The sequence below is a fragment of the Ailuropoda melanoleuca genome, chromosome 1, assembly GCF_002007445.2.
Source record: "Ailuropoda melanoleuca isolate Jingjing chromosome 1, ASM200744v2, whole genome shotgun sequence".
Taxonomy (NCBI): domain Eukaryota; kingdom Metazoa; phylum Chordata; class Mammalia; order Carnivora; family Ursidae; genus Ailuropoda; species Ailuropoda melanoleuca.
Window position 1 is genome coordinate 37,398,386 of NC_048218.1, and position 72,089 is coordinate 37,470,474.

General features: G+C 37.1%; 1 protein-coding gene and 1 long non-coding RNA gene across 5 annotated transcripts in view; both read right to left on the reverse strand.

The window, feature by feature from the left end:
* Nucleotides 1-22,722: 22,722 nt before the first annotated feature.
* On the reverse strand, nt 22,723-43,767 carry LOC109490013. Of its 2 annotated transcripts, XR_002143203.2 has the most exons (4): nt 43,540-43,767; nt 41,096-41,320; nt 34,858-34,977; nt 22,723-23,905 (listed from the first exon to the last, which is right to left on the reverse strand). It is a non-coding gene; the product is annotated as an uncharacterized LOC109490013 (long non-coding RNA). The 2 variants fall into 2 exon arrangements; XR_002143204.2 differs by lacking the exon at nt 34,858-34,977.
* A 21,125-nt stretch (nt 43,768-64,892) lies between these two features.
* Nucleotides 64,893-72,089, reverse strand: part of VGLL3 (vestigial like family member 3) — a 51,795-nt gene continuing 44,598 nt past the window's right edge. For all 3 annotated transcript variants that reach the window (XM_011228064.3, XM_011228062.3, XM_019802254.2), the window contains exon 4: nt 64,893-70,021. In XM_011228064.3, coding sequence (XP_011226366.2) covers nt 69,978-70,021 — 44 coding nt within the window. In that variant the 3' untranslated portion in view covers nt 64,893-69,977. The remainder of the gene's footprint in view (nt 70,022-72,089) is intronic.

Genomic DNA, 72,089 nt, shown 5'->3' on the forward strand with positions numbered 1-72,089 from the left:
TACTACATCCTTTATCAGGATTATTGTAACAATTAAATAATATAGAGATTTAAAGAGCTTCACACCAGAGAGACAATGTCTAGGGAATTTTGTCATATTTGTACATGTGTTATGGGCTGAACCATGTCTCCCCCAAAATTCATATGTTGGAGCTCTAATTTCTAGTACCTTAGAACATGACTGCTTTGAAGATTGGGCTTTTAAATAGGAAATTAAGTAAAAATGAGGTCTTTAAGGTGGACCCTAATTTCATCTGACTTGTGCCATAGAAAGAGAAAATTTGGGCACTCAAGAGAGACACCAGGACTGCCTGCACATAGAGGAAAGACCATATGAGGACATAGCAAGATGGCAGCCAATTGCAGGCCAAGGAGAGAGGATTCAGGAAAACCCATCCTGTTGACATCTCAGTATTGGACTTCTAGCATGCAGAACCATGAAAAAAATATATTACTGTTGTCTAGTATTTTATTGTGGCAGCCTTGGCAAATTAATACAATATGTATATGAAGAACTAGCAAATTGGGGCACCTGGAAGGCTCAGTTGTTTAAGTGTCTGCCTTCAGCTCAGGTCATGATCCCAGGGTTCTGAAATCAGGCCCCACATCGGCATCCCTGCTTGGTAGGGAACATGCTTCTCCTTCCTCTCCCTGCTTATGCTCTCCCTAGCTATCTCTGTCTCTCTTTCTCAAATAAATAAGTAAAATCTAAAAAAGAAAGAGAAGAAAGAAAGAAAGAAAGAGAGAGAGAGAGAGAAAGAAAGAAAGAAAGAAAGAAAGAAAGAAAGAAAGAAAGAAAGCAAATTACCCCAATGTAGGCTAAATGTCTAATGCTGCATGTCCTAGTTGTTAGGAACACGCCTCATGAAATGTTCCAAAAACTACATGTATTATTTCATTTAATCCTCAAAATAGTGATAATGGATTAAGTGCTATTTTAATGTCTGTCTTACAATGAGGAAACTAAGTCACAGAACTTTTTAATAATCTAAGGTTACACAGTTAGCCCAAAACTAGAACCTAAGCTCGTTACCACTATGCTCCAAAAGAAGGAGCAAAATTAAAAATAAATAAGTAAACATTCAGTTTTATGGGCATGTCGTACAAATTGTACATCCTTATTCACTAAAAAGCATGAAACCCCACAGCCTTTGTTAAGAAAGAAGGAAAAACCATATAGACTTTAAACCTAATTTGGGCATACATGAGTGCATGTTATCAGATCTATTTTTACGAGAACTTTTCAATGCTCATTTCCATGAGGAATGTAGATTACACACACAGTTTTTAGAACACTGAGTTGTTTTTAGTGTAGCCTAGACTATAATTTTAGAGTCTCTTAGCCCTATCTGTTCCATGTACCCATTGATTAATTCCATGAGCACAAACACAAAGCAGATATAACTCAGAAGGAAATAAAAGTGACTACCTTGTCTGACCCATGGTTAAAATGCTCATATTTTCAACTTAAAAATTGTATTTCATTTTGCTAAAGTAATTTGGTGGAAGGATTTGAATAGGCCAAATATCTGAATTATATATTATCTTAACAGAAACTTGGCTTGAGGGTGCCTGGGTGGCTCAGTCGGTTAAGCGTCTGCCTTTGGCTCAGGTCATGATCTCAGGGTCCTGGGATCAAGTCCCACATCAGGCTCCTGCTCAGCGGGGAGCTGCTTCTCCCTCTAGGCTGCTCCCCCGCTTGTGCTCTCTCTCCCTCTGTCAAATAAATAAATAAAATCTTAAAAAAAAAAAAACTTGGCTTGATAATTTAAATTACTGTTAGTCAAATATTGATATGGAGAGGCCCTAAGGGATATAAAATAAAAAATTGATACAATGTTGAACATCAGTTACTTATAAATAAATATATCTAAAAAGATTAAAACAGCATGGTTAGTAATGAAAAAACTTCTTACTACCAGGTGCCAGTCACTTCCCTAGATTTCAGGTATAGCAATTAAAAGGCAAAAAAATTTTTTTTTGTATTTTTCATAAATGAGAAAAATAGTAAAATTTATTTAATACTACTTTTTGTTGACATGCTTTTTTCTTTTTGATGGATCAAAAGGAAACTTTACCTGATAATCTTATAAACATAATCATAAATTCTAATATTTAATTCGTCTAACGCAGTATTTTCATTAGTTTACTCATCCAATCTCATCCTTTATATGTTCTAAAATCTAGAAGGATTGTATTTTAAATTTTTTCTTCCATTGTAAGAGCAATACATAGCAATCATGGAAAATTTTAATAAAACACATAGTAACAGTTGTATTCCCTTCACCTTTATGGATCAGTACTACTCAGATATTGATTTGATATACTGCATTTTAGTTTGGTATTTGTATACATGTGTTTGTGCCCTGAAAATTTGATTCATGTATTCATTTATTATTTAGTTTAATAAATACAGATGGCACAACTACTCTGTACCAGAGCAACAGAGTATAGGAGCAACAACTATGTATTCTAAGGCAGAGGAATCCACGGATGGATATAAAGACCAGGAATTGGATTTGGACATGTGTTTAAGATGTGCATTAAATCCTCAAATGGAAAAGTTGAGTATGGGGTTGGATATAGAATTGTGTGGTCCAGAGGAAAAGTCTGGTCTGGATATAGACCATCCGCGAGTAGAAGTTATTTAAACCCAGAAGGCCATATAAAGCAGTAAAGATGTAGAGTGTGGGGATAGAAGAGAAGACACCAAGGACTAAGCACTGAAGTTCTTCAATGTTAAAAGGGTAGGAAGAAGAGAATGAACCAGCAAATGCCATGGGGAAGGAGGAACCAGGAACCAGTGAGCGAAGAGAAAAAACAAGTTTATCTATCGAAACAGGGGAGAGTTTCAACTCTGTTAAATTTTGCTGTTAGATCAAGTGTGACAATACATAGGAACTGACTGTTGGACTTAAAATGAGGAGGGCATCAGTGACCTTGAAGAGAGCTGTTTCCATGGAGCATTAGCGAAGAAAACTGGGTAAAGTGGAGTGAAGGGAGAGTGGGACAAGAATTAGAGTGAGTACATGAGGGTCACTCTTTCTTGAAGTTTTGCTGAAAGGAGACCAAAAAAAAAAAAAAAAGGAAGAAGAAAAAAGAGAAAAAGTGGAGGGGTATTTCAGAAAGAGATGGAAAGTGGGACCAAAATAATGTATCAATTCTTCTTTTAAAAAATAATATCTGGTTTGGGGCGCCTGGGTGGCATAGCGGTTAAGCGTCTGCCTTCAGCTCAGGGCGTGATCCCGGTGTTATGGGATCGAGCCCCACATCAGGCTCCTCTGCTATGAGCCTTCTTCTTCCTCTCCCACTCCCCCTGCTTCCCTGCTTGTGTTCCCTCTCTCGCTGGCTGTCTCTATCTCTGTGAAATAAATAAATAAAATCTTAAAAAAAAAATAAAAAATAAAAAAAAATAAAAAATAATATCTGGTTTGAATGCTAATTAAAATCATTTAAATGGAACAATAATCTGGTGGTGTAAGAAAGACAGAGAACTGTGATGCCCAGGAGCAAGGAAGGGGATGGGAGTGCTTTCCTCAGACAGGTGAGAGGGTGAGCTGTAGGAGTAGGCAGGAAGGCAGAGGATGTGAGGGCAGGTGAAGATAGGTAAATAGTCCCCACAGTCTGAAATGATGCCTCTGTTGGCTGAGTGAATGGACTAAAGAAAGGACTAGAGATAGGATAGGATACCATTATGGACATGAATGGTCAAGGATAATTTCATGAATTAATAGTGAGAACAATCAAGGTGGTGTGTTCCCCACTGATGTTCAGCTGACCAGATGCTGATTTGGATTTAGATGGTATGGGCTGGGCCATGGCATGTCCAAGGAAGCAAAATAAAGATTTTCATCAAATTTTTCTCATTTCATATTAATTCATGAGTTTCTTTCCTATGTTATCAAATATCCTTTAAGCATTATTGTAACGCTTGTAAATAAATACATGCAATCATATATTGAAACCTTTCCCTATTTTTCAATTTGATTTTTCTTATATATAATCTCTCCATAATTATAGAATTTGAGAGTCAAAATTGAGAACCAATTGCAAGAAGAAAGGTGTCTGAAAAAATAAAAGAAATTGCAAAGGGATTCCAAACGAATAAACTGTTTTAGTAAAGATCTATTGCTATATAACAATTTGCTCCCAAAATTCAGTGGCTTCAAAAACAAGAGCTATGCATTTGCTCCCATTTATGCAATTGAAGTATTAAGTGGTGGGACTAGAACTAGACTGTTTCTCCTTCAAAACGTATCAGCTAAAGCAACTTGACTAGAAAAATTACTTCCAAAGTGGAGTCATTCACATGCCTATTGCTGTTGGCTGGCCCTGGGAGCAGATTGGGGATATTTGAAAGATTATAAGGTATCTTAGAAATCAATATTTCATTATGGATATAAATTTAGATTAGAAGAGTTTTCATTTAGTCCATTATTTTCCAAAAATCTTTTTAAAACTAATTCTACTTTAAAAAAATAATTTTTGCCTCAATTTTTTAGAATCACTTTCCTACCTCTTGGAGGTATACATTGTTGTTCTTTGTGTGACCTATTAACTATTTAAATTCTTTTCATTCTCTATTTAGAATTATTAAAATCTGTGAAACTACGCTTATGCCTCTGATATAGTTTTGGACACGTGTTTTACAATGATGTTGGTTGCCAAATCATCAGCCATTGTAATTTGTTTTCTATTTTTTACAGTACTTTTTTAGCCCAGATTTGTAGTGCTTTGTTCATTTTTTGTGTTTATTTTTGACTTGTTGAGTTTTTTTTTAGATTTCTAATTTTATTGATTTAATTAAAGAATGGGAACTCAGATTTCTTCTTTGAGAAATAGATTGAGGTTTTCTTTGTAACATGATCTAAATTCACTCTTTTTGAAGAATTTTTCATGAATTCCTAATATAAAGTTGTATTCTCAGTTTTGGTAGCGAGGCTCAAAGTTTCCCCTTTAATGTAGCCTAATGATTAGTCACTCAAATATTTTATTCTAAGTGTATTATACCAGTTACTTGACTGACTAAAGGTTTTAGTATATAACAAAATTATTGCACCAGACTCATGGCTGAAACCATTTTACAGCATCGTCTCCTTTGTGGAAATACAGTATTTTCATTCACATTAATAGCCTATTACTATACAATCAATTCTTTTTGCCAAAACACAATATGAATAATTCATTCATCATCAAGCCAGACAACTTAAAACACTATTCTATTATTTCATTATTATTATCATACAGACTGGGTTTTAGCCTCTCACAACTAGAATCATTCTGTTCCCTAATCCTAAATTATATATTGTTTCTGGGTGTTAGAAGTCATATACCTGAATTTTATTTATCTTCTCCAGTACTTAAAAATACCCTAAAAATATTTTTCGAATGTATTAAGGCATAAAAAGACAGTTACCATTTTATTCACAGAATGCTTCTTCGTATGCTCATAGCATCTCAAGTTTACAGTACAGTAAGTCTCTTGTGATAAAGTTTGTTTTAAATATTCATGTTTTTGATGACTTCATCAATTGTACTCATCATTTCATCCACCTGGATATAAATCAGAGAAATAACTATATTAATCACATGGTTAATAGCATTGCAGTCTAAGGGTATTTACTGAAATCACATGTCCTTTCTTTTGCTATAATTTTGTAAAATAGATCTCAGGATTTATTTTATACGGTTATTGTAAATTTTATTGAAAAGTATTATTTAGTTCAGTTAATATTTTTTTTTTAAAGATTTTATTTATTTATTTGACAGAGACAGCCAGTGAGAGAGGAAACACAAGCAGGGGGAGTGGGAGAGGAAGAAGCAGGCTCACAGCGGAGGAACCTGATGTGGGCCTCGATCCCATAACGCCGGGATCACGCCCTGAGCCGAAGGCAGACGCTTAACAGCTGTGCCACCCAGGCGCCCCAAGTTCAGTTAATATTTTAAAACAGCAACCATTAATAACGTTTTATTATTGGTAAGTTAAAATATTTCAATGACATATCTGTATGTAATATCACAAAAGTCACAACTACTTGACTTTCATCATTTGCATACTAAGGAAATGACTTTTAACAATATTTCTATGGAACAGAAAAATATTTTCTTTGTGAACTTCATTAACATAGATATTTGTCTTCTTGGTTTGGAATTACACTTGTCATAATCGGCAAATTCTATGTGAATTAAATACTTCCTAGGTGATATAAATAAAAATATCCTTGCAGTCAGAGCTGACTAATAGCTAATTATTTTTATAGACAAGCCTCTGTGGTAGAATTTGTGAGGTTTATAGGTATATTTTAATGCCATTTCAACAAATGTACCTCTGTACCCAGAGAATAAGCCTAGATTATGGAAATAGTCTGCTAGAGTTCCAGAACCCCATTTGACAAGATACTTTTTCTATAAAACATGTTTATATTTTAAGTTTACTATTATTCTACTATTTGTAGCTTTATTTTTTCTTGTATTCTTGTTCTAAATACAATTTTTATCTTCAATCTTGAACAGCATAGTTTTCTCCTTCAAATGTAACAAGGGACTATATCAGAGAGAGAATCACTCTTATTGCCATCCATAGGAAAATAATGCACAACACTTAATTTCCCCAGGTAAAGAAATCTTATAGGAAAGATAAATTTTATTACAGCATCTATTCTAGAATGTAAAAATGAACTTTGTTAATATTATTACTGCTGGGTTTGCCTGTTTTTAAAGACCCAACATCCATATGGGAAATTTTGATGTAACCCTTATAATACTCTTATAATATACTATACACACACACGCACACACACATCTTGCAAAAGATCTCACACTCTCACACACACACAAGTAATATCTCAGTAATTGGAAATCTAACCTAAATATATGTCAGCACGTAGAGTGTTATGAACTAGATCAGTGATAGCACATCTCTTGACTAGAAACCTGTGTTCTCCATTTACTACCTATTTTTTTGCAAGCTACTAAATCTTCCCAAGTTTTGAAATTCTTACCTGTAAAATGGGATTTTTACCCAGGACGATAGTGAAGATTTAGGGAGATAACAAATCTAAAGGGTGATGTATTCCCGGTACATAGTAAGCATTGTTATATGTTAACTATTACTTTTCTTGTGTTTATTTTCATATCAATATAGTTTCCAATGGAAGATAAGTATATGCAGACAATCATGTGTGTCACTGTAAAAAAAAATTACTACAGTTTAGGGGAACATGTGAGGAACAATATATAGTGGATGCCACAAGGAAATTTGAATAAGATCTAGATATTTCAAGAAGAGAACATCATTTTTAATTGATGTTTTCAGGAAATATTCCATAAATGGTCGCTGACACAGATCTGCAAGTTTATTTGGTTATTAAAATAAACTATATGGGTAATTGATTGGATGACACAGGCACACTTTCAGTAATACTAGAATTAATACATATTTTGAATTAAAATGGATTTAATTCAACATATATGGTTTATAATTTAATTCTCTATTCTATTTGAGCCCTTCAGGTGTGTTCAAGAAACAAAGCAAAGTACAATTGTTTTTAAAAGCCACAGGTTAAAAAGTACGTGAAATACTTTTTAGAAAACATTCCAATTGGTTGCTGCACAGATGATAGCCTTCAGCATGTGGTCATGAATTAAATGCAAAATAACATCAGGAGCCCTGCTTCAAGAAATAATTAGGCCTTCTGCAGAGTCATTCAGTAAAATTACATTATTGTGTTCAACTGAGAGGAGCTGTGTAGAATTGTATTTGTAAAATATAATTGCAGGGACAGCTGGCCTGAAAAAGGAAGAATCTTAATAATATATGTTGCTGAGGTGGTTGGTTGTTTACTGCCCATTATGAGAGTGGTTGATAAGAAGAACAGTCATTGTTGCATAGGAGAGAGAAATTAATTCAGGAAAATAATGATGTAGCTTCTCAAGCAATTTAACTGCATGTTAAAGGGAAATGTATTGTTAGCCGTGCCAGCAACATGCCTTGAGGATTTGTTCTCCTCGCTCCTACTCCTGAAGCTTCAAATCTTCTATGTGGCCTCTCTCAGTTGGCTTCCCCTTTTATATTCTTAACTTCTCCCTTGTAATGTAAACATGGGGAAGAGAAAGGGGTAGGAGAACAAAGGATAAGCATACAAAATAGCTCCACTCTCTTTGCAGAAAGATTTAATAGGGAAATGGTACCACACTGAGATTTTATGAAAAGATTGATAATAGTGTGTTCATTTAAAGCGAATGGGGAGCCACTGTATGTTTTGCCATTTTAAAGTTAATTTCACTTTTTCCTTAAAGGCCTTCTAGATTCTTTTCCACCCTTTGTCAACAGGGCAATTAATTTTATCAACATGACCTTTCAATGCCAGTGTAAACTCCCATGTGCTAAAATAAATGTCTTGACACCCTTGTGAACATGAATTATACAGATAATCACATGAAATACTGGTATTTCGTGTACAATTTACTGTCATGTAAATTAAACACAAATCAAGGGAAGACAAAGAAAAATTGTTAGTTGATTAACCCCAGAGAGAACTGCAAGTTTTAAGATGATACTTAATACTAAGCTCATCTTTAAGTGGCTTTGGCTATATACATGAATATCAAGTAAATATATGTCCCTAAAAATAAAAGCATTATTAAATGTATGTTAATCATTTCTTAAAAAATTAAAATTTCTACCTTTAGACAATGTCAGAATAACTTTCTCTTTAAAAATATTGGGGTGACTTGTATTTTTACTTATTAAAACCAAGTTTATAATTTTCAGATAAGAAGACAAAGTTTTATTTCTACAGCAAATATTTGTTGAGGCTATTATGTGCCAGTCATCTGTGCAGGAAGCAAACTAGAGTACACTCAAGGAAGGGATGCACACAAATGTCGGTGTAAGGAGAGTAGGAGAGCAATGAAAGGTGCGCACACACACACAAAAAGATGCTGGTCAGGGAAGGCCTCTCTGAGGAGGTGAAATTTAAGCAGGGTTCCATCTTTTATTCTGTTTTGTTTTTGTTTTTAGAATTCTTTAATATATTCATTTTGAATTTAAGGAGACAAAATTGTAAGATCTATAAGCAAGAATTCTGTTCTATTTATTACAGGAAACCAAATAAGTTCCCTCAACTATATACAGTTGTTATGGACAAAAACGTTTTTATTGGCTTCACTTAAATAAAAAATATGATTTAAATAAAGCACTGGGTTGGGGGTGCCTGGGTGCCTCAGTCTGTTAAGCAGCTGCCTTTGGCTCAGGTCATGATCCTGGGGTCCTGGGATCGAGCCCCACATCAGGCTCCCTGTTCAGTGGGGAGTCTGTTTCTCCCTCTTCCTCTGCTCCTCTCTCCCCTCCCCTGGCTAGTGCTAGTGCTTTCTTTCACTCACTCTCTCTTTCTCTCTCACAAATAAATAAATAAAATCTTCTAAAACAAAAAATAAAGCACTGGGAGATATGTAGAATTCATCTTTAATTTATTACATTTCATGATCTTATGGGTTAATAATTCAGGCAGAGCTCAACCGAGCTATTCTGTTTTGGCAAAGGCCGCTCTGCTATTCAGTGGCAGGGCTGGTCTGGAAGGTCCAAGGTGGTTTCATTCATACATCCGGGGCCTTAGTGGGGATGACCGAAGGCTGAGCTTGGTCAGAGGTTGTCAAGGAGGATGCCGAATGTGACAGTCAGCACAGCACTCTCAGGGAATCAGGATTCTTATGCGGGGGCTCAGGGCTGCCTGAGAGAGTGTTCCAAGAAACAGGAAGTAGATACTCCTGGCTCTTAAGATCCAGACCCTGCCCCGGTCCACAAGGTTATTGTGGCTGCATGCTATTGCCCAAAGCAGCCGTACACTCACCCAGATTCCAGGGGTGACAGAGGCTCCACGTCTACATGGCCGTAGCATCAGAGTGTGCAGCTGTCTTGAATATGCCCACTAACCATTACAAAAATTACAAAATTTACTCAAATACAATGACCAAAAGCAAATTCCCCTTGATCCACTAAAGTGCTTGGATCATTCTATAGGATTTGCGGCTTGTGTGTGTGTGTGCATGTGTGTGTATGTGTGTGTATGTGTGTGTGTGTAGTATATGGACCAAACCTAAAATGATGTAGGTATCATGAGAACATGGCATTTTCCCTGTGGGTATTCTGGAACTCATACATTAAAATCCAGTCAGAGAAACATCATTTACTCACACATTGAAGGTGGTAACATGAATCTGTGAAATGTGGCAAAAGCTAATGCACTATGGCTATTTCTCTTACAGAAAAAGTTTCATAGTTAATTTTCATCTCAATATTGACTTTATTTTTTTTTAAAGATTTTATTTATTTATTTGACAGAGAGAAAGAGAGACAGCGAGAGAGGGAACACAAGCAGGCGAAGCAGGGAGCCCGATGTGAGGCTCGATCCCAGGACCCTGGGATCACGCCCTGAGCCGAAGGCACACGCTTAACGACTGAGCCACCCAGGCGCCCCCTCAATATTGACTTCAGCCTGTTAATTATTACATAACGATCTCCTTTATTTTTAACATCCCACTGAAAAAAATAATAATAAAATAAAGGTATCTATACAACGCCAAAATTGTGATGTCCCTATTTAGCTTAAGGCTGAATTGTATTTGCTCCAGAATAAACTTGCAAACCGTTCTTTTGGTCGCTCTGAGCTGTCAATCTAATCAGTATGGTCTTCACTTCTGAAGTCTCCTTGGACAGATAACGAAATTCCAAGCAAATCACTCCACCAGTTTTATCTCAGTAGCAATAAAATTATCCTAATTATCTAACAATGGTACATTTTCTTTTAATTCACTTTCACTCACCAGGTCTACTTTAATAGGACAGATAAAATCACTTAGAATATCTGCGGTAGTCATAGAAATCCTTTATTTGAGGAAACCTGAAGGACTTATAATAACTGGGATCTAATGGTAGCTGTACGTTAGTTATATTATTAACTGTATTTTCAATGTAAAAGATTTTTGACTTGATATTTAAAATGTCAAATGTTTACTATGATATTGCTATGACTTTGTTAAATTAAGATTTATTAAGTGGAGCACAGGGTGCTGGATGGTAAGCCATGGTTCAGCTACAAATTACGAAAGAAAATGGAGTAGGGAAATCTGTTCCTCGTAGATCCAAGGGGAAGTACACAGCATGCTTCCAGGGGTCCCATGGAGAGGTCAAAGTAGGTGCAGGCAGACAGAGAGGCAGGGCCTGGAGCATGCCTTTATTAGGGTCTGTGGGTGGAGTGATTTTGAGTTCTCTGGCTAAGAAGGGATCGGTCAATTCAAACCAAAAGAGGGGGGTTTTGGTAACCTCCATGGGATCTTGTCTAAGGGGAGCATAAAGGATAGGCCCTGCGAGGCAAGGGAGACTGTTGATCTCAATGGCGTTTGGGTAGGTCACATCAGAAACATATTTGCTTATGACTCTGCAGGCTGCTCTATGGCATGCACTTGTATGAGAGGCTCGTATCAGCTTGAGGTCCTGTAGTCTACCTGGCCAAGCAAAATGGCTGTAGAGGCAACAATACCATGGTGTCGCTTCGTTAAACTCTTGCCAGATATCTTAAATAAGAATATGTAAAATTTTGGGGCACCTGGGTGGCACAGAGGTTGGGCGTCTGCCTTCGGCTCAGGGCGTGATCCTGGCGTTGTGGGATCGAGCCCCACATGAGGCTCCTCTGCTATGAGCCTGCTTCTTCCTCTCCCACTCCCCCTGCTTGTGTTCCCTCTCTCGCTGGCTGTCTCTATCTCTGTCAAATAAATAAATAAATAATCTTAAAAAAAAAAAAAAGAATATGTAAGATTTTAGAACAGTTTTGGCTCCATTATATTAGCTCTCTGATTTATCCAAACTTTGGTTTGTGTGGACAGCAAGATTTATACTTTTCTTGAATTCCCTTGGGATTTCACAGGGATCCTCATTTCTGTACATCCGGGCAAGTCTGAGATTGGCTATGAGCATTATTCACCTGAATGCAACATACTTTCTTCAGAGATTCCTTTTATGTTGTCCATTTGAAATCCCTTTGACACTAGGTGTAATGAGAGCTTATATAATTAGATAGGCTCTTTCAAGACCTAACTTCTCATAATTTATTTTTATGGTAACGAATCTGGAAGATCTACGGCTGCCTGACTTGGAAATCAAAAATTCCCCTTGAATTTTTGCTCATTAAACATACAAAAGTTGCTCAGAAAATGGCCCAAGACATTATCAGTTGAAATAAATTTAAAAAGGAAACTACATTCCATTCTTTTTGTGCTAGTCTCGTGGAATAGTCTCATTCACTCTTTAAAATATGTCTCTGAAGTTTGACCTTAGCCAGGGAGGTAAGAGAACAGAGTCACAATCTGTTCTCTTTGAATTGGGTGGGTCTGCTGGCCAACTTCCCTTTGGGCATTCAGGGTCTCCAATTAATCATGCAATTAATTAATAACCACTTTAATCCCTTTCTTGAAAGGCATAAAAATGATATCCCAACATTTAAATGTCTAGCCATATAATATCTGTCTGGAGATGAGAATAATATCTGTCTGGCTAGATTTTGCTGTCACAGGAATATCTAGCCTAGGTATTTGGAAATATTCAAAAGCCTAATAACTAACCTATTTGCTTTCTTTCAGATTCTTTCTCCCTTTCCTGGGCTTTTAGCATTAGATAAGCCTAACTAGAGATGATTTGATAACGAATAATTTTTTGTGGGAAGCCCTTATAGCACTGAGTATCTTACTGGATTTACAAATTTTATTTTTGAAGAGCCAAAAGTGCTTTTTAAGAGTTGTGGATTCATGAGCATTGATAGTAAGAGCTAACATTTACTGAGGTGCCTCTCCAAGTGCTTCTTTGTGTATTAACTCATTTAATCTTCATGATAACCCTATAAGGAAGATACTTTTTTGGAAGGGAAGAAGGAGTCACCCCTAGATATAGATGGGGAGTCTGACCCAGAGAAGGTCACAAAGGTAGTAAATGGTAGAACCGGGTTTTGAAGTCAGGCTGTTTAGCCTGTGTGGTCCTTATTTGCTATATTGTTCTTTCTATATTTGATTTAGGAAGAAACTACTTGTAAAATTTCAGTGGCTTCAGATAAGTCATAACAGAACCAATAAATTCAAAATTTCGTGGTGTGAATCATGTAGTTTTCAAGGCTTTAGGTCTATGAACTTTATTTAAGCTATACTCAACACACCTTAGATGACATCGGATATCTAAGCATAACCTCTTTTGGTGAAGGACACTCCTCCTCATCATTTTCCATGTATACCATATAATTATAATTTGGACAGGTATTTCTGTATGTATGTGCATATATATGTATAAACACACATACATATATGTATACTTATATACATTTCAGTGTATATAAGTATACATAGATACATTTCTGTGATACTATGTGATACTATTCTGTGTATATAGAAAAACAGAAATGTATCTATGTATATATATATATATATATATATTACTGTCCAGAATTGTCCAGAACTTCTGGACAAAAATGTGTAAATGTTACATATATGGAAGTGTTACTATTTTAGATTTTAGAATAGAATTTTCCTTCTAAGCTTACCTTGTTCTAAGGTGTGTCTAGAAGGTAAAAACAAACCAGTCAAATTACCGTTTGGAATTTCTTTTTTCTAATTAATGTTCTACTGGAGGGTATTATGCTAAGTGAAGTAAGTCAATCAGAGAAAAACAATTATCATATGATCTCACTCAAGTGAAATTTAAGAAACAAAACAGAGGATCATAGGGGAGGGGAGAGAAAAGTAAAACAAAACAAAATCAGAAAGGGAGACAAACCATAAGAGACTCTTAATCATAGAAAACAAACTGAGGGTTGCTGGTGGTGGGATGGGGTAACTGGGTGGCGTACATTAGGAAGGGCACATGATGTAATGAGCACTGGGTATTATATAAGACTGATGAATCACTGACCTCTACCTCTGAAACTAATAATACACTACACATTATTAATTGAATTAAAATTTAAAAAATTAAAAATTTAGGGGCGCCTGGGTGGCACAGCGGTTGAGCGTCTGCCTTCGGCTCAGGGCGTGATCCCGGCATTCTGGGATCGAGCCCCACATCAGGCTCTTCTGCTGTGAGCCTGCTTCTTCCTCTCCCACTCCCCCTGCTTGTGTTCCCTCTCTCGCTGGCTGTCTCTATCTCTGTCAAATAAATTTAAAAAAAAAAAAAAAAACTTTAAAAAAAAATTTAAAATTTAAAAAAAGGATTTATTTATTTATTTGAGAAAGAGAGAATGAGCACAGAGGGGACGGGCAGGGCAGAGGGAGAGAGAGTCTTAAACAGATTCGCCACTGATCGGAGCCTTACACTGGCTCAAGCTCACCATGCTGAGACCATGCACAACCTGGGCCGAAATCAAGAGTTGGTTGCTTAACAGACTGTGCGACCCAGGCGCCCTATATCCCTCACTTCCTTCTGGTCCACATACTTTAGTAAGGCAGCTTGGTCAATGAATGTGGCGATCCCCAGAGAGAGATCATTTTCTTTTTCTTTTCCTTTTTTCTTTTTTCTTTTTTCTTTTTTCCCCACAATAGCATTTGAGTTGCATGGATACAGAGAACCAAAATTTTGATACAGAGCAAAATTTATCCTATTACAATTAATTTGCCTCTCAGAATCATTCACATAATAATTAAGTTTACTTGGCTCCAAGTTGCATAAATTATTGTTTTAAAGACAACTCCTTCTTGGGGCACCTGGGTAGCTTAGTCACTTAAGTTCTCAACTCATGACTTGGGCTGATGGTCATGATTTCAGCGCCTGGGAGCCCGCCTGGGGCTCAACGCCCAGTGGGGAGTCTGCCTGAGGTTCCCTCTCTCCCTCTCCCTCTTCCCCTCCCCACTCATGCTTGTACATGCTCACTCTCTCTCTTCCTAAAATAAATAAATACATCTTTTCAAAAAGAAAATAAAGACAAATCCTTCTTTTCTCTTTATAATCTGTGAGTTGTGGGATCTTTTTCCCTGTAAGATTCTTTGAAGTCTTATCCTAAAATACTTTCTTGAGTTAAAAGAAGGAAAGAAAACCTCTCTGTTGAAAATTTTCTCTCTTGAACCACACAACTAATTTATGATACAGTATGTTTAACAGACATCTCGAAGGAAAGATTTTTTTTTTCTTTTCAGAAATAATTGCCATGTATTATATCAGTTTCAGGTGTACAACATAATGATTTGACATTTGTATATATTGCAAAATAATTACCTTTATAAATAAATGTTAACATCCATCACCACAAAAATAAATAAATAAAAATAAATTTTAAAAAATTACTGTTGTACCTTCAGTGACCTCATGAAGATTTTCCAAAAGTGGGAGATGGGGGAATGTAGGGTTGGGAAGGGGACATCTTTAAAAAGCAAAAGCATTTCATGTATTTTGATGTTCAACAACATGGACCGTTAAGTGACTGAAACATTGTTAATAAAAGTAAAAATCTGATGTCAAAACAATAATTGTTTATTGTGTGTAAGTCTTATATATACAACTGATCATAGTACTTAATTTTGGCCTTGTGAAGACTAGTATATAAATATATGTTAATAGATATAATTGACATACTTTTAGGAAAAATATCTATTGAACTTAGCAAAATTCACTTTAGGAAATTTCCAAGATAATTTTTAAAATTACTTAAAGGTGTGAGAATATTTTTACATTAGCATTTATGGGCCATGGAAATATTTCTTAAATACAAGACAGAAAAACCAAGATAAAATTTTTCAAAATGGCTGTTTTTGCTTTATAACTTGTTGAAACAGAGCCTTTCTTGTGGAATCAGAAATTTAACACATCAGCAAATATGCTTGCTAACTTGTAGTGTGTGTGAAATGACTAGCAAGTTTTATTTAAATTGCTATTACACGGTGTGTTTTTTCTGCTCTGACTATGCAAGGTATGGACTCGTTATAGTATAAATCAAAGAAATTTCTATTTGAAAAACATAACTAGATCCCCAAATAGGTCTTCCTCATGATCTCTTCAGAAATGCACAGGTTTTTGCAGACATTATTTAGTTTTAGCATTTGGTCAGTGAATCAATAAATAAAAAGGTTGTGACCTCGCTGGATATCTTAAAAGATCTGATGCTAGGTGTGGATGTGAAAGAACAAGCATTTTGGGGACATGATCTTGGCAGTTCTTCCTGAAAACGTTATATGCTCTCTGAGCCTGGGACCATATGTTATTCATCTTGAGTCTAGCACAATTTTTGACACATAGTAGGCAGTTAAAAAATATTTGTTGAATGGAAAAATGACTGAATGACTGGATGTACTTAACTGTTCCTGCTTAGCATTTAGAGGCTATTTTTAAAACTGTTGGAGTGACGAATATACTCATTGAAAACAGCAGAAAATATTTTCCTTTCACAAATCTCCAAGGAGTTTTGATAGGTTATGTTAGCTCCCCAGTGTGCCAAAAGCTCCAGTCACTGTTTTCTTTTTAACACAAGCACAATGAAAGTCTTTGGTTAAATCCTAAAGAACTTAAGTTTGTACTTCCAGTTGTTCTATTTATGGAAATGTTGATTTTCACGTTGAATTTTCCATTTTAAGGAATATCATTAATGGTTTTTATGTATGATGACTTATAGTTAAAAGCAGTTTTTCTTAAAACAATTCTCCCCTGTTAAATACCATGTAACAATTATTTTATTATACCCTGAACCTCATAGCAACTCCAAGATATAGGTATTATAATGATTGTTCCTACTAAAGTAGGCCTAGGTGTGTTAAAGAATATTATTCCACTAGTAACAGGGTCAGATGTGACAGATTCTAAATTATTGCCACTCTACTATGGTCTTTAACAAAGCTATTTTTATTTTATTTTATTTTATTATATTATGTTAATCACCATACAGTACATCCCCAGATTCCGATGTAAAGTTTGATGCTTCATTAGTTGCGTATAACACCCAGTGCACCATGCAATACGTGCCCTCCTTACTACCCATCACCAGTCTATCCCATTCCCCCACCCCCTCCCCTCTGAATAACAAAGCTATTTTTGTTGGCATTATAAGATGTACCACATTCACTGCTTTAGCGTATATATATTAATATGTAATTAATCTAATGCCAAATTATATGTAATCAATTTAGAGTTTTTGCTTTAGCAAATTAATTCCTTTATGTCTAGGACCAAAAGTATGTGGCTGGAAATGTTATGTTTCAAAGTATTGTATAATAACAATAGGATTCATTTTTTAATGTTTTAAAATATATAGAATTCCTTTCCTTTTTTCATATTCTTAAGGACATCTACCCAGAGATACAAAAGCCTGAAGAATAAGGACAAAGCTTGCTTATTTTTAAGCACCAGATTTCTTTTTCGTAAGGTAAATATTTTGATCGGTTTTCCCACTTTCCAAAATGCATACATAGTTGTGCCTGGACACAGATCTACTTGTTTATGATATTCTAGTGTTTTTCAGGCAAACACAGTTTCTTTTATTTTTTTTTCAGGCTGTCCTTTTATTAATGTAAGTCAATATACCACTAAAATTTCTATAAGACTAATTAAGGAACAAATCTGAAACCATTATTGTCCAGAAATGAGTAGAAAACACATGTATTTAAATTACCCAAAAAAGTGCTTGTATTACTTCTTTAATCTGTACAATTCAGATATTACTAGCAATGGACCAGACTCTCTGAGAGCCATAATTGTATTCCTATTATGTCATTTGGATGCTCTTAGCTGCTTTTGTATCAGTGAGCCACATCATGGCCATAGAACAGACTGTTTCTTGCAAAAAGCAGCAACACTGTAACAGTTCTCTGTACAAAGAGAGGCAAAGTACTGCCATGTTTATATTTTTGCATTATCCTTGTTTTTATAAGTTGCTTCCATTTTCAAAGTTCAACATTCATCAGGGTGGCTATTATGTCCAAAGCAACAGAAATAACTATATAATTTAAAAGTTATTTTGATTACTGTGGTAATGTAACAACTGATTCAGTGGGGTCCATATAAAACTTCAGTTCTACTTTGTAATACTCTTAGTATCCATATTCTTGCTGTAGGTTGTCTAAATAGACAAATCGACCACTTTAATATGCAACTATTTATGTCAATAAAAATGTGTACATTTAGATGAAAAGACTTCCCTGATTGTATATACAGAGAATCAATTCCTATCTCAGTCCATTTACATATTTGTTGAATAAATGAGTGAACTAAGCCCATCTCAGCTGTTTGTGAGTAAAATCAAACCAGTGAAGCCAAAGTAGGAGACTATGGATTCTCATTTGAATACTATAAGTAATCAGAGAGAGAAAATCTTTCCTTTTTAAAATTATGGATTTGTTTAAATCATATAATCTGAAGATTAGTGATTTGAGAGCCAAAGGCCTAGATGCTTATCAGTTCTGCTATGTAATGCTATTTGACCTGTTGCCATTTGTTTAACCACACTGGGTCCCAATTATTTCATGGAGACCAGCACAAATTTCCTTGACTCATAACTTTGTAGTGACTATCAGAAGATACAAGATATGGTACAAAACAAAAAACAAACAAAAAATGTAAATTGTAAAGAGCCTTGCTAATAGATTTTCCTTATTAATATAAAGTTGAAAATTGTCTGGAGCTTGCCTTATTTAGAAGGAATCCCTACCCCCAGTAGCTTGTTCCTTTTTAAATCTTTGGAATTTTCCATGTCTATCCCAAGAATAGTAAGTGGTAAATTTCCTTGATAAATTTATAGATCACAGAGATAAACAAGGAAAGTGTCATTAAATCAGATGACTGTAGCCATCATTCCAGATTGCCTTATGGTTTCATGCACCCAAACCAACGTCATGGTCTTATATGTATGTGTGCATGTGAATGTGCATGCACTCGTGTTTGTTTGCATGTGTATTTGCTGTGTTTTTGTCTTTATAATAAATGTTTATTATCCCATCAACAAAATATGCAAATTTTCAACTCCTGAATAAGCCACTGCATGTAGGAACTAAGTTAACACTCTATATCTTAGAGGAAACCCCTCACAGAAAGAAAATAGATTTATGTTTCCCACAGAATAGCAGAGCAGGAAGACATTATACAGGAGAAATAGCTGGCTTGTTTAAAAGAACCAGTCTTAAAAAGTCATGTTTTATGTTATCATGTAGAAATGATAGATGCTTCTCATAAATGGGATCAGATGGCAGTCAGAGGAAGCATATCTGATAGCTACAATATTGGGACCAATTAGACAAATGGGACAGTAGTGCTTCAAGGGCAGCACTCATTTGTTGTTACACTGTGAAGTACTCCAAGGACTTTGAGGATTACACAAGAAAGACTAGAGGAATTTCATGTATTTCAACTTAGCCTCTAGTTGATATTTCAACTCCAGAGATACCATAAACCTATTTTCATGCTAGAGTAACAACACTCCCCCCCAAAAACCTAAATATCTTTAAACAAATATTGTGATATTCAAGAAAGAAAGAAAATGTGATATTCAAGAAAAAATAACTTTGCTTTCTAGTAGGTAACCAAGAGAAAATACACTATTAATTTCATTGCAAAAGTAGTCAGTCTTAAAAAATAAAATGAAATTTAGCAATACAGATGGCATGAAACTAATTTCTGAACATCACATAGATAGGTACTTTTTTTTTCTACCATGAAAATGAAGAATGACAACTGTTAAGTAGTAATGGGCTTCAGTGGCAGTGATGTGTTATTATAATCAACTATCTAACTCTGTTGGAATGTTACAAAACTTTTGTGCCTATTTAACTACCCAGTGGTCAAGATATGCAAAATTAGCACATTATAGCTTTGAAAAAGAAAACAACTTAGTCCTTTTTTTTTAAGAAAAAGATAGTTTTTTTGGGTAAACTGAACTTAAAAATAAACCACAATGTAATGAACAATATGATAACTGAGCAGTAAGCCCATATTCTAAAACCTCTAATATATATTATTCTCTGATGCTAGGAACAAAGAAGTAAAACTTACATATAAGAAATAGACCAAAAATTATGTTGCAGTATTTTCTTCTATAAACTTGGAAAATAATGACTTTTACTACGAAACCAATAAAAGCATTTGGTATGATCTCCATCACATCATTATTTTTTCAACATGCCTTCAAAGTTTCTCTCAGTTACACATGCTATTTGGAGAAGAGAAACAAAGTCAAATTTAGTGGCACATAGCCAATGCTATTAAAGAGAGTTTGGTTTTGCCTTTGGACTAGTTGATATCAGGATGGTGGTAGACGGTAGCGGGTGGGGGGGCTGTCTTTAGGTTAGCAATGTAGGAAGAAGTACTTTGGGGTGTAACAAAGTTTAACTTCTATAATTATTTTTCAGTGAGCACTTTGAATCAAGCCCTAGGCTGTTAATGACTTAGTTCGTCTAGAAATTTGAAAATTCGGAGGGTCTTAGGAGAAAAGAAAAAAATCACCCTGCACTGAAATATTTATAAATACTGTCTTTTTTTCCCTCCAAGGCTCAAGCAATATTATTTCTGTCTCACTGCTGTAGTTTAAGTTATGTTGAGCTAAAGTACAGAAGGACTTCACTGGTATAAGCAACAGGTGCAGTGAAACTCAGATACATTGATGATGATGTTGGTGATATGTCAGCATGTACACAGTACTTACCATTACCTGGAATTGTTCTAAAACACATAGAAAATACATGACAGATGATAGATAGATGATAGATAGATATAGATAGATTTATATATAACAATGTATATATGTAGAGATATATATACACAGAGAGAGAGAGAGAAAGAAACAGAAACAAAGAGAGAGACTATCTTTATCACAATTCCTTAGGTGGCAAATACTATTATCTCAGTGTCAAAAATAGGAAATCAGGGGCGCCTGGGTGGCACAGTGGTTAAGCGTCTGCCTTCGGCTCAGGGCGTGATCCCCGCGTTATGGGATCGAGCCCCGCGTCAGGCTCCTCTGCTATGAGCCTGCTTCTTCCTCTCCCACTCCCCCTGCTTGTGTTCCCTCTCTCTCTGGCTGTCTCTATCTCTGTCGAATAAATAAACAAAATCTTTAAAAAAAAAAAAAAAGGAAATCAGCACCGAGAATCTAATAGCTTTTCAAGATCGCACAGCACACCAGGTGTGGAAGCAGGCTTCAAAATCAGAAGTGGGAAAGCCTTGGAGTCTACATGCTAAACCTCTACACCAAAGTGGATTTCACTGTTCATTAAAGCCCCAAACATTTATGAAGAAGAAAAATTCTGAGTCACATCCCCTAAATCTGCCTTCACGCAAATAACTTTGGTCATGTTGTTTTTTATTGCTTCTCACTCTAAAGTGGTTCAAACACGTGACAGACTTCAAAGTCGGCCATACTTCAGTTTGAACCCTGACCAACACATCACTTACTCCATGTGTGATTTGGGGTTAATCACTTATCATTCCAGAGAATCAGTTTCCTCATCTCTAAACAATCAGGAATCATCATTTTCTTTTACTATTGTACACAGAATTAAGCAAAGATCAATTTTATTGTTTGTGAAGTTCTTGGCGTAGAGCCTAGAAAATGGAAAAAGCAGAATAAATGGCATTATTTTTAATATACCATCATCCTCCTCATCATCTTCCTTTGGAATGATGTTCAGATTTTTAGACAAGCGAATAATATGAAATAAGCATTTCCTACATACATATTGAATAATGAATAAGTGTTCATGTGATCCTGCAACATCTTGTAGAATATCAACTCTATTGTATCAACATTTGTACTGTTTTAGAGAATAATAGCCCTATACATTAAACTGAGAAAGTATGCTTGGGATATGCTTAGGATTTCTTGGGATATTTCATTTGTATTAACACATGCATTTCCAATGTGTACCCACCACCCACGCTTCCTTCACTGAACCAAAGTTGTATTCATAACTGTATCCATTTGACTTCAATTTAATCCCTGATAAACTTTTGTGGTTCAGCCCGTATCTTGATCCAAGTCTTTGGATCCATCTTTTTCTACAATAAGAGACCTAATAACTTCTGTAATTAACTGCACTTAAATATGTTTAAGGAAAACCGACATCTAAGACAAGAAACCTTTTTCTTTGACCCATCTTTGAGGAGTGAAGGCCAATTTCAGATTCCAAATTCCTCATTTAGATAGTCTCCCGATCTTGAACACATCTAAAAAAATTATATGTGTAAAGAAAAAAGAAAAAAAAAAACTAAACCCATGTTGGTGATCCTGCTTTAAACAGATTTAATATTTAAATTATATTGTAAATGTGTAACAAAGACTCATGTTTTCTTTAATAAGAATTTCTCTAAGAATTCTTCTTTATACACGAATCTAAGAGCCTGAAAATCTCATTTGGTTCGACAAACACTTATACAGTACCTATTAATAAAATTAGCTATTATTTGTTATCCACTTCACATTAGATAGACCTTTTAATTTCGGAAATAATCCCACAAGGTATCTTATGGGACAAAGGGTATTACCTCCATTAAAAACAGAAGGAAACTGGGGCACCAGGGTGGCTCAGGCGCTTAAACCTCCAACTCTTGCTTTCCACTCAGGTCATAATCTTAGGGACCTGGCATCAAGCCCCGAGTTGGGCTCTGTGCTCAGCATGGAGTCTGCTTGAGATTCTCTCTCTCTCCCTCTGCCTCTGCGCCCCCCTTCCCTGTGCTTGCTCACTCTCTCTCTCTCAAATAGTAATTTTTTTTTTTTAAGAGGGAAACTAAGACCAAACAGTTGAATAGTACAGAAAACAGATGAATAGTACGCTGTCACTGCAAGTAAACCTTGCAATCTACCACAGTGGGGGGCAACCATGAACACAAATAACTTTACACAAGGCGTGACATAAGCTAAGTTATAGAAGCGAAATACTTTACATGCATAGAGTGAGGAGCCCATGATACTGATTGGAGAAAGCTAGATACAACTGGATAGAATGAGTGAACATCTGAAACTGTGGAAGAGGACTGTTCAGGCAGAAGAAACAATTTAAGTGAAGGCAAAAAGGTGTGCAATTGTAAAGCAAAATCAGAAATGAGTGAGTTGTCATGTGCAGTTGTGACATGGAACGTGTGAGGAGGTCTGCTCTTAAACTTCAGCACACATCACAATCACTCGGTAGTGGACCCAAGAATTTTTATTTCTAACAAGTGACAAGGTTATTCTAATGCTTCCAATTCAGGGAGTGCTCTTTGAGAACTACTACTAGGGGCGTATGTGTTGCTAAGTTTACTTCTGAATTGAAATTAATTGCAGAATAGAAGATAATATATTGTTTATAATTAGTCAAACAAGATGTCTAATTTTGGCCTATGCTGTTAAAATCCTTTGAGTGAACGTGTGATTGAATAGAACCCCAAAGGGCCTATTGAGAAAGGACTTATCACAATGGAGTCAGCAGCTCATATGACTGTATGCTGGAGTGCCTTACAGCCTTAAGGATGAAAGCACTGTTAATATTGGCATAAGACCAGCTGCTTCTAAGAACAAAAATTAAAGCCGCAATCAGTTCCCCGGCTGTAGCAACATATCAACAATACACTCCAAACGGAGACTAGAGCAACAGAGCAACTCCGTGTGACATATGCTAAAGAATTCCATGGGAGACCAAAGAAAGGTCTTTGAAGTGCCTCATCTCTGTGAAGATCTATTGCAAATGGTCTATGAATTTGTGTACAGCCAAAAAGTGTCTCACTGAAATAGATAGGTGAAGTTAAAGTCCACCTCTAATCCTTGTACCCTGATGCTTGACATTGAAGCCAGGGTACAGTTTTTACTGGCACAAAATATTCACCGGACCAGATGGTTCATCCTCTTCTAATTCATCATCCGACTTCAGGAGTCTATCTTTTCATTCAAACCTAGTAAGGCAAATAATTTGGGCCAATTTGTCAGTTCCTGAAATAGAAGAAGAAAACAACCATAAGCATAATGTGGTAATAGTTAGTTACATGACTATAAGTAAGTGGTCTAATTCTTCTGGGCGACAGTGCCCTAAAACATAAATTGACATGGTTGGAATAAGTAATCTCAAGTGTTCTTTCATCCCTGATATCTCATAATCTCATGTTTTAGAATAAAGGAAGCTAGTATGCGAATAGAAAAGAAATCATGAGCACTGACACTGAGCAGCTCTGGGTAGAAATTCACATTCAGAATATTTCCTTCCTGAGTGGTTTTAGATGCACCATTTCATCTGAGTTTTAGTTTACTCATCTGCAAAATGAGAATAATGATCCTTACTTCATAAGAACAAGCAAAACTGAAGAACAATGAGTTCCAACATAAATATTTTGTTCAAGTAATTGAAGCAAAAAATTGCTTCCATTATTTGTCTGCCCTTGGTAAAATAAAAAACCACACAGGATGAAAATTCACACCTACCCACATATCAAATCTCCCTTCGTCCAATCCTGGAAGGTTTAAATCTATAGATAAATTTCTTTAAAAAGATAGTAAAGAAGGAAGGAAGGGATAGAAACAGATGGAAGAAGAAAGAAAGAAAGAAAGAAAGAAAGAAAGAAAGAGAAAGAAAGAAAGAAAGAAAGAAAGAAAGAAAGAAAGAAGGAAGGAAGGAAGGAAGGAAGGAAGGAAGGAAGGAAGAAAGAAAGAGAAAGAAAGAAAGAGAAAGAAAGAAAAGAAAGAGGAAGGAAGGATGTGGGGAAGGAAGAAGTCTTTTAATTCTAGGAGAATTCTTTCTTTTTAATCCAAAGTGACGAAATCAAATCATGGTAGTGCAAATATATACAGGCCATGTGAAAAGTTACTATAAAAATTAAATGGTCAACAGCTATATATATAAAGTATGACCACAAAAGGAACAAACAAGCAGCCCGAGAAATATTTAACAGTTATCTGTATAGAGAAAAGATTCAATTTTTAACATGTCAAATTCTCAGAAGGGTCCTTAAAGGATAGGAGTGCAATACTATTTTCCAGGAATACTGGAAATATTGTGGGCACAGAGGGTCAAACAAAATCCTATTTGAATCTTGATTCCAACAGTTGTACTCCAGTTATGTGACTTGGGGTCAGTTATTTACACTTTCTCAGACTTAATTCCCTCATTTATCAAATATAGATAATATTACCTACTTCTCTAATAAGTCTGTTGCTTATTAACCAGGCAACTCCATGACAAAATCAATGTAAACACTCCCACCCCTGTTTCTGAGCTATCTCTCAGTATTGTCTCTTCTGAGGATTAAATATGATAATGTATTGAAAGTACTTGCCGTAGTATTCGTTCAATAGGTATCACCTTTATTAATATTAAAGGTTAGTATTAAAGTACTCAGGCTACATTGAGTTAAAGATATTTACCTATGGATACCATCATTTCAATTATTTTAACACCCTATGATTTTTTAGCTTTGTGAAATTAAAATATTTACGTTTCCCTCAAAAACTGGAAAAAGTTAAATGAAGATAAAGAATTTTCTAAAGATTCTGTTACTTTTCATGGGACATAGGAGAATCATGGCCACTTCAAGATGCATTTTTTCCATACAAGTCAAATCCTATTACTACCATTTCTCAGTGTTAGTCAATTTATGCAAGCAAGCAAACATAATAACACAAGCTGTGCCTGCCTAAAACACAAGCAGGAGAGGCAGCCATCTTTGTGTGTGCCCTGAACATTGTTTTTCACAAATCCCAAAATGATAATGCCCCAACAAATACCCTTTTATCTTCTCAGTACCTGAAATTCCAAATTTTAGTGTTTGAGTTCAAAGCTATGATGCCTCTTATTATGTTCAAATACTCCTGAAAACCACACTTTTTAATATAATCATGGGTCTCCTTACTTATCATCCTATGCAATCATGATTTTGACCACCTGCCTCCCCTGACATAGCCAGCCTTATAATCCAGGTGACTTTTCCAACCCTTTTTGGTTGTGTACTTAAAATCCAAATGTTAGCCCATTTGAAATGATTAAATGATCAGTAATAGTATTCAAGCTACAAACTAAACACTCTTTTACTATTATAAGTAAATATGTAGGCACATTGTACAGATTTTGAAAAATACAAAAGTTAAAGAATAAAATCAGTATCCTTTTCCACTCAGAAATGTCTTGTATGCATAGCAAGAAAAAACTCATACCCTACTATTGTCATATATCCTAAGTATTTTCCCTGGCGAGTAAATATTGTTGAACTGTTCTAATGAGTGTGTAATATGCATTCATACATTTGTACTATAATTCATTTCAAAAACTCTTACTATGGATGCCAAGTTTTTGGTATCATAAATGGCATTACAATAAATATAATTATAAATAAACGCGAGAATTATGTATTATTTTAAAATAGCTTCTTAACAGGGGAATTCCTGATCCAAGGTTAATAAACAGAGCGACTTTTGGTAAGTACTTTATTTTACTTTCCAGGAAGATTGTACAATTAACATTAAATAAGATCACTGTTTAAAATACTTCCGTCCAATTGCGGGGATACCCCACTGGCTCAGTCGATGCAGCACGTGAATCTTGATCTCAAGGTGTGAGTTTGAACCCCACCCATTGGGGATGGGTTAAAATTTAAAAAGTAAATAAAATAGTTCCAGTAACATTTACTTTTAGTTTGATGGAATTATAATTCATGTTCATTGCAAAAAAAATTAGAAAATACGGGAGAAAAAAATTTTAGATCTACTAAAAATGTTTCATTTATAATGAATAATTGTTCCCCTTTTCACCAGAGCTTTTGTGTGTATATTATAAAAATATTTTTAGAGGACAATTAAGAATATATACTTTTGAGCTCTACTTTTTTTTTTACATTGTATTATGAGTATTTTCTAACATTCTATTCTTCTTTTTTCTCCCCTATCTCAATCAACACCACTGTCTACATTGTTGCTTTTATCAGAAGCAGAGGAATCACTCCAGACATGACTTTCTTTTATCCAACACCAACAGCTTACCAGCCCTCAAATGTCCACCTTAAAATAAACTTCATGAGCCTCAGCTTTCCTCTGACGCTATTTCCACTGTTTTTCTCACTCATGTTACCACAAATATCTTCTACTTGCTCTTTGTCCAATCTAGCCATTTTATATCCCATACTCCACTAGACTGGAGAGCGTTCTTTGTATTGTTCAAATAACGCCCTGTCATGCCCATGTTTACAATGGTTCATTTAAGATAAAATCCTGGTGTTTCAATGTGACATTGTTCACATTTACTTCTTGGGCTTCAAGTTGCCCTCAGGCAATGCCCCACTTGCTCTGTGTGTTGCTCTTTCATGAGTATGTAAATTCCATATCGGAAGGCTCCCATTGGGACTAAGCTGGGGCTCTTGGAGGCACACTGCCTATATTTAAGTTCTGGCTGTGCCCACTGACTTGGGGCACAGCTCACTTGGGGCAATTCACTTAACTTTTTCGGGTATTTCACATGTAGAATTAGGACGGCAACAGTGCTTACCCATGGCATAGTTTCGAAGATTGAATGAGTTAATGTTTGTGACATGCTTAGAATAGTAACCAGCACAAGTAAGTGCTATGTGTCTATTAAATAAAGGTTTTTATTTTGCCTGTTAATTGCTTAGTTTATACAGTCTGTTTAACGGTGAGATCTCTCCAAAAGTGTTTCTTCTGAAACTAGACTGAGCTGCTTGCTTCTACTCTTCCATCTCGGTCCCATCACTTTTCACACAGAGTTGATACTATGTACTTTTATGACTCTGAAAACAGACAGGTTCTCAGAGGAAAGGTCATTTTTCCTCTCTTCCCCCCAGCAGCTAGCACAAAGCCTAAGCAATGCCCTGCTGCTTGTGGTCTATCAGTATCTGTTTTGCAAATGAATAATATTTCCTAACTGGCAGTTTTTATTAAGGTCTTGTTCACCACTTGTTCTTTTTGTGTGCAATATGTTTTCAAGACCCTAGTTAATAAAATACTTTAAAAGCCAAATCTCACATTACAATAAATTACAAACACAGAATCTAATTTTTAAAAGAAACTGAGTCAAAATCCACTTTTTTTTCAAGATTTTATTTATTTATTTGACAGAGAAAGAGACAGCCAGCGAGAGAGGGAACACAAGCAGGGGGAGTGGGAGAGGAAGAAGCAGGCTCCTAGCAGAGGAGCCTGATGTGGGGCTTGATCCCATAACGCTGGGATCACGCCCTGAGCCGAAGGCAGACGCTTAACGGCTGTGCCACCCAGGCGCCCCAAAATCCACTTTTACCTAGTATTTTGCTGTGTTTTTTTTCATGAAGCAAACAAGTAGTGCATGCCACATAATAACAGTGCAAATTAACAACCAACCAGCCGAATTTCTGAGATCACAAAAAGTAATAATAAGAGCTAAGTACAATGAGAAGATGTGAAGGAAAAAGAAAAAAAAGACATAGATCTTACATTAAAAGATCTTGGGGCTCTCTTTGATTTCAGAACACACATCTACATGATTATTTAGGAATACCAAAAGTCCTATAACAGGCTATAATTCAAAGAATAAGCACGTTAAGACAATGTAGTGTCCACGGGTATAAAAAGGTCATAAATGGAATAAGCAGGATGGACTCGGGTCCACAGTTAAACAGGTTAAGGGAAGTGAGATTTAATTCAGTTTTCAAAGACAGACCATTGTACAACAATGTGAGATTTAATTCAGTTTTCAAAGACAGACCATTGTACAACAATGTTAATAGAGAAGGCTACAATAGCACACTTAAAATCATGAAAGTGGAAATAAAATGGATAAACAGAAAGCTTTTTGGAGGACGTAAAGCAACTGGCAAATTCTCTCTCCCTGACAGTCTATCAGAAAACAAAATAGGTGAGTTCGCCACAGAGCCTGGAAGTCTTTTTCTACTTGAGCCTTCAATTAATAGGCGGTTAAGACACTTTGTAAATAAAGAGGTCATAAAAATATATTTTTATAACCCCATTAATACTAGTGTTCCTATTAAGTTTATGACAACAATAATGGTAAAAAATGCCATAATAATACCATCACAACTGTTTGTAATGAAGATGATGAAGATTACCATTATATTAATAGACGAGGGGAAATAAGATAGGAGGACAAATAAAGATATTCTAGATTATGTTATTTATGTACTTGAAAAACTGAACACCTGGGCATCTAAAAAGAATTATCCCCAAGAATATGCTATTCCTTTCCTAATAAAAAGAGCTTCAAAGGAAAATAAATAAATTCCAAAGTCTTTTTGGTCTCCAAGTCGCTCTTATACAAGAGGAATTTGATGAGTTAAGTACAAATGCATAAGAAACATGTGGATTGCATTTTCTTTAAAAATACACAAGGGCTTAAAAATTAAGGAGAAAAAGTGTTTGGCAGAATGCATTTTTCATGAAGCCAAACCAAAAACATTCAAGACCGTTTCAGATTGTAGTATGACCTTCAACATTGTTGTGTTTATATCTGTTAAATTAATCTAAAAATAAACACTATTTTTAAGTAGGAGAACTGAAGCAATTAAATATTCACCAAGCTATAGATTTAAATGAATAATTTCTTAAAGTTCTGCTGAGTTTCCTTTTTTTTTTTTTTTTAAATAGTCTCCTATCCAGAGATGCTCAAACAAATGCCCACCATATGTGTCATACTCTGTGTCTATTCCATTATTTCTTCATAATGTTTCTGGTTCACGTAGCGGAGGAGACATCATCTGAATATGTGTAAGAAAAATGTCAACCCTCCCCTAGTGGTAGGATTAACTTAACCACAACTTGTGATCTTCAATTGGTTCAAATGTATTCTCAATTTGAATCATTTTTAAATACTTTTGGCCTGTGCTTTGTTCCAATCTCTGCCTATGTATTTGTTGCAAAGACACTTTCTGAGATGACATTTTGTTCCTGTAAATAGACAAGAATGAAACTTGAATAGCTGGGTTGAGCTTCACTGGTGGGTGAGTCAAAGTGACAGAACACACACTAGGACAGGCCATGTCCATCTTGACAGCCTGCCACAACAGTGGAAAGAACAATGAAGTGAGAAGGCGAAAATTGGTGCTTTTTTTTTCATTGTTTGCTGCTGGCTCACCTGGAGCCTCTGTTCAAGCATTTCAATGATTTGGGGCTGTTGCTTTGTTCTTCTTGAACCAGAATTACCATAATGGACATTTTGCTATTTGTCATATTACCCCAGTCATCATTCATGGTCCTCATCTCCTTCATCCCTTTTATACCAAGCATGTAGTCTTATTAGTGATTACTTTGCACCTTTCCTCAAAGACATTTTTTTTTTAATTTTCCATTACCAGCTTCCAAAATGGCCCTTATTGCTCTATCCTTAAAATGCAGTTATAAAAAGGGAGAAATCATCCCTCTGTCTTCTGCTTCAAGTATGTCCCCATAGTTTATTGATAAGGATATGTTTCTAAAACAGAATTTTTTTTATTCTACTGCTTTTCTGCTCAATAATCTGCAAGAATATCCTATTGCTCAAATGCAAAAATTCTAAACCGGAATGGTAGAAAGCAATATTTACTCAAATATTTGTTGAAAGAATGAATGTGTTCTTCTCATTCACAGCCCTCCAAAACCTACCTCCAAACAGCTCTGCTACTTTGTGAAGCGCACTAAGTCCCTGGTAGGCAGAATGGTTCTCCCAAGATGTCCAACCCTTAATCCTGGGAACCCATGCATATGTTATGTTACATGGCAAAAGAGACTTTGCTGATGTAATTAAGATCACAGATTCTAAGATATGAAAGATAACCTGGATTATCCAAGTATGTTCAATCTAATCAAGGCACCCCTTAAAAGCAGACAACCTTTCCTGGTTAGAAGCAGGGAAAAAAAAAAAAGGCAGAACGCAAAATAAGGGATATGTGGCAGAAGGGAAAGGCAGAGAGATTCCAAACGTAAGCATATTTGCTGAGCCCTTACTGGCTCTGATATGGAAGGACCTGGAGAGGCCATGAGCAGCCCCAATCACACAGCCAGCCAGGAAATGGGAACCTCAATTCTACAAGTACAAAGAACTGGACTTTTTAAAAAACCTGTGTGAGTTCGAAAATACAGATGTTCCCAAATTTTTGATGATCTGACTTATGATTTTTCCAGCTTTACCATGGTTCAAAAGTGATTCACATAAAGTAGAAACTGTACTTCAAGTTTTAAATTTTGATCTGTTCCTGGGCAAGCAATATGCAGTGCGATACTCTCTCCTGACGCTGGGGAGGGGCCAAGAGCAGCAGTTCCCAGTCAGCCATGGGATCACAAGAGTAAACAACTGATACACTTCGAATCATTCTGTTTTTCACTTTCAGACAGTATTCAATTAATTACATGAGATACTCAATAGTTTATTTTAAAATAGTCTTTGTGTTGGATGATTTGCCCAACTGCAGGCTAATGCAAGTGTTCTGAGCACGTTTAAGGTAGGAGGCTAGGCTAAGTTATCATTGCAGTAGGTTGGGTGTATTCATGCCTTTCTGACTTACAATATTTTCAAGTTACGATGGGTTTATTCAACATAACCCTGTCATAAGTTGAAGAAGATCTATAGCTTCTTCTCGGGAATTCATGATAAAAGCCAAGTTGGCCAACATCTTTATTTTAGCCTTCTGAAAATGTCCAGTGGAATCACTGTACCATAAATCTGTGTTGTTTTAAGTGAAGATTTTGGTTGTTACAGCAGCAACAAAAAAACTAATACACTCTCAAAAATGCTTTCCTTGAGTTCCACTCATGTGTATCATTGCCTCTTTGCCTCTGATTGGCACTGCTTATCTATGACAATTACACACTGTTTATATCACCTCCTTTCTCAACCCCAATCCACAAATCTTCTTTAAAAAAACTAGAGTGAGTCCCTCATAGAAAAATATTTTAAGTAAGGTTTGAAAAAAAATTAATCTCTTTGTTTGACTGGAAGAAGCAATATACCTTTGGTTTGACTGAAAAGAATACTATACCTTTTGGAGCACTTGCTATTATGTATAAAACCTGATTGTTTGATTTTTGACTCTTGGAGTTTAAGAAAGAGAAACACTTTAAGCTGGTACTTAGCAAACCTAAGTATGTAGGTATCGCACCTGGGGACCATGTTAAAATGCACATTCTGATTCTAGGGCTAGGTCTAGGATGGGACTGGGGAGTCCTCAGCTTTCACTGCATTCTGACATTTACTTTTTGTGCAATCTTGGGACAACCATTTCAAAATATAAACACAAATTTTTTCATCGGTAAAATGGACATTGTGAGTATAAATGAGATCATGTATATAAAGGAAATGCTTCTTATTGTGCCTTATGTCACATGCCCTTGGCCCATTCTAAGATGTGTTCATCACAGACAGAGCACATCACACTTATCACAGTCCATATGAAACACCAGCTACATTCATTGCTTCTCTGGTACAGCAACTTAGACAATCCCAGCAAGGCAGCCCAGGAATGCGTTAATGTCCACGGACAAATCCGACAATCCGTGGAGCTCAGGAGGTGGTGATGGAGGCCCAAGCTCTGGTTCTTCATTCAGAGAAGCATTCAACACAGTTCTTGAAGAGGTTGAGGCTCACAGGGGGATGAGCCCTAGTTACTTTCAGTGGGATTCAGGCTCAATTGTTCTCAGTGGGAATAAGCTTTTTTTTTTTTTCTTTTAAAGATTTTATTTACTTATTTGACAGAGAGAGACAGCCAGCGAGAGAAGGAACACAAGCAGGGGGAGTGGGAGAGGAAGAAGCAGACTCCCAGCAGAGGAGCCTGACATGGGGCTCGATCCCAGGACTCCGGGATCAGGCCCTGAGCCAAAGGCAGACGCCTAACGACTGGGCCACCCAGGTGCCCCGAGGGGAATAAGCTTTTTTTTCCTTTTCCTATGTCATTTTCCTCATCCCTTCATTTCTTTCTCTAGGAATCACCTACCAAATAAACTACGTTTTAATAAGTCCTTGTCTCAAGCTCTGCTTTTGGCATCATACTCATTAATAGTCTCGCCTTCTTTGAAATGGGAGTGGGGTGGAAGAGAAAGACTTACGGAGTAGCTCTAATATTTAAACTGTCTAGGGACAATCTAAGGACAGTTTTAAAAATCATGGAAATAGCTAACTTCTTATTTTCATTGGGAACTTTGGAAAGATAAAATGCCAGCCTGAAGTCAGCTACCTATAAACTCAGAGAATGCTGGGAAAGACAGAAGACCTTCATGGACACTTTTTAAAGATCTTCATTTCCTATAGCTGGGGGCAGACACTGCTGAAATTCCATCCTGGGATTTAACAGTAAAGGTAGAAAAATTGAAGGGAAGACAATGTTTGGCCTTAGTGGGTTTTCTCTGCTAAAATATGGCCAAGATATTGAATATATAGGAACCTGGGATCTGGCAATACTTGGTGTACACAAGAACGTGTGTGTGTCAGTGTGGAGACACACAAGCATCTTTGAGAAACTAAATGTGACTGTCCTCTATAGAGCCAAAAATCACAGGAGATGATGATTCCATGAAAGAGAAGCTCCTAGTGTCAGTGAAGAGGACAGTTCCAGAACAGCAAAAGGCAGATACCTACCCATCAGAAGCCAAGTAAACATAATTACAATAAAGCCCAGCAACACCAATATGGCACAAAAGGGGTCTTTCACCTGCAGTGTTCTGTTCTGATGGCTCAGAGACTGTGGTGTGTCTAGCGGTGAAATAAATGAGCAGCCAACAATGGTGTTGCTTGATTTGCAGAGAAATCTCAAGGCTTCTCTTAGACTATACAACAACAACAACAACAACAACAAAATCTCCATTCCTTGCTTAATTTCCCAATCTGAGCTAGCCTCAAATACAGGATCCTGTGACCAAAATGGAGATCATTCTCTTGAGGAAAGACTGTGTTATGCCACTAAAAGCATATACAATAAATGTTACGCTAAACTCTCCTTAAAGGACCTCTGGCCTTGTGCCAGGGTAATTGTGTATTGAGAAAAAGAACATCTGAGACCTTTCAAGAGATGTTGAAAACCGAGTCTTACTTAATACTGAAATTAAAATGACCCTAATCCCTGTACATTATCACAAGGACAGTTTTAAATGGTTCTATAGAACTTGTGGAAGTCACTTGAAATTAGGAAATGGCTAACCAAGAAAGAGAAGGACCCCAGTACTAAAATACACAGATGCAGAAAACACACATTGAGAGGATTGACTACTATCACCTTCTCCCCCAAGGAACCCAACGGGGAGCTTGTGCTGCACGGTTCTACGGCGTTAGACTCTGCAGAGTTCAAGGTCTTCAACCCCAGTTGGAAAATGTTTCTTCTGGGGGATGTACTGAGGGTTCATCCAAAGCTAAAGCTTTAATTTTGCCTAGTCATTTTTGGTTCCTCATGGCTTTAGACCAGCAAGCAAGTAAAGGAATTAGTAAATCGACAGCGTCATTCACTCTAGCATGAATTTCTAAGGTCGCTGCCACATAATAAAGGTCCTGAGGAATGTATTGGGCCCTGCAGGGGATCACTATGGTATCTGCTGATGTCTTTATGCTCAGTCATAACACACACAAAAAAGAATTTGCAGCAACAATTGCCTGATAAGCGGTCCTGTAACCAAAGCCTCAGACATCTGAGGGACGGAGATCTAGGTTTCTTTATCAGGTAAGCAGCTTATATGCTGACTGGAGAGCTGACTAAGTGTGAGGGGACCCTAGAACGGATGGTAGTGAAGGGAGATCAGGAATACCAGTAACAGACTGGGGACCCACCACTGTAGCAGGAACCTGTTTCATAGTCTTTATTTCAATAGTTCATGGCCAGCCACAATTTTTATGAGTTATTAAAAAGCGTGAACTTATTGCGAGGCAGTAACCTTTCTAAGCTGTGACTAGGGACACTGTAGCAGACAACACGAGGCTCTGTGTTAAGATTCCCTGAACCAACCTGCAGTTCAGCTGCGCTTGTAGAACTCCATCACTCCGGCAGCATCCCACCTCAGGGGCCTGCTTCCCTTGTCTGCTTCTGTGGGAGTTACAGGAAGCTCGTTCACTGCACACAGCAAGGCTAGGATGTGTGAGATAATTAATGCCCCTGAGAAACAACCCTCAACAATGGACAAGAGTTATGATAAAGACCCCAGCTTCCTATCCTTCAGAGAAACAATTCTAAGGGTCCCCAGCAGAACTGAGCCTTAGTTGACCACAGTGGCAACTTACTCTTTATTGGCATCTCTTCCTGCCTTATCTCATTCAGCTTACTTTTCCATACAGTCCGTCTACTCTCACCACTACAATAGTTGTGTCAGACATGGAGGGTCCCTAGGTCCCTTCTTCTCAGAGATACAGGCAGCTGTTTAAACCTTTAGAGAAATGTCTGCTCCTTGCTATACACCAAATTCTTCCCACGAGCACCTACCTGAATGTAATGTGTTTTTAAATGTGTAAACCTAGCATAGTCAAAACTGGAGTAAAACTTTTGTTTGAGATGAAGGCAGTTAGAGCTTAAACTTTGGGAATTATAAAATTCCAGATTCAAGGTAACTCCTAATTGATTCTATTTAAAACAGAACCACTTATCTCAGAAAATGAAGTTGAATAAAATCGTAAGTAGGTAAGAGTATGAGTAGTCATGCTGTGATTAATTGATATGAAACATAATCATTTTATCAGACTAGATATGCCCAGTGAATAAATATGAACAGTTAGAACCTTTTCTAAAACTTTAAATATATTTTAAAAATATATTATTTCTGCATATATTAGACTCAAAGACTGTAAAAGAAGTCCTAGGACTGTAGACTGTTAAACAGAAAGTCCCATAAGAGTATGTCTAATCCCATCCTCTGTCACTTTGTCATCCTTTTGGCTCAGGAAAAACAATGCAGCATTAAGGTTAAACCTAGAATCAGGAGGCAAATCACTTAGGTTCCAAGCCTGGCTGTGACCAACTTCCCCAACTTCTCCATCCACCAGTTTCTCACCTCTGCAATGGGGGTGACCATGGGAGTAGCCAGTCACAGGCCTATTGGAAACTTGAGTGACTTAATACACAGCAGATCTTAGAAGAATTTGTCACACACTAAGAGCACAATAAGTTTTATTATTTTTGTTTTTCCTCCTTTAACAACTGTTTATTGAGTATCTACTGGACGCATCACTGACCAGGTACAGAAAATATAAAGATGACTATCACGGTCTTTGCTTTCAAGATGCTGAGAAGCTAGGAGGAGATGAACAAGAGATCGCATGGGACAATAGTGCAATGAACAGAATGAACAGATTTTCTTGGGGGCAGTCTCTACAGATGAGAGGATATTGTAACCAGCTCTTGAAAGTTAAGGAAGAGCTCTCTGCGAAGTTGCTGCTGCTGCTGACGATAATAAGAAATACTAATTAATAATACAATCTTCAGTTAATGGCTAACATTTGCTGGGTGCTTACAATAGGCCAGACAATTTATAATATCAATATGTATTATTTTGTTTAATCATCAGAAAGATCCCGTGAATTCAGTTTCATTTTTATCTCTAACCTTGAATTTAGGAAACTTAGGCCCAGAGAGATAATGACATTTTCTCAAGGTCACTGGGAGAATAAATGGCAGAGCTGCGAACTGAGCACAGCAGAAATGTGTCTGAAGCATTGAGACAAACAGCTGAGAGCACACCTAATTATGAAATTTGCAGGGCATGACCTGAATGAGAAAAAATTCAGAGTGGCTCTAGCACGGAGTGCTCCAGATGTTAAAGATGGCGGCAGGGATGAAGAAACGTGAACATTTTGCTAAAAGCTGGAACATAATACAGAAGGACCCAGTAGGAAAGGAGAAGCTTATGGAAGCTTACTAGGGGAGAAACAAGAGTTATTGCAACTGTTTACCAAGAAATGTACATCCATTCCTCAAGATGTTCAGTGTAGAGCTACCCTATGACCCAGCAACTGCACTACTGGGTATTTACCCCAAAGATACAGGTGTAGTGAAAAGAAGGGGTACATGCACCCCAGTGTTCATAACAGCAATGTCCACAATAGCCAAACTGTGGAAAGAGCCAAGATGTCCTTTAACAAGCAAATGGATGAAGAAGATGTGGTCCATACATACAATGAAATATTACTCAGCCATCAGAAAGGACGAATACCCACCATTTGCATCGACATGGATGGATCAGGAGGAGATTATGCTAAGTGAAATAAGTCAAGCAGAGAAAGACAATTATCATATGGTTTCACTTACTTGTGGAGCATAAGGACTAGCATGGAGGACATTAGGAGAAGGAAGGGAAAAATGAAGGGGGGGTGGAATCAGAGAGGAAGATGAACCATGAGAGACCATGGACTCTGGGAAACAAACTGAGAGTGTCAGAGGAGAGGGGGGTAGGGGGATGGGTTAGCCTGGTGATGGGTATTAAGGAGAGCACATATTGCATGGAGCACTGGGTGTTATATGCAAACAATGAATCATGGAACACTACATCAAAAACTAATGATGCACTGTATAGAGACTAACATAATAGTAATAAATAAATATACACACACACACTCACATATATACACATATGTGTATCACTTTCCTAAAAATTTTGCAAGATTACTCAGAAGCCAGTGCACCTAAGACATATCTTAATTGGAGGGGAGGGTAAGATGGAGGAAATGATAAAGTCAAGAGTAACTGTAGTTTCTGTAATAGGGTATCAAGTAAGAAATGATACCTAATTAAGTGAGATTATAAGAGAGTTTCAGGGGTTGAGGAGGACATAAAGAATTCGAGGTTTACATAAGATTTTGCATTGATTATTGGACTTCCCAGTAGAAGTTTTTAAAAGGGTAGTTGAAATAAGCGTCTGAATTTAGAAGAGAAGATAGGTGAGAATGGCAATGCAGGTAATGATTTGAAAAGTATTAATATAATGAACTCTTGAACTTTTCTGCATCTCTAACCATCATGCTAATTGACCTGAGGTCCAAGCCTGTAGGCATCACTGGGGGATAAGAACATGAAAGTGTGCTTCTGAAGAAATGTAAGGAGAAAGAGGATGATAACAGTTACCCTATTGGTAATATTTTACAAGACTATGTTCTTAAATTTTGTCAATGCAGAAAAAAAAAATAGGATTGGCTTGATTTCTTGAGTTTTCATTAAAATATGTAGGGCAAAACTAGGTATTTTGTAATATTTAGAGAAAGCAACTGTGTTCGCCCAAGGTTAGTACAGGAAAGACCATGGTTAAGTGAAATAACACTTTGCTCTGACCGTGAAGATTGGTCAGAGATGCAAGGGAGTTTGAGAGGGAAATTGACTTATGTCTCAGTATTTCCTCTCCGGGTTTGACCTGAGGATGAGGAAAGTCTGTCAGATAATTGAAAAAGTATCAGATTCGGGGACTGTGACTCACACCTTCAGCCGAGATCATTTGAGTGGAACCACTAAGCTCTGTAAACTTTGTTAACAAGAAGTAGCTCGGTCTAGGAAAGAAGGTAGAAGAGCATGGTAAGAGAGAAACATGGGTGACACGCTCTTGGTGCTGCCATAGTCCTATAGTGGGGAGACCACACTGGAAGACACCAGGTCTATGAGCATCCGTACTCTAGTGGGATAAGTGATGTCAAAGTCAGAAAGATGCATGGACAAGAAGTCTATGTCTTAGCCAGCTAAAAGTGAGGGTAAGTTTAATTAACCAGGTGGGAGATAGCTATGCTCTGGAAGGACAGTCACAGACAAAGTTCAGAATCTCAAACTTTGGTTTCAGAAGAATGTAGTAGGAGGCCCAACTATGATGTGGACAAGATTGACAGAAAAAAAGATCAGTTAAGACATATGCAAGAAAGAGAGGGAGGCCGGAGGAGGCCAAACCAAAATAAGACAAATGAAGAGCCACCATGAAGAAGGGATGTGAAGGACATGTCCTTTTTCTATTTTGAACACTTTGAGTCTGGAACCTTAGATCATCCTGACACCTTCCTTCTTTTATTTTGAAATCCCAATTTCCTAGCAAGTGAAGTAGGAGGAGAATAGCTGAACCCACTTTCTATTTGTTGTCATTGTCTTTGTTCCTATTTTTGTCTCTCACTCTTTCTCTGCCTTTTGTAGTTTTAATTGAACATTTTATATGATTCCATTATACTTTTTTAAAAACTTTTTTTTAGTGGCTATGCTAGAGTTTGCAATATACATTCACAACTAATTCAAATCTTCTTAAAAATACTATATCACTTCATGAGCAGTGTGAGTACCTTAAAACAAAATAACCCTAATTCCTTCTTTCCATCCCTTGTATCATTAATGTCATTCATTTCACTTACATGTAAGCATGAAGAATAAGTGTATGGTACATATATAAACACACATAACTGAAAATTGTTGCTATTAATTTGAGAAAAAAAATCCCTGTTATCCGTTCGAGCAAAGAAGAGTAAGAAAAATGAAAGTTTTTACTTTCATTTATTCATTCTTCAATGCTCTTCTTCTTACATAGGTCTGAGTTTCTGACCTATAGGATTTTCCTTTTCTCAATGATTTTATTTGTTTTTACATTTCTTGTGAAGCAGGTCTATTAGCAACAAATTTCCTCAATTTTTGGTCAATTGAGAAATTCATTATTTCTTATTAATTTTTGAAGGATATTTTCCTAGGGTACAGAATTCTACTTTGGTGTGTGTGTGTGTGTGTGTGTGTGTGTGTGTGTGTGTGTGTGTACCCTCTTAACACTTTAAATATTTCATTTACTGTTCTTGCTTGCATGGTTTCTAGGAAGACGTGGGATGTAATTCTTACCTGTTCCTCTATAGTTAAAGGTGTTTCCCATCTCCAACAGGAAAATCTCCCTTTCCCCCTCTCTTCCCTCTGTCCTCCCCCCGCCCCCTTTTAGAAAATCAAAGATAAAGATAAAGCCCTATTAGAAAATGATATGCTAAGGTGTAATTGTTTTTTGGTTTTTTGTTTTTGTTTTTTCCTGGTGTTTATCTTGCTTTGTGCTTTCTGAGCTTCCTGGATCTGTGGTTTGGTGTCAGACATCGGACATTAATTTTGAAATTCTCGGTCATTATTGTTTCAAATATTTCTTCTGTTCTTTGCTCTTTTTCCTCTTTCTGATACTCCCAGTACATGTACATCTTTTTCCATTTTTTTCCCATGCTCCTTAGACATTTTGTTCTGTTTTTCTCAGTTTTTGCTCTCTTATCTGTTTTTGAGGACTCTATTGATAGATCTCTTAGGTCGGAGAATATTTCTGCAGCTGTATCCAGTCTGCTAATAAGTTCATCAAGGACTTTTTTCATTCCTATTACAGTGTTTTTGATGTCTAGCATTTCTTTTTGATTCTGTTTTAGGATTTCCATTTCTTTGCTTACACTGCCCATCTGGTCTTGCATGCAGTCTACCTTACCCATTAGAGCCCTTAGTGTATTAATCACAGTTGTTTTAAATTCCTGGCCTGATCATTCCTACATCCTTGCCATGTCTGGTCTTGATGCTTACTCCGCCTCTTCAAATTGGGTTTTCTGCCTTTGATAGGATCGTGATTTTTCTTGAGAGCTGGACATGACGTGCCAAAGAAAAGGAACTGCTGTAAGCCTTTAGAAATGTGGTGGTGAAGTGTAGGGAAAGGGGGAACTCTACATTCCTGGGATTGGATCTTAATCTTTTAGAGAGGCAAAGCCTCTGGGCTGTGAACTTCATAAGAGTTTCTTGGGCTTTCCCTCCCCAGCTAGGTGGACCGGGGTAACAGGGCTGGAGTTAAGTATTTCCTTTCTCCCACTTGAAAGACTAGAGGGCCTGGAGCTGGGTATTCCCCTTCCCCAGGTCAGTTAGGCTTTGATAATACCCCAGCGAGTTAGGACCTGGTTTGCCTGTTTCCCCCCCAGGGCAGGACTTGTTAAGAAAAACAGAGTGCTCTGGTTTATTTCAAATGCCTCCTTTCCCCCCTCCCACTGTGGGAAGCCTGAGGGGATTTTTCTAGGTAGTTACTGTGGGACTCTTGTCAAGCTCCTGGAGGTAAATCTCACAATATCGTGAGGTCCCCTCTCCCCCGAATACTCCTAAAGTTTTGAACTCTCCTACTTTCCCACCACACAACCTCCATAAATCGATCAATTGCAGTTCAGGTCTTCCTCCCCCAGCACAGCACCCACAGCACTTTCAAAGCCTGTGGGTCTCTAATCCCTCAGCCCCGATGCCCTTTATTCACCTGTTCCTCCAGCCTGGGGTCTGCGGTTTGCCCTGGGTTCCTCGCTCTTAGGGACGGAAGACAGTTGTTGATTTTTCAGTCTGTTCAGCTTTTTACTTGTCCTTAGGATGGAGTAGCGACTTCTAATCCTCTTACACACCGAACTGGAAAGGAAGTCCATCCACACTGTCTTCCAGCCAGCCATCGGCCTCGGCAAAGAAGAGTCAGTATATTCGTGTATGCATGCTTGAGGAGGAAAGAAAAAAAAAAATCACAACAGCAAAGCCTTCTTCACACTCTTCAAAATGAGAAGATAATTTGAATATTATTGCATTCAAGAGGGCCCTCTGGCTGGGAATTGGCAAAGGAAGCAAGAGAGGACACTCCCTCCCCCTTGTACCAGACTTCTCGTCATCCAGCAATGTAAAGAGGAAGAAATTTGGGGCAGGACCACCAGAAAATTGCAGTAGAGTTGATGCTGATCTCATTGCCTATTCATAAGCTCTCACAGACAAAGCACCAGATCAAAGTGCTGAGACTATATATATATATATATATAAAATCTATCTATCCCAGGGTTTGTTTGGAAATAAATGTCTATTTGAAATACATACACTAATAAAATCTGATAGAACTATGATCACAGAAATCCCTTTGATATTGCGAAGACTCAAGGCGTCACATTAGATACTCTTCCTATGGAGGAAACATGTTGCAAAAATCTATATTGAAACTTAAGATGGAGGAAGTACCAAAAAAAAAAAAAAATGTATGTCGCTCAGCGGTCAGATAATGGGAGGCAACAAAGCCTCCCAATAGCTAAACAAGAGTGGGCTGAGGAACCATTGGTTGGTAGGAATTCAGTTCCTTTGTTTTGCTCTGAAAAAATATTTCCAGGAACTGCGAATAATGTTGAAATTTCCAAAAGTCTGAACTGAAAGCCAAAAGTTTATAAAAATGGTTGGAGCATTTCGACTGCTACAGATTTTGCAACTATGCTATCAGGCATGTTCTTTTAAACTCCCTGGGCAAGAAGTACTAGGAGTAGGTATAAAAAGGAACATGCCTGTGAAAGAATTTAAAATTCTCTTCCCCGTGCCCTCAACAAGTATTTATTGAACTGCCTTACAGAAAAGAAATGCTTTTACTTGAAAATATAAAAAATCCGCTCATCAGTGCTTCCTGAAGAGACTTTGAAGAGAATTTTAATCCTAAATTGAAGGGGATAGAAACTTGTAAACTATGAGACCTCAAGATCTTATTAAGGAGCATGAACAGTAAAAGAGCTCAAATTTTTGCTTCCAAGGGTAACAGGCAAAAAACATAATAAATGCTTACATGATGATAGAGGCTTTTACAGGTTACCTCATTTAAATTCTTTAACTTATATAGAAATTGGAACTCTTGTCCAGCTTAGAAATGATAAAAACTAAAGTCAGTTAGGACAGTATCAGATTCAATATTCACTAAAAATCAGAGCCTGGATTCAAACCCATATCCATTGATTTTTTAAATAAAAAATAAAACTGTTTTTTTTTTCAATTAATTGATGCTTCCTGTTGTGACCAAATCAAAATTTTTTTATGAGTTCTTCAAAAGCACAAAAGGAGAAAATGTCAAATAGCAAAGAAATAATGAAGACTGGTAGAATTGTGAGGGCGCAGTGTACTTTTTAATAAGACTTTATGATTTAATATACATTTACCTTATCTCCAAACCATCCAGCTTCCTCCTTGTATCATTGGCCTCAAGGTGTTCATTTTCTTCTTGAACAAGTTCTCAAAATCACTGACTTCCTGTTTTAAGTTGAATCGCTTGGTTTCTACACTGCTCCTTAGCAATTATTCAGAAATCTGTATTCTTTAGTTCTCTGAATCTGGTATATGTGTTTCGTGGATTTCCTATTTTTCTTTTTTTCATATCCATGCTTCATTTTGCCAGAGTACACATTACATATTTTTTAAGGAAGAATTTACAGGTAGTAAACTGAGTTTTTACATTTCCAGAATACCTTTGCTTCTCACCTTAATATTTTGCCTGAGGATAGATATCAATTTTTAAAACCATTTATCCTAAACATTTGAAGGCATATTCTATCACCTAGTGTCCAATGATGCTTATGAGAACTACGATACTCATTGTAGAACTGATCCTTTGTAGGTAACTGCTCAGTTTAGCTTTCAGTTTTGTTTTGAATCCTTCTGCAACAAATTTTAAAAATCTTCTCTTATTCTAAGTTTCGTGATGTATCTAGCTGTGTTCCCCTCCCCACCCCAACCACTGAATGTTGTTTTGTACTTAGGGAGATTCATTCAATCTCAAAACCAGTTTGTTTTGTTTTGTTTCTTTTCAGAAATCTCACTCTATTCTCCCCTTATTTCATCCTCTCTTTATTAATTTCTCACTGCTACTGTAACAAATCCCCACAACCCTAATAGCTTAAAACAAGAGAGTCATTATCTTACCGTTCTGGAGATCAGAAGTCCTGAAATCAAGGTGTCAGCCCAGCTGCATTCGGTCTGGATGTTCTAAAGAAGCATCCATTGCCTTGTCTTTTCCAGCTTCTAGAGCCGGCCAGCCCGCCAGGGTCCTGGCCCTTCCTCGAATCAGGAGACTTTCGCTTCCCTCATCACATTCTCTGACTCTGCCCTCCCTTTAAAGGCCCTCGTGATTACACTGGGTTCACCTGGATAATTCAGGGTACTCTGCCCATCTTAACATCCTTAACTTAATCACACCCGTAGGTGCTGCTCAGCCACGTAAGCCAGCGTAGCCACGGGGTCCGGCAGTGAAGACAGAGACGTCTTTGGGAGCCGCTGTTTTCTCTACCGTACCCCCCTTTTTCTTCATTCTGCCTTTAAAGAACTCCCATGCCGACTTTCCTAGAACGATCACTTATTTGTAATACTGTTTTCTTACATTTTCATCTCTTCCTTTTTCTGTATATATTCTGGTGATTTCCGAGACGTTTTTTTTTTTTTCTTTCAAGCTATTTCTTACATTTTATGTTAGTGATTGTATTTTTTCTTTCATACACAGCAACTCATTTTTATTTTGTGAAGTTTTCTTTTGTAATAGGTTTAAACTTGGGTGCCCTTCATTGGATGTATATTTTTAATAATTCCATCTGAATTTCATTATTTAGAAATTAATTAAATGTTCTAATGCTAGCCTCATGTCACTCAGCAATCTTTTTTTTGTCATCTCTACTTCTGTATTATCATTTCACTGAATTCTCAGGAAGTGAAATAAATACATGAGCCTGTGAAACAGCTTGAACTGGAAGCTCTATAAACCTGAAATTTAGTTTCACAATGCTTTCTTTACAAATAATAAAAGATCTGTGACAGATGGAGGAATAAGGAAACCTAAAGAAAAGCATCACTAGGAAAAGAAATAGGGGCAACTGGAAAGGCAGATGAACAGAAGTGATAGGCAGATGAACAGAAGTGATGGGCAAAAAAGAAAAAAGAAAAATGAAAATGAAAATGAAAAAAAGAAAAGAAAAAAGAAAAGAAAGTTGCAGAAAGAGGCATCCTAGTAGGGAGTAAACAGAAATCTTTAATATTTGAAAGATAGTAACTATACTTCAGATGAAAGTTAAACTGACCTATTCACAGAAGGATGGTAGGAGAAATATACATAAGGCAGCGCATGAGGGAATAGAGACCCTTTTGATCTAAGCGCTAAATAAGGAAATAAATTTCAAGCACAGGTTTAGATGGGAGCTGCAGTGGTTAATATTTAGGCTTTTAGTATTTTGAAGTGCTGAAGAGTATTTAAGGATATAAATTTTAGTCCAAATAAATAGGTTTGAATTATGTAATAGTTCATGTTTACATTAACATTCAACAAAATACGAAGATGTGATGCATGAATATCGTGGGTATTTTTACCATCTAAAAACATAAGTAGTGTGGTGTTTGGTGACATCGTAGGTATGGAACTTGTTAGACTGGGGATGTGACTTGACCTACACTCTGTTCCATCTACTCTAGAAGAGCCAACCAGGTGACACTAACTGCAGACACACCCCAGGGCATCTTTATTGACAACATGCAGCAACCCCAGCTTTGAAGAGCAGCCACTACAGAACAGGACCTCACGTCGGCATCACAAGCACAGCCGTGCTAAAGTCATAGACATGGGAGATACTCTGCCCCTCTGGATTGTTCCTGGGCAAGCCTGACTGCCACCACTCCGCGTGCTGATGGCCAAGGACTTCACATATTACCAAGCAAGGACTCTAGGGGTGTATCAAAATTTACCCACACAAGGCACCCTCATTCAGGACCAGAGAGAAACCCTTGGGTAACAAACGTACTGATGGCCTGCCTCCATCAGCTCCTTTCAAAGTCCAGTTATTGTATTCAGGTTGCCAACTGTAAACTTAGAGTCTGCCCCACCCTTGCCAAAACTTGCCACACAATAACCTGAAACATCTAATGACATGGTTTAGTGTGGGCCCGCCCCCTTTCATCCAGACTATGTTGTTTGAATTCCATTTCCTCCACTCAGTAGCCATGTGTGAGCTTGAACATGTTGCTTAACCCTCTATGCCTCCATTTTCCTTTGGGACAATCAAGATAGAACAGCACATACTTCTTAAGGTTATTGTGAGAATTAAGAGGGTCGGTATACGCAAAGCTATCAAAAAAGTGCCAAATAACTAGGCACTGAAAGAATGTAAGTATTGTTACTTGTGTTTCTTGTCTCTCTTCTTTCCAGGAATAAAAGAAGGGTGAACCAGTCAGTACATAGATCAATAGTTAGTCTGCTTTTTGTTTTAGTAGTCATTAAGCTGACTGATGCTTGAACTCTATCTGTGATGTTCTTGGACAGCCAACAACATTGCCAACTCATTCCCAACTCAAATGACCCTGTGGGAAAGGCTCTACTTAGGCCCTTCTGCCACAGCTTCCTTGGTACAAAAGTAGATCTGGACCCGATGGCCCAAAAGCTGATTTGAGGCCAAACACATGTTTTCTACTTGCAGGCTCTTCATTTCATATTTGGACTTCCATTTTCTTTCTGCCTACATTCCCAGTAACAATCCTTGTTTAACTCTCAAGGTTGTAAGGGTTAAACTACTTTCTCACTTTTGCTTCTCACTCTTGCTGTGAGAACTGCATGGCACTCCACCCTCTTATTGGAAAGGGGCTTGCCCTTAAATAAAAGGCAAACTTGAACACTACTGAGTCATGATAAATGGTGAAACTTCAGCCCACAGAACATTTATCTTTGAACATATTTTTGTTATGACATTTCGAAAATATTATATGATGCAATTATCTCCACAAGTATTTGTTTAAACCACTTTCCATTCCAAATAGGACCTCAGGTTATTACCATCATCATCATCCCATAAACTCCTACTCTGTGTAAGATGTGTTAAGGATATTGCTAACACAAAGAAGTGTATCGCAGATCTTCACCACTAAGAGGTTTAGAGTCTATTTGGGGAAATCATACAAGCACAGAAAGATTATGGTCCCAGACAGGATTTCCCATGTGGCTTATAATTGTAGCAGGTGATATGTGTGACCTACAGAGTATAAAATGGTTTTGAAGGGTCTTAAAAGATGAATAATATTGAGACAAGGGAAATAAGTATATCAGAGCATTCTTGACAGAAGAGATGTAGTGAGCACACATTGCAGAGTCTGGAAATCACGTGACATGCCTAAGAAACATTAGAAGAACTCTTTGGTCACTGTGAATAATTTCAATATGAAATCATCTTTCTGTTTAGTAAAAACTACAGAGTTCATAAGAGAAGAGGAAAAGAACCCCCAAACATCAATAAGAACACCATACGCATGATAGCTGTTAGGTGAACATTCTTCTTGCTGTAAGCACATAGTTCTTTTGCATGTCTTTTCTCCTTTCCCTTCCTTTTGATGGCAACCTGATGTTCAAAGAATCCATTTGACTTTGTCAGGTTATAGGACACCAAGTAAGAGCATCTTGAATTTGTTTTCATGAAACAAAGAAATAGAAAATAAAAAATGAAAAAAATCTAGAATGATTATCACCTGAAGAATATAGCAATTAAGAAGAGTCTGGATGGTGTATCCAGTATGTAATGGGTCCAATGTCTCTAGAAGGCCTCCGCTTCTACTGTACAGGCTAGTTTTGTCGTATTTCACAAGACAGTCAAGTTCTGTGGTGCGCTGAACTCCTTGTTCTTTTTCTCCTTCTCTTCAAAGGTTAAAATAAGCAAGAGAAATTGGGTGATGATCATAACAGGAAGAATGTGGGTGTGGGAGGTGTGAGGAATCAGTGCCTGGGGCTGGAGTTGGTTCTCCCTAGAATGACTGGAAGTTACGATGTGGTCTGATGACCAGAAAGTACACCAAAAATTTCAAGTAGAATCTTCAGTCCAGGCCCAGGGGAACAGTATTCTGCAAGGATGGATCTAATCATTCCTCACTCACGTTAGCCAAAACAATTAGCCAGGAGAAGGACGTCCCTCTCCCACCAGGTCCTGTTTCTTTCTCCCCGGATGTAGTATTGCCTGTTGCTAATGAACCCTTAGGATGGCCTCAAACACACCCTGACAGCTGCAGAAGATTTTGGTAACAGCCCTAATTCTAGTTTCCCTTCCATCTGTCTGCAGATGTTTTAAATTTGACCCCTCAAAAAAAAAAAAAGTATCCTACCAAGAAGCAATTACTATGCTTTTATATTTTTCCGTTTAAAAAAATGACAGGATTGTGATTTGCAGGCGTCTCGTAATTGTGGATTATGCTGGGAGTTTGACACTCATTCTGGACATGGAGATTTTTCACACTATTTGGGGCTGGATTGCTAATATTTCATTTAGATTTATTCAAACTGTCAATCATAAAGACATAGAAAATAATCAGAAATGTCAGCCATCATGCTGAAGGAAGTCAATCCTTTCAAAATTATTCATTGCTTTTATTTTTCTTTTTCAAAGTATTTTTCAACCACAACAGGATGATACAACACCAGAATGTTTCTGTTTATCATGTGCTATCTGGATTTCCTTTATTAATTATATAATTCTTTCTACAGAATTTTTCTTCTGAGAATTGCAAAACAATTTTAAGGTATTATTTCAATGTTCATCATACTTTAAGGAGATTGTCTTAGTATGAATAATGTAACCAAGATAATTTAGGAGAAATAAAGCTGTGAATAAAATCCCAGAATATCTCGAAGAATTATAGAATCTTAGAATCTTTAGGGCCTTAAAGTTTTCTGGTCCAAATCTCTCTTTTGCTAGGTGTGGGGTCTCAGGTACAAGAAGGGTTGACCTGCCCTGAGTCACTCCTTTAGTTTGCCACTGAGCCGGGGGGAGATGCCAGTCCTCCCGATGCCGGATTCAATAGTCCTTATACTGAACTTTTCTGAAGTTGTACTTTTGACACCTAAGTCACACATAAGTCATTCTTCTTGAATAAGTCAAGTTTTTGTAATATTTTCATTCTTCTCTAAATAAAAATCTCTGAAATAGAAGAAATTTCATTTGTAACATATCAAAGCAATATTTTAAAACACTTGCTTTGTGTCCAGTGCTGTAGAGCTTACCAATAAGAGACACAATCCCTTATGGAAAGATGCATGTTTTTCTCTAGGGAAATGATCTTGGGGAATCAAGGCCAATGCATGTGAAAATATAATTAAGACTGTAAGGATGTATATGATGGGAAATGAATAACACAGTAGATACAGGAGAGAACGGGGCTTCTCACTGGCTTTCAACAGGTGCGGTGTGAATACTTATTAAGGCACTGAACTATATTTTCTTGGAGAAGAGCTTCTCTCTGGGAAGAGGAAGGATGAAATCAACAATGTCACCTACTAATTTTCAGTAAAAATTCTATAGACTTGGGCTTAATTGTGTGCTTTTTATTTATTTAATTTTTTTAAAAAGATGTATTTATTTTAGAGAGCTAGAGAGAGAGCACAAGCGGAAGGGGCAGAGAGAGAGGGAGAGAGAATGTCAAGAAGACTCTGTGCTGAGCCTGGAGCCCAAATGGGGCTCAATCTCAGGACCCGGAGATCACCTGAGCCAAAACCAAGAGTCGATGGCTCAACTGTCTGTGCCACCCACGCACCCCAGTTGTGTGCATTTAAGCATATTTAAATGTAAAATAAGCCTGGAAAGACATTTGAGTGTTACATTACATTAAGTAAAATATAATGAATTATCTACATAATATGTACCGAGAAGACAAAATAATGAGGTCACTAAGGTTGAAAAGAGTGTGCTTAACATTGTGCTTGCTTATAGATTTGTGTTTAAAGTTTGATGTTCAAGGAATCTGTATACTCATTTCAAATAAAACTTATTCTGAAACTCTTTACAGTAGGTTCAATTAATTTTAGGGACACTAACATGTATTAAATGGGTTTGGCATTTTTAATTATAAGCACATTTTAATATTTAAGATAAACCCTTTTATCTGTACAAATTCATAAATTTAGTTTCAGAAAGTTGAAATACCATTTCCACTGTCACTCAAATATCATTGCAGATTTGACATTGTGTCAGAAGCTGAAGAACAGTATCCTTCAGTTATTAGAATGTTTAGATATCAAAATGGTTCTAGAATGAATTAGAAACAATAGTTTCAGTCATCCCTGATGAAACTTAAAGAGCTGTTCTTGTACCAGCAGAACAATTTCTATAACTCTAATACTAGTGATATAAAGAACTATAACTGGGACATATTAGAATGCTAGATCACTGGCAAACTCTTTATAATGTTTAATATCTCAAACCATGGGAGCCTCATATGTTCTCTTCAAAAGTATAAATCATTTTCGGGGCGCCTGGGTGGCACAGCGGTTAAGCGTCTGCCTTCGGCTCAGGGTGTGATCCCGGTGTTATGGGATCGAGCCCCACGTCAGGCTCCTCCTCTAGGAGCCTGCTTCTTCCTCTCCCACTCCCCCTGCTTGTGTTCCCTCTCTCGCTGGCTGTCTCTGTCTCGGTCGAATAAATAAATAAAATCTTTAAAAAAAAAGTATAAATCATTTTAAACTCCAAAAAGTAGATTTCTTTAAAATTTTAAAGTACATCAGACCTAAGGGGGAAAAAAATCCAGAAATACATTAATCCCTTATACTTTCTAGAAATCGTAATGCTTATCTATATTTCCAATAATAGTCATGCTAGATTTTTTTTTTAAAAGCATTCTAAGTAATTTAACCTTGCTTTTAATAATCCAGCTGCTCACAACTGGTTGTTTTAAAAAAATTACCTATATTAATAATGACTCTGGAAAGGTCATTTGCAATCAAGAAGTGTTCAATTTAAAAAGGTGAAATGTTTCTTTTATAAAATTTCCCACACATGGGGCACCTGGGTGGCTCAGTCGGTTAAGCATCTGTCTTTGGCTCAGGTCATGATCCCAGGGTCCTGGGATCGAGTTCCGCATCAGGCTCCCTGCTCAGCAGGGAGAGCCTGCTTCTCCCTCTCCCTCTGCTGCTCCCCCTGCTTGTGTACTCTTGCTTGCTCTCTCTCAAATAAATAAATAAAATCTTAAAAAAAAAACATTTCCCACACAAAAATTATTTTCAGAGAAGACCTGTGGGGTACCTGGGTGGCTCAGTTGGTTAAGCATCAGGGTCCTGTGATTGAACCCCGCTCACATCAGGCTGTTTCCTTGTCCCTCTCCCTCTGCTCCTCCCTCTGCTTGTTCTCTCTCTCTCTCTCTCAAATAAATAAATAAAATCTTTAAAAAAAAAAAAAGAAGAAGACCTATAAAGAGTTTCCATATATAAAATATCTGTGACTGCAAATTAGGTTCTATAAGTTAGGAAAAAAAACTAGCAAGAAGTCAGATTTTAAAGTCAGAAATCAAAAGCTAAGATGATTTGTGTAAGCAGTGTAGGTGGTTAGCTCTAGACAGGGTAGCTTCATTAACTGGTGGACAATTTGAAGATGCTACCTGCAGAAAAAATAATAGCTCACATATGCATAACATTTTAGTGTCTCCAAAATGTGAGACATAAATTCCTTATTAATTAGGAGAAATGTATTAAACATGCACAGCTAGTAAGTCATGAAGGCAAAATGTTCAATACACAAAGATCTTAAAATGCAATTACATATGTCTCTGTCCTTAAAAAACTAATAAGATAGTAAGATAAGACATACGTGAAAATAAGAATATGTCTATTTTAAACTGTGTATGTATATACTAAAAAGCTATATCTTACCTGGATTCAAGACATCTGTTTGCTTTAAATGAAGTGTGAAATTATTTGAGGGAATAAAATGAGAATTTCATGTATGTTCAAGTCCTGCTCATGGGACAAGTGTTGGTAGGGGAATCTGGTCCAGAGAGACAAGAAAGGTGTTGCCTAAATGAGGAGGACAAATCCTAATTTAAAAAAAAAATCAAGTTATAATAGGGAAAAATGACATGTGCTGGGTCAAAATCATGAAATGGAGTCAGATCTACATAGCTAATTATTTGGTATCCAGAAAATCAGGAGAAGTGAGCTTTCTATGCAGGACCAATTCATTCAGGGTGGTAGTAACAAAAGTGCTAAGATCTTAAGACCTCTTACATGGTGCACAAAAAACGCGGCAGCTTCAAGGACTGCGCCAAAGTGACCGCCTGACCTTCTCAAGTCTGACAGATAAGAAAGCAGAAAATTAACTATTCTTTCCTATTTTCCAGATCCTGAGTGTCCTGTGAGATGAACTCATGTCTGAATCATTTTTCTCTCCTGGGAACTGAGCTCAAGGACCAGCAAAGAGCAGGAGTAGTTGTAACTCCACGGACACCCTGCATAACAAGCACTAAAGTTACCGTGTCTTTGGTGCTCCAGAGCTGTGTTATTTGACCCTTATAACTATGTTACTCTTGCCCTCAGCCCATACTGCAGATGGTCAGGCTGAGGTGATCAAACCCACGTTCCTGAAGGGTCTGAGTTTCTGGGCTCTGCCTTTATAGGTTTTATGTTATCTTTCATTCATCTTACTATGAAATATAGAAGTAATAAGATATATCCTAAGGATCCCCTGAATTCCATACATATTTCTCCTTACGACAAATTATTAGCGATCTATTTTCCCCCTTGGTTTTATAGCCTTCCTCCATACCCATTGCTTCAGTACCATGAGGAGCTCAAAATAGCCAGGTGTTCGTCTCCACTCCCCGTTTAATAAAACAACTATTGTGTCCTTTGGTAAAACTATTTCTTCATTAGGGACTGAGATCACAGCAAAGCAGCACTCTAATCTTCAGGAAAGTAACGCAAAACTTGCAAAGTGGTTTGTTTGTTGCAAAGGAGTCACAAATATGCACCATGAGGAACACGTGTGCTTATAGTGTAAACAGTTTATTAGAGAAGGATTTCTCTGTGTGTGTGTGTGTGTGTATCATTAGAGAAGCATATGTATTCTCCTGAACTCCACAGCTTAGGTAGAGATGGCCTGGATGCACCCTGATTACTCTTCCCCCAAAGGGGACCTGCCAGGATAGAAGGCTGGAAGAGCAACCGAGATCATGCCCACACAGCAAATGAGCCCAAGCCCACACTGCATTGCACATTTATAGGTGAGCCTAAGAAGAGATAGGAAAAACCTAACGAGACTAAGAAAGGAGAAATATATCACGTTATCTCTGGGCCCAAGAACAATGTTACAGAGGGTGCATTAAAATGACTCAGGGCCACAGACTGTGTACCCTGAGCAAGTCTTGCATGCCCAGGATGCATACATAAATTAAAGCCCTTCTTGTTTCTCTGTAGGCTCTTACTCCTACTGAGCCAGCTCTCTGCTAAGATACCAAAGAGGGAGAGAAAAGGAGCCTCTCCAGTCCATCTAGATTTGTTTCTTACCAGGTACATAAATGTACCAGTGAGAGGATTACTCCTACTTCCCTCAGTTCCCACACTAGTTGTCTTCTGATTTTGGAAAAGATCGCACCAGACCATTAGTTACAGTTTCAAAGCAGGTTCAGCAAACTTTGTAAGACAGCAAAACCAACCTTGGAGCATGTTGTCCAAGTGACCCCCAAATGGAACCGTTAGCCACTGCACTAATCTACCAGATCAGAATGAGTTAAGTGCATTCAATGGTGTGGGTTGCCCTCTTCTCTGGCTGTGAAATGGGTTTCTCAGTTTGAAGCCGTGAGCGGTGGGATACCAAGAGCGTGAGGCACTCTGTCATTGTATGGATGTCAGTGCTGGAGAAAGAAGCGAGGTGCACAGCTAGGATACGTCCACTTGTGAAATATGTATCTATTTTTATGAAAATAAATTTAGCTCCCCAAAAATCATTTCTTCTTCTGAGAGATACACTGTACAGTTTACAGCAACCTGCCTTTCATCTTAGAGTTTTCCCACATGCTTTTAGAAAGGTTGCTGACAAGGCAGAAGATGGGATTTTCAATTATTTTATTTCCTGCTCCCTACACACAAATAACTTCCTAGGTTTTTAGGTTATTCTCGCTACTCCTTCCTTACCAGACTCAATCGGCATCAATGCCACGGACTAGTGGAATGTGCTGAGGAATATCCTGACCAAGGTCTTGAGGACTTTATTACACACAGAAACCAGGAAAATTAAAAAGCCCTAGGATACAGCAGGGTCTGTACCTTGTATAATATATTTATACATTCAGTATACTGATGTCCCTGACAGATAAAATTCTCTTAATCCTTGCAAATTATTATGGAGAAGAGAGAACAAAAGCTCTTTGCCAGTCAGATCAATAATTGTGTACTGAGTTCTAAAGACTGCTTTGATTTCTCGTACTCAGTGTGCACACCTGGGAGAATAGTTATAATTGGAGCCATCACCTGATAGAAGTTTATGACAGTCTCTAGCCGTGCTCCAAGGCCCCTCCTGTTTTTTGTGGATGAGTTAAATGTGGGGGTCCTGGGAATTGCTATTCCTTCATCCGTTTATTCTTTGGAGAGAAAGCTGATATATATGGTTCCTCCTGAGTGAGGGTTTTGCTTCTGTTTTACTGTTTAAGTATGGATGGACTCTTCCAGGAACTAGCATGTGGCCCTTCTTATCATAATGGCCACTGCAGGGATTCTGTCATTTCCTTCATCTACTTTACCCAAGTATGTGATCAGGACCTGGGACAATAACCAAAGGATGGACCCATGGATTCCATAGGCCCACTTTGAGATAGACTGGGGCCAAAACCATTCACCAGCCAACATCGGTAAGCTTCAGCGAACCATAGTGGCATTTCAGGTCTACAGGGATTAGGGTCAACTCAGGGTCAGTGTCTGGGATTTTTCCCTTTCTCTAGTGCAGAGTGACAGGAAAAATAGCTATATACCGTATCAGGGGTGCTTAGAGAGATGTTTAAAGTCTGTTCACATGACAGTGTTGCAAGGCCATTCTCAAGGGGGACCTGGTCTTTCCTTCAATCAAAAAGTTCATGTTTACAGACTAGCTTGAGTGGAGGAATTGGGTAAGAGGCCATGACTTGAGGCGGTGACTCACATAAGATTTCTGCTCTACAAATTTCCCGTAATATAGATCAAATTGTATTTTATGATTTTTATTTTGTTCCTGGGACTCTGTAATCTATTAGCCATGCCCCAGATCCCTAGCAGTTTAAACACTCCGAATGGCGGCTCATCCCTGCAGCCATTTATGGTAATCGAGCTGTCCTTATCTCCGATGGTTAAGTACTGCCACCTGGCCTCTGTTGCTCTGGGATCCCACAATTCCCATTAAAATCATGTAGACGACGTCAAGGGTGGCAACTCCCACCATCATCCCCAATCTACGGATGACAGCCAGCACCAAGTTTTCAAGGATTCTGCTCTTTCTCTCATAACACATTTCTCAATGCCCCAGGGATAAGAGTGTTTTCTGTAACTTTTAGGCAACATTGTCAGGAGAGAAAGTTAAGTTGCATGTAATAATTTTGTTCTAACATTATCAAATTTGCAATTCTGTTGGATTCTTTCCTTTCAATAATTGCAGGGGAGTTCTGGCATCTTGACCTCATTAAACCTAACCCCTTGTGGCATCCATGCCTTAGTCAGTCAACCAAACAAATCGTTAGACCATTTCCTGCCAATCAAGTTAGTATATTCAATCCGAGATCCAACAGATCTAGCCAACCTTCCATCTTCTTGGTCCAACATGTTCAGGATCCGTTCATGTGCATTCTTCTCAGTTTCCAAATGGTAAACATGAGCTAATTCTTTTCAATCCTTGTGATGTGTAGACTCTTTTCTGCCGAGACACCTAGGGATTCTCCCCGGATCTGACTGGAATCTGACTCAGTTGTGTGTATAGAGGCAGTGAGGTGTGATGTGAGTAGATCATGCAAGAAGGCTAGTATCCTCAGAAAGAGAAAGGGAATTGTTTCAAGTAGCAAATGAATTTTGGGATTCTGTTATGGAATTTATTCAATTATGGGAGTCCATAATTTCCAGCTTCATCTGAGAACACCTAAATGTTTCTGCTGACATCTAAGGGAATCATTCCTTCCCCACTAAATCCCCTATGGTTAATGGAACACACTTGTCAAAGTTGTCTGACCATTCTGCTTCATAATTCTCCAAACTATATCATTAGAATTTAGAGCTGATCATCAGCCATGCTTCCCCTTATGTCTATATTGAATAAAAACATTCATTTAAAGCTGTCAGGAAGTTTCTGGTTTTCTACTTGTGTTTTGATCTAACAGCTCAAAATCTTGAGTTGTTTTCCCTTCCTTCCTTTCTTTCTCTTTCTTTCCTTCTTTCCTTTCTTTCGTTCCTTTGGAAGCCCTTCAATGTAGTCTCAAATTCTGTCCTAACCTTCGCAATACTTGCAACCACTCTCACTGCCATAGCGGCCAAGTTCAGCAGACTTCGTTTCTTAGACTCCTGAGACTTCAGGTGGTTTTTGATGCCCCTGCATTTCATCGATTACTAAAATCCCTCTTTCTGCCTGCATAGGGGTCATTCCTATGCTCTAACATGTTCTTACATGCTCTAACGTGTAAACTCTGTGCTACAAAACTTTCTTGAGAATTTGTTTTCTGGGACCATTCCATATAGTTGAAAGTGTTCCTGCCACATTCCAATTAGGTAAATAAAAACCACTCTGAGTACTTAAAATAGCAAAGTCAACTAAGGAACATGGTTACACAGTAATAGAAGAGCTAAGGAGATGGTGAAGCAAACCAGAGAAAAGCAATACCAGGAAGTCACTCCCACATATAGAGGCAAAAAGGAGAAGGAATATTAAGGGAGCCTGGGGCCAGGGTACCTGGCAGGAGCTGGGAGGGTGGCAGGCGCTTAGGCCATAGAGGAGCCATAGTCATTGCTGGAGATATAGCTGCTGCCAGAGATGCTGTCCAAACTGCACATAGGGCAGGAGGCAGCAAAATATCCTGGCTTCTCCCTACTTCCTGGTTCCATGTTTTAATCCCTGACCAGCATCAGGGGTCAATACTCTTGTGATACTGAGTGGACAATCAAAAGGTCTAGGAAGAGATCTGAGAGCAAACAGACATGCAAAAAACCAAATGTGGTTGCCCCTTCTAGAACTGAGTGGTTTGGCCAAGAGGAGAAACTATGCTTCTTTCTACCTCAGAATAGACTCACTGCTCTGGCCACACAGGGCAAAAGCCACTGCCCAGTGAGGAGGGCATCAGGCTCCACGTGAGCAATCCACCTCTAATAAAGCTATTAGGAGGGTGAGAACTGACCAGTGATGCATTAGGGTATTTACTAGGGGAAGAAATTGAGGATAAACAGACATTTACTCATAGAAATGAAGGAAATAAAATAGGATCAATTTGGCAAAATCATTATTGATAGAACACAATGTAATTGAGATCCAAACAAATGGTACTTTCAGACCAAAGAGGTTGAAAATATTCTTAGGGCACAGGGACTGTGTCCATTTAACTAATTTTCTCTGACATGAGATATGGCATCATGAGGAGATGGTAAATGATTTCAGATTATGGTGATAAATTGTTCTTCCTGATGAAGTGTGAATGGCTGTAGGTAATTACATGAAATTTGGACACAAGGAGATTTAGTCAACAAATGTTTATTGATATTGAAATATATTCAATTATTAGTTTTCCAGTGGAAATCATAGAAGCCAACACGGTTTGTTAAAATTAAGCTAGACACATCACAAGTTTGTTTTTCAAACCAGTCAGAGCTAAGTGAGTAGGGGGTAAGGCTAGATAACTTATGTCTTTAATGATATATGTCTGTAACTTTGTCTACTATGTTGGACATAATTAGTAATAAGAATGTTGTAAGAGAATTTTTTTTGATTTGTACATTTCTACTTTCCACAACTGACTAATTCAAACCAGCACGTGGAACACATGGGATGAGCAAAAAAGTCTAAATTATACACAGGTTTGAATATTAGCTCCTTGGGGGATAAACTGTGTAAGAAATACAAATTCCAAAATGTCTAATTTCTAAGGGAATTGTGCCTCACTTTTTTTTTTTTAACTTCAGATTATATAAATACCAATGGCATTTGTTACAAAGAGATTCTTTGGAATTTTTCTTTGTTCCACTCTGTACAACATTGTCATGATTGAATTTTTTTTATAGCTCAGACTTACATTGACATCTGAAGAAGTTGTCAAATAATCTTTTCCAATTAGGCTATTCTTTCCAGAGTATTTTAGCTCCAGGAAAATTTTAATTCTGATGTCTAAAGAGGTTAACGTGTTTTATTTAAAGAAAATACACGTAGAATCACAGAACTTTTAGAACTAGAAGAAGCCTTAAAGATTGTCTAATTTTAATGTCATTATTTTACAGATGAGAACACATACCAAGGACATTTAGTGATTTTTCTAGAAGCACATGGGTTGTTAATGACAGAACTAGGTTAGAAATCCTTTTCTTTTCAGATAATCTAAGAAAGCGTTCTTTGCTTCATTATACAGTAAGACTTCGTTTTTTGAACGTGTTATATAGCTCTGGTTCATGGTCGTGAATAGTCACAAACATCTATATAGTCCTTTTTTTATCCTTAAGAAAAAGAAGACTGTTTTTTCCAGGGGGTTAATCATTCCTTACTGTTCTCAGCGTCAGGTTACTCAGGTTATTTGTATATAAATTCTTCAGGTCAGTCATCTCACAAATTATTTTCTCCTTGTTTGTCTATGTTGAATTCCTTTGAAAAAAATGCAGCTTTTTCTTCTGTCTCCCTCTCTCAAACTGAATCCTTTTTTAATCTTGGTTATTTAGTATGGAACTCTTATCATCTTTGGATTTTGGATTTGTAGTTTAATGTACTCTAACAGAGAGGAACCAGAAAATTAAAAACGTGAAGCCACATATCAATGCTCTTGTAAGCAGGACTTCTTCTTTTTTACCATGGGAGACACATTTAAGAGGCGTGACTTGCCCTAAGCTCATGAAGATAAGGTTTCTGGACCCCTTATTTACACAGGCCACCTCCCAAAGCTTTGAGATGAATCCTAGCATTCATCTTGATACAAGATTTTCCAAATTTTAAAAGGATAAGCTACTTTAACTACAATCACACAAAAGCACTCTCTCTTTCACACAGGTGTCCCCTCTACCACACTTCCCTTTGTAGGGTGGTAAGGATCAAGCTATATACCAGATACATATAGTTTGGGTTTAGATTTAGTGGGATATATTAATATCCCAACACCTCGAGATACAACTCCTCTCAAACACCTCCAGATATAATTAAGTAATCATGTCCTAGTGACCAAATGGCATCTAGGAATACTGCAACCCCTATGCTGTTTCAAGAGGGGCTGAGAACATATTACTCTATGAACAGAACCTACCTGTTCTACCACCAAATATGAGAAAGAAAAGAAACACGTTTGAGATGTGCTAAAGATAAAACAAAGATAAATGTGCTAGTTGTTGGAAGAGTAGTATGTTATGTTATACATATAGCTTAAGCAGTAATGAATACTAATTTACCTGATTTTTCTGAATTTTGTGTTTATAGTGTTCAACAACTTTTCAAAATTTGTTCTGATTTCTCATATATACTCTAAAGATACTCACTTTCATAATTTAATATGCTTTTGTACCTTCTTAAAAAGCTCCCCTCTGCACAACTTTTATAGGTTTCAGATCCTAGATCAGCCCGTGGGTGACCAACTTGCCAAAGTTAATCTTTTCTGCTTCAGGATAGCTGGACCCTGGCTCACTCTGGGAGCTAGAATTCAGCAGGGCTGGGGCAGGAAAGACTCTATTATGAGCAACCAAAGAAGTCAAAACAGGTAAAAACTTCTTCTGGGAAGTACAATAAAAAGATCAACATCAAAGCAGTTGAATTTTATTGATAAGTCTCAGGGCATCATCATGGAGCCAGGAATCAGACAAGCTCAGAAGTTTCACAGGCCCAGATGTACAGCAGAGAGCAAGAAGCAGTAGTTGCACCTAAGAATATTTCCTTGAAAAGGCTGNATTTTATTGATAAGTCTCAGGGCATCATCATGGAGCCAGGAATCAGACAAGCTCAGAAGTTTCACAGGCCCAAATGTACAGCAGAGAGCAAGAAGCAGTAGTTGCACCTAAGAATATTTCCTTGAAAAGGCTGTTTTTTTTTTTAAGCCTTGTTTTTATGAATGGGCACTGCCTAATAGGAAGGTAGCTGGCCTATCTCAGATGGTTAATGCAGACACTAGATCCACTGTTAACTGTCTAGGCTAAAGAATTTAACACCCATACGACTTCAAGACCATGGCCCCCAGGGATTGGAATCATTATTTCGTTTTGCTTGTATGAATGTTATTAGCATATATGGATGACCCTGTAGAAAAACTAGATGGAAAAAAGAAAAAAGAGAAAAAAACATGCCCCCCCCACACACGCACACACACATTTAAGTTCTGGGATTCCAGGAGCAGAGAGATTTCTATGGCTCCATTTTCATAGGATTTGGAGGAAGAAGAAAATGGGAATTATTCCAGTTGGCTAAGAAATTATTAAAATACGCTCAGAGCAAATACCTTCAGATGTGACAACAGCAAAAACTTTAGAGGGTAGCCTGGTGGTCTAAGATTCTTTTTTTGGTTAAATCTGGGTTTGAATCCCATCTCTGTCACTTGTAGTCGCATGCCCTTGGGCAAGGGCTTAACTGATTTCCTAAATTCCTTAAATTACTAAAAAATAAGGTTAAAAAGAAGAAAAACCATAGTATTTACTTAGTGGTAGATGATTTATATACGTTATTTAATTCCTGTAACAACTGTTTGGAGTAGTTACTTTTAATATCTTCATTTGACAGGTGAACACACTGATATGTAAAGAAGCTGAGGAAATGGTCCAAGGACATCCGGCTTCTCGGTAGCATCACTAAAGATGAAACCCGCGTGGTTTCTATATTGCTGCCTCTCAAATAATGTGTCTACATATTGCTATTTGTGAGAATTCCTTAATATAACTTCATGCAATGCTCATGATATATAGAGGAGTTTTCATAAATATCAGTTCCTTCTCTTTGTATCCGTACAGTACTTGTAGTTTTCTCAAAGCAGTTTACATTTATTTCATTTGATCTTTATGCTACGGTAAGGAAACTGACTAAATGATATCAACAAATTATGAGTGGATCCGGTCCTAGGTCCCAGGGTTTCTCACTTCACATTTGTCACCTTCTCATCTCCAAACCTGTCAAAAGGCCGTAAGAAGAGACTCTCATTTTTAATTTGAGTCCGCCCTTCCTTTTGCAGGCTGTAAGCAGAAAGGCATATGCTTATTTTTATAAATGAATGAGTGCCTTGATGCTACAGAACCTGATAGCACACACTGAAAATGATTACTCTGTGTTCTTTGGGAACATCATAGCAGGAAGGCCACGCTCAAGCAGACGTTCCCCCGCCCCCACTTGCAATGACAAGCCTTAATGGAATGCGGCCTGCGGAGTGTCTGGGGTTTGTGTGAGGCTGGTGTCAGAGCAAGTGCAAGCAAGTTTGAGAAGCTCAGCCTTTATGACATCGTGTAACTCAGTCCTTCAAGGCACCACCCACCTTTTCCAGGGGGAATCTGCTGAAATGATTCTCTTGGAAACAGCCTGGAAATAGGGGGGAAGGGTGTTAAGTATGTGCTTTTGTCTGTGGATGGGTGAGTGGGTGGAGACGGGGGTGGGGGCCGTGAGGGAGATGAGAAGCAAAGATGGAAAAAACAACCACCACTGCCACCAAAATATTCTGCTCAAGGATGAGGGAGTACACCCTACAGCTGTTAGCACTGTTCAGCATATTTTGCATATTTACATATACCAAGTATTTCCAAACAGCCTTGTGTTTGTTTTAAAATCCCACACGAAGATGTCTGGTAAAGCTGTCACTGGAAAGCTTATTTTCTTGGTGATGTTTGCAAAACTATTTTCAAAATTCTGTGTATACATCATAAACCAAGCAGAAGAGTTAACTGTCATTACCAACGTTATAATCTGGACTAGTTCATCTACTCATCGGACAACATTCAGAGCAAAACACTCATGTTCTAAGGCAAAGAAAGCACCTGGTTGGTTGAAGACAATTTTTAAAAATTTTTTTTTGGCTCAATACAAAATGAAACATAGACCATCACCCAGTGATACTTGGTTTTGAAGCCACCAAAATGTGATTTTCTTAATTGCTCTTGACTCTCATCTTTGATTTATAAATGTTTTGTTTTTCGGGGTTTTTTTGGTTTTGTTTGTTTTTTTGTTTTTTGTTTTGGTAAGAAAAGTGCTTAATACTGGTTAGATTTCTCATATAGCCATTTTCTTTAGGAAATGTAAAACACAAAACCACACATAGTCCATTTGAAAAAAAATGAGGGCACTTCCAGCAGAAGGAATGGGGTATTTTAAAGCTATATTTTCCTTTGAGCAAGATCCACAAGAAAAGGATAGAGTGTCACGTTTAAAGGGGAACAGATTTTGTATTTTTTTGGCAAGATAATAAATCCTCTGTTACTATATTTGGCTCCCTGCAAATAGTCTCTTTTACAAGTGCAAAGCAAAGATCAGTGCTGGTGTTCTTCATTCAGCCACAGCCCAACCTGGTGTGGAAAGTCAAACAATTGTACTTGAGTGTTGTTTCGAAGACAGTCCAGCTCATTTATTGATCAACAGCCTTCCAAAGTATAGGTACCTACTTTACATGTTAAGTGCATCAGAACATGTTTGCTTTCCATCACAGTCATTCCACTGCTTAACTGATAACAGATGTAATGAATCCATCTGGACCAAAATGCAAAAGCTTTACCATGTCAATGTGGTCATATATAGATATTTTGTCACATGTGTATCAGCAGGTCAAATGAGATGCTTGGAGACTTAGGACATCACAGGATGATCATATGTTCCCAAAAAAGGAAGCAAAACAATTAAATGGTAGTTGATTATCCCCAGAGAAAACACACTTCAGCTAGGAAGAATCTGCACCAGATGTCCCGCTCTCCACCCCCCTGAGTGCTTGTCTGACATAAATACCACATCACCCTTTAGATTCCAAGGCACTAGAATAGCCACGTGAAATGTTTGAAATAACAACAGAAATTCCCTTTGTAGGCAATTACTTAAGTGAATGAAGATGAATCCTCCACAAATGGCCATTGTGAACATGGAAGAAGCCTTGCTAGTTTCAGTGATTTATTAAACAGTCCCAGGTTACAGGCCTGATGAAAAACTGTATCGAAATCTACTACAAATCGTGGTAGTAGAATAATGCCCCCTTCAAAAAAATACTCACATCCTAGTCTCTAGAACCTGTGAATATGTTACCTTACGTTCAGGACTTTGCAGATGTAATTAAGAACCTTGAGATGAGGAGACTATGCAGGCAGACTCTGTCTCATTACAAAGGTCTTTAAACACGTGAGCGAGGCGCAAAAGAGAGGGTCAGAGCGATGCCATGTGAGGAGGACTTGACCAGTGGCTAATGGCTGAGAAGATGGAGGAAGGGGAGCATCAGTCAAGGACTCTCGAAGCTTACAACAGCAAGGAAAGAGATTCTCCCTTAAAGCATCCAGAAGGAATGTGGCTGAAACTTTGATTTTAGCCTAAGAGCAGTGCCGAATGTCTGACTTACAGGGTGGTTAAGATAATAAATTTGTGTTGTTGGAAGCCATTAAGTTTGTGGTAATTTTTTACAGCGGCCATAGAAAACTCGTAACACTAGTCCAGTCTAAATATAGCAAACAGTTAAGAATGCCAAATTATTTCACCTAATATGTTGGGGGGTCTACTGATTTAAACACTTATTTCTAGACTTTTGTACTTCTAAATGAAATTCATTTAAGAAGAAAAGTAGAGTCCATTGTAGGAAAACTCTAGCTTCCTTCAAAAATAGAAGGTCTTGGAATTTTCCTTTCCAGGTGCAGTTCTTCAGTGCCAAGAAATTGTTAGGAAAGTTTTTTTTTGTTTTTGTTTTTGCTTCGTTTTTTGGTGTTTTTTTTTTCACAATACTTATAGCAAGTTCTGTATCCAACAACTGTAAAAACAAAGCAACAAAATGCACTTCTCCTAAAGAGTCATTTGATAATTTTAGAAACATTGTACTAAAAAATTCATTTGCAAGCTTCCTGCTGTTATATAATTAACATAGCCCATTTCACTTGCTCTTCCATTATAAATGCTTGTTTTATAACCCACTCCTCACTGTAACAACTAAATTCCTTGGCCTTAGAAATTAACCTCATAAAAACAAACAAACAAAACACTAAGATGTTTTAATTTCCAAAGATATTTATGAATTGCTTAATTGGATAAGAAGAAAACAGAGCTTTAGTTAATTGTCAAGAAATGCAGACCAAACCAAAATGCTACATTAAAATATAAACATTAAATTCACATTAAATTATTTATTGAACATATTGAAGATAACATTGCTTTTACTACAAAGTCCTCCACCATCTTTTATCACTGACACATACTTATGTGACCTGCATCTGAAGAGTGAACAGAAATATGAAAATGCCTCTTTCCCGAACCCCAAGAAAAACAGAAAAAAAATTTAATATTTTATAATTAGCTTGTAAAACTAAAAGTTTTATGAATTTTGTAAATTAAGACTGACAACATAGGCAAGATTAGTTAATTTGTCTTTCTGGAAATGTAAAATTAAGATAGCATAAAATTGCTCATAAAACTAACAAGTCTGGAATTTTGTTATATTTCAATGTTGTACGATAATNATTTTGTTATATTTCAATGCTGTACGATAATATTTCTATTAATAGTTTTCAGTTTGCCTAATCAAGTGACAAATATAAAGTCCTCCATACTATTTATTTTTTTAATAAAAGTATTTCGCCTTACCTAGATTTATATGATAAAAAAAATTAATCCATGTTTTCCCTTTCAATATATGCACTTTAAAATGATACAAAGAATTCACACAAAATCCCTTCCCTATACTGCATATCCAGAAAAATGTATGGAATAGTCTTTTTAAATCATATATAATATCCAAGATTGTAAATATCCTAAGAAATTAAATCATGTGTGTAATAATCATTAACTTTTGCCCTAGCCACAGCATAAAAAAAATGTACATCTCTATTAGTATAAAGAGATATAATTAGAAAAGTTCACATCTTATGCATACAAAAAAAAAAAACCCTAAAGAATCTTATATTCTAAAAGAGTTATTCTTATGTCAAAATTTATTAGTCCAGAAATTGTTAAAAAGGAAGCTAATTGACAGTCACCTGCCCTTTTCTAGACGGTATCATTGTTTACTTATATCATGGAATTGGTAAATTACACTTAATTCAATTAGTATTTCTTGGAACTTTAAAAGGGGATTCAGATAAATTTATTGGATCTAATTAAATTGCAATTTCAAGTGAACATTAGTTTAATCAATTATTCGAAACTATACAAATATTTTTCAAACAAACAAAAAAGCATAATGGACAATAAAGGAAATAAGAAAATCAAGATATTTTAGTAATAATGGCTATTTCTATATTTTGGAAAAGTGTATAGGGTGAAATTCCCAGAGAGCACTAAAAGAAAAAAGGCCGCTGAAAAATTCTTGAAGTCTGTTCTGTGCCCAATATCCATGACCACGTTACCAAGGTCATTAACACTCTGAAGCTCTTGAGACTGAGGGTTCCCTGCAGGGCCCACCCATACCCCAATCTTCAATCATCCACTCTTGTGTAGTTTATATATTTGTCTTCCACATACATTTTTGAACTAAAACTATACCCCAATTTTTCTAAAATGATTTTAAAAGAGTTTTAATACTTTAATAAGAGATTTAAAGAGTTCTTGGGCCATGTTTTTGGAGAATAAATTTTAATTTCTCCAAGAAGCCTTAAATTTTCTGAAAGGTGTGTCTTTTATCCTGGAGACAAGAAAACCCAAAACGAAACAAAACTGGGTCCTAAAGATCCTGTAGATGAAAATCAGCAGGCTGATTTCAGTCTTGGTCTCATACAGTTTCTGCTTTTCTGCTGTCCTTATGTCTGCTGTGAAGGTGATCAATCACAGGGATTCTAACTGCCATCAATACTCCTTTGTAACTGCAATGGTTCAAGTGAACTCTTTCCATCTTCAATAACTGACACAGTGTCAACATCTGCTTCCAATAAAATTGTTTCTTTTTTTCTCAAGCAGAGTAAATCTGCTGAGATTGTAAAGGGATTTTTTTCCCTCCCCTTTTCATGCAAACAATTTTTTTCCACCATATTTTGCAATTTTTCCTCCAAGGCAAGTAAAAAAAAAATGAATAACTTCAAAAGAGAGGTTTTTATTCCAGGTGCTAAGGAAGCCCAAAATAGAACTGAAAAAATATAAACTTTGGTGATTTAGTAAAGATGTTGCCTTAATTTGGGAGAAAATAATACATAGGATCCTGGATGAATAAAATTTTGGAAATGTAAGAAAACTCACAGTTGGGACCTACATACCGCTAAAAGGTTAATTTATTTTCCTTCATAAATGACACACTAAAGTAACAGAAATAATTAAGCAATTTACACTTTATCTTCAACAAATAGTGGACAAGATTCTCTTGCAACAATGTGTTATGAAAAAGCAGTCATTTATCTATTTGATTGCTGCAGAAATGACTATGGAAAGCATAAAGAAGGGACATCTGGGAGCTCAATTTTATGACTTACTTAATTGACAGACATTTGTGGTACCTGTCACTTATTGAACATCTACTATGAGACAGATATGATTGATGATAGATAGACAGATAGATAGATGATAGATAGATAGATAGATAGATAGATAGATACTGATTTCCACACTTCACAGCCTGCGGGTTAGGTACTATTATCTCACAAGATAAATAAACCCCAAATCACACATATCTCATTGTGGCTAAGCCAGAATTCAGAAAATGACCTAATGCACAAGTCAATGGTCTTTTCCATTAATTCATTCTGCTTCTCTATTCATCCCTCAGTCAACACTCCAATATATAAACTTTCCTTTTCCACCACTTAATGCCACTGCCCCATTGACTTAATTTGGTAAACACTATGCAACAAAGGGACACTAAGAAACAGAATTCAGTTTCTTGAAATATAGTTTCTGATTGCAACTTTAAATGACAAATGTAACACTAAACCAGAAAGCAAATGCAAAAACTAGGTAGATTCTGCCCTATTCTGCAGGTCTTAGAATAGGAATAGGAAATATGATTTGCAAAATGAATAATGAGCTCCTCAAGGGCATGTCTTATGCCAGTGCCTAGAATTTGCTTTTTTTAAAAAATTTTTTATAAAGTTAAAAGAATTAATTTGTTAAATTATTTGCAACCCACTGGTTCTCATCTGCAAAATGTAGAGCAACCTTGGCCATTTTTGCTTAAAATAATAATGTAAATAATTTTAAGAGGACAGAGAAAGAAAGTAAAAATTACAGATGAAAGTTAGGAGGGGATGGTTAACTTTCTTAAGAACAAACATTGTTTTTTTAAAATTAAATTTAGAGGCTCTTTTCAAATAAACGTGAGGGACAACATAGCCTGTTGAGATCTAACTTATCAATATTCCGTTGTTCCTTAACTCATGTTAGTTTAGCAGTCGAAGCCTAGATTAACTGTCTAATAAATGAGATGATTTAATAGGGTCTAGCTCACAGTCTTTAAAAACCCTGAATGAAGCCTAATTTTTAAAATAGTCAAAGATGGAGCTGTTCCAAATGAATGGGGGAGGAAGTTGATAGCCCTTAGTAAAGCAGGTTAGAAGCCTCTAAGTACAACAGCATCATTTTGATGTGAGAAAAGCAGCCCCAGTGAGTGATAGCATTTTAAACCCAAAATAAATTCAGACTATCATGATAAATTACAACTCATTCTCTTTTATAACTTCTGGTGGTGAAGGTAATGATCATAACAAGGGGATGCCAGGCAAAAAAAAAAAACACCAAAAGACCCCAAAACAAAACAAAATCAAGGGGATGCCAGGCAATTACAGAGACATGCATTCTCTTTTTACTTAGACTTTGATCCATTCCTTGTCTGTGCAAGGATCTAATCCTTGCAGTATGTCAACAATGCCTTTTCTCAACAGGAGACCTCACTTACAAATCTTTCCTGGATACAGCAGAATTCAGGCCCCCAACTTTTCTTGGGCCCCAGATCCAAGGAACCTTTCATACTATAGTTACCAGGAGTGGCACAGAACACAGTCCAAATTCAGGGTGTAGCTATACAACTGTCTCTCTCTCCTTGAATTCAGTTCAATGGAGAATAAGGAAAGAAGCAGAGAGTTAATACTTTTCTCCTCCCTTAATTGGGAAAATCCAATTGAATGATCTGAATGAGTTGAAGTACAACGCTGTTCTAAGAGAAACTGCAAAGGAAGTTAATAGGTTCCAAGGGAAGAGGAGGAAAATAAATAATCCCCAGTGAGTCATCCCATGGGAACTGCCGAATACTTGTCTTTGAAAACTCAGGAGGACACAAGAGGAAACCAATTTTATAGATTCATTTAACTTCATGCTCCACAGATTGGGCAAAGTACATACAACCGTAGCAAATCAAATTATAGATCAAAATATAGATAATTTAACCAAGCCACTCCCTAGAAATCTAAGTTCATATCACTTGTAAGTCGAAAATTCCTTAAGTTTTGACCTCACATTAGGTAAAAATATGCATATTGCGTTAAGGAGAATCTGGTTAAGAAGAAACAACTTATGATAAGAATACAAGAGAGTGTATAGATTTATAACTCACCAGAGGCACCAGGAAAGAAAACTAATGCAAAAAACAGAGATAAGGAACTACTTTAAATTATCTGTAAGAACCCTGCCTAGCTGAGCAGAGGCTGTGCTGTTCTTATAGCTAAAATTTTTATGCACAAGATATACACAATTTAAAATGGAAAGTGGTATTTCACTAAACACGGTATTTCGTATGGGTGAAGACCAGGACAGGGCACATTTGAGAAACTTTTACCAAATTAAAATTTCTATATAACACTTTTTAATGCGACCCATCTCTGGAAGCAACTACAAGAGAATAGACTTTGCATCAAAAATCCTTAAGATATTAATAATTGCTTTTATAACCCTAATCTTTTCCTAACAAGGTCTTAATGATAATTCCAACTTCACCTTATTTAGATCCTGAGGGCCATGCCAAGTTGAATCCTGAGTTTTCAAGGATACTTTTCAAAGAATAAATAGTCAATTTATTATCCCAACTTAAGTAATTGTGGCATAAATTCCAATTTGAAATTTCATTTGCTCTAAAAAGTTTTCTTAAAAGAGTTCAATCAACTAAGACCAAATTTAAACAAACAAGTCTTGAAAAAAATGTTTAAAATATTACATATATATTATTTTTCAATTTACAATGATGAGTAACATTATCAGAAATAGCCATTGAATTAAAGGCTTTGTGACACACCTAGTACCTTCCCAAATATTACCGCTTCAAACCATCTCCAGGAAAAAAAAATCCACTTAAAATATGACCTTAAAAAATTGTCATCACTGCATAATTAGAAACAAGGAAACTAAGCCACTGGCAATCAAAGATAGCATGGGTAAATGAATTTTTTTTTTCCAGTAGTTGGATATAAACTGGTTCCATTTGTCAAAGTTGAATGGGCTAGAAAGACAATTACACACTCTAGGCAAACTCTCCATCTGATTGAAAGTTTCTGCAAACTTTCTTCTTAGTCAACCTCCAAGTACTCTTTGGGACAAATCGAAGTAATGAAATATCCTTTCTTTAGTGTGGTCATTAACAAAACTTCCTTTTCAAGCTATGCATATAACTCAAAGCTAAGTGAGCTAGCATGGAATTAAATCTTCACTGAGATTTAATGTAAAACAATACTATATTGCCGTGGCTATGGTGCGACTTTTGTAAAAAAGGAGAAATTATCAAACACTTGAGGTAACCTAGAAAGCACAGAGAATATCACAGACATCTTAAAGACAAGCCTTCTCAACAGTTTTGCCAGTGCTTCTCTGACAGCAAGTTCTTTAAACAGAACTTAACAATTTTTACAATATTAAAAAAAAATACATCCCTCAAAAATAGCCCATCAATGCTAAATCAAACTTTCTGTATTTCTACAAAAATAGATACACACAGAGCTACAAAATTTTATTCCTGAAAGAATGAGCATTTTCATTTGTGGTTCATCTTTTCCTGACAAGGTGGTTGGTTCAAAAAGGAAAAAAAAAAACCAAAACAAAACCCAACATCAAAAGGAAACAAAAATTAAACCATGTATCCATAAAAGCAAGACAAAAAAAGAGAGTTGCACAGTTGGCAAAGGCTCAGATGAGGGGAAAAAAACAAACAAAAATGCTTTTCTTCAATGTCTAGGACCCACTCCGCTTTCTCAAGAAAAGGCTCCCAACCAAAGTCAGCTGGCTGATACTTCCTCTTCTCCTTGCATGTCTATCGTGTCCCACTGCAGAATGGAAAATCCTGGCAGCATCTTTCCCAGTGGGCCCACGGATTCACACTCCAACCTGACTTGCTAATACTGTATTTCAGTACCATGGGGATTCCTTGCTCTTGTCTTGATGCTGTAGACCTGGGAAAGGTGACAGTGAGAAAAATGAAAAGCTTTAATACAGGAAGCAAGTGGAAGTAGGCATAATCTACAAGGCATTGGATATAGAAGCCGAAAAGACAATCAAGCCACTGTGGGGCATGGCTTAAGGATGACCTGATCCCTAAAACAATTCTGTGCTCGAGCTCACAATTTTCAAAAAGCCAACCAACACAGCAGTTGACAAAAACTCTAGACTAGAGAAGTGCTATTTGTACGACAGAAGTCCCTTACTGTGGTTTTTATTTTCTTGGCGTACGAGTGGTAATAAATACAATAAAGTAATATAAACAAAACCTTCTTATTTCTAATTCCAAAAGGGGCTAAAATTTGGAGAAAACAAGTTAACCAATCTTTGCGGCACTTCAGTTAATACTTTTCAGCAATGAAAATGATACTTTTGAACTAAAAGAGTAAATTCTGGTGCTATTTTGAAATGTAGTTAGTACATGGTGGTATTGCTATGCAAGACGGTGAGCAATTAGACATGGTTAAAAACTGGATCTAATAATGCCAGTAAAACAGACATAGCTGGTTCATAGCTAATAGCACAAAATATTGTTTTTGTAAATGTACTTATTTTTTCACATCTTCCTCCGGAAAATATTTAAGATGGCTTATAAAAATCTATACTTCATAGCAAGAAAATGAAATTTACAGATGAGGTTTTAAAAATAGTGACCAAAGGAAAATAAGTGAACACGTCTGAATTCCAACTCCAAGCTAAAGTGATTAAGAAGTTTATCAAACAGGACACAGAAAATGTGACTCTGATTTGGTTCTGATATAGTCAGCTGACTGATTTCTGACGTGGACAATTAGCCCAGCACCTTCAGCGTATACCCCCTTGAAGTCACTTACCTCAGGTTCCTTGATTTTTGGCATAATTGTTTGGAAGAGAAAAGACAAAGTAATGACTGCTCTTAAGTTGTTTAAATCCGAATACCAACACATGCAGGAAGGCTACTGCATAAGTGGGAAGAAAGGCAGCATCATTGCTGCCGTGTGGGTGCTCAGATCACAGGATGTTTCCTTGATCCTTGATCTAACACTGTTGCAAGGCTGGGCTGGATGTCAGAAAGGGAATGGTTAAATGCGCCAGTAGGGTTTAAATTATAATTGTTACTAAAACAGCTGCAGTGATTTCATCTCTTGTCCCTCCAACTTGTCAAAGAATTTTACAAAACAATGGGTGCCATTACACAACAGACACAATTAGTCAGTCATTGATGGGAGACAGTAAGACAATCTACAAAAAGACTACATAAAGGGAGAGAGAACAAACAGGAAAAGACAAAGAGGCACCTCATAGAACCACAAGTCGCTATCTATAGCACTCGCACACTGGGAAAAAAGCAACACTTTTCTGAAAAAAGATTAGTTCCATCTTAATTTTTTTTCTCATGAGACTAGTATTTGTTTAGATACAGAGTTAATAGTTTTCTTTTGAAAAAAAGAGGAGGAGGAAGAGGAGAAACAGGAGGGGAAGGAAGAAATAAAAGGACTTGGGGTATACCCATTCACTCTAAATTTGCTTTACTCGTTTCAAATGATTTTGTGTTTAGAATAATTTGCAACCTGACACAGTCTCTGTTTGGTGACTCTTATAATCTAAACCACCTTAGCTGACAGTCTGCTGACTGCATAAATATTTTTTTCATTATTGAAACGTCTCATCTTCTGTATGACTCAGTATTTCCACACTTGAAGACCCCATCAATCTATAGAATGTCAGCACGGCAAGTCATGAATAGTGTTGGAATCATCAAGTGGTTTGAGTGTCTTTTTTTCCCTCTTACATAAAGGCAATCCCTAGTTTGCTTTGCAAACACATATGACTCCTTCAAAATCATGTTAGCCTTTTTCTGCGTACAACTATTGCATTACTTACCATAGCTCTACATTTTCCAACCAGAATAACAGAGGGCATTCCCTCCTTATAACTTCATTTCTTCATGGTTTTTGTTTCCAAGTTTTGCATTACTCTAATGCAAACCTTAAAAAAATCAAATCGTCTACGGCCTAGAATGTATTAAATATCTAATGTGGT